General features: G+C 40.8%; 1 protein-coding gene and 1 long non-coding RNA gene across 5 annotated transcripts in view; one reads left to right on the top strand and one right to left on the bottom strand.

The window, feature by feature from the left end:
* Positions 1-453: 453 nt before the first annotated feature.
* RNF11 (ring finger protein 11) lies at positions 454-34,850 on the bottom strand. The gene is made up of 3 exons (XM_030494226.1): positions 34,131-34,850; positions 3,526-3,695; positions 454-2,914 (listed from the first exon to the last, which is right to left on the bottom strand). Exons 1-3 carry the CDS (start codon positions 34,251-34,253, stop codon positions 2,743-2,745), a joined length of 465 nt encoding a protein of 154 aa, XP_030350086.1. The 5' UTR covers positions 34,254-34,850; the 3' UTR covers positions 454-2,742.
* Positions 34,851-45,029: 10,179 nt separating this feature from the next.
* Positions 45,030-60,948, top strand: part of LOC115611390 — a 25,385-nt gene continuing 9,466 nt past the window's right edge. The window contains exons 1-4 of one of the 4 annotated variants that reach the window (XR_003992566.1): positions 45,030-45,731; positions 46,139-51,123; positions 55,321-55,416; positions 56,426-58,045. This is a non-coding gene — a long non-coding RNA (uncharacterized LOC115611390). Of the gene's footprint in view, positions 45,732-45,924; positions 51,124-55,320; positions 58,046-60,948 lie in introns of those variants that run through there. The other 3 variants (XR_003992567.1, XR_003992564.1, XR_003992565.1) reach the window with 3 other exon arrangements.

Raw genomic sequence — 60,948 nt, 5'->3', positions numbered from 1 at the left:
GACTTCTGATGCACCTGCAAACCTGGTTACTTACAGGAGCTGTAAGGGGTTTTTTGCTTGTTTTCTTCAAATTGCTTTGCAGATCCTTTACTGTGGGCCTGCCTGCCCTGGAACACACAGCCCTGGCTTAAGAAGGGTTATGGCTGAACAGGCCCAGATGAGTCAGAGCCAGCTCTTTCCACTCCCTGAGCTGCGGTAGGCTCTCGTTCAGAGACAGCTGTGCTGTAAATGGACTGTCTAATGTGTTTGAAGTGCAAGTAATTTATTAGGCACCTCTGAGACAGAAGGCAAGTATTATCTTCATCTTACAGATGGTGGAGTTAAGACACAGATCTGGTTTCACCACTGGAGCTAAAATTCGGGTTACACGTTATTTTTGCATTAAATTCAGATCAATTGCTGCACTTTTTTTTTGTATTAGAAACCATCCAGAAGAGCACTGCACCTAAAAACTTGAAAAAATCATTCTGATTTATTTGTTATATTTACACATTCGTCTTTAAGCTAAAATTTGAACCTTTTGGAATGTTTTCGTGTAATCACCTCTAGTTTTAGCCCTTCGCCCCTTTTTGCTATTTAACAAGTATTTTAATAAAAGTAATTTTTTTCCCTTAGCCCAGTAAGTAGGTCAGTGTTAAAAGTTCCAATTATACAAAGTGCCTAGAAATGCATTCAGCTCAGTAACTGGTCACTTCATATTTCTTTCCAATCTTTCTTAACCAAGTCTTTTGTAATAAATAAAGACTAATACCAACATGACAAGGCTGTTTTTTCAAATTGTTCATTTGCCAGTTTTGACAAGAGAAAGAAATGAATACTTTATGTGGACATTATTTTACCAAAAAAAAAAAGAAACCAAACTCCCAAAACAGACAAAAAGAAGGACACAAAGGAACACACATGGAATGATGAAAAGGAACAATGATATTGCACAACTTCAGGTCTCTCTTCCCAGATTTTGATCCATGTAATTAGGTACGTATAGATCCAGCAAAACAACTGTGTCCAGATACATGGTGTAGCAATGTGAGTGAATCTAGAACAGCAGACTGCTTTCAGTTCCTTTTGACTGCTACTTGAAGTTCTTCTCTAAGAGCAGGTTGCTGCAGGAATAATAAATAAACCAACATGTTGACTCTGCATTTTGCTGACCAACCCTTCAAAAGTCATCCATAATGTGCACAATTCTTCTATGTTGTAAATACACTAAGTCTTCAAAGGATTTGGGCCTTTAAACACAACTTGTTGTTTATCATATATAAGCTTGAGTATTTGATTTGTTCTGGTTAACTTGAGATCGCATTTCATTTTGCAAGACCAGGGCTTTGCAATGCATCAGCGTTGTGGTGAATGTGTAAGAGTAACAGTAAGGTATGTTAAGGGGGAAAATAGAAGAAAAAACCCAAACCATGCTAAGTGGGTAAAAGGTCTTTACAGCTACAGTCTTTGCTAGACCATCTCTTAGCAAGCACATACTGTTTGCTACAGAAATTAGCTAATGGTGTCAGTGTGGCTGTAGCAGCCCTGGCTTCCCCCTCAACTGCTTGTAGACAGTCTGTGTTCATAGAAACTGTGCATTTACATGCAGAACAAACTATATTCTTCTCATATCTGATTTCATATCTGGTGGACTGATGTGTCAGCCAGCAGGGCTTAACAGATACATTTAATACAGGAGGCTGAGATACAGTATGTTTATTCTTAACTTCTGATAACCTAAGAACTACAAGAACGAGAGATGCAGTATCCATTTGCTATAATCCAAGACAACCATTTTTAGGAAGAAAAAAGTAGAATAAGTGATCAATGCTAACACTACATTAGTTCCAATTTTATTTTCTCTCAGTCATGGTAACTATTTATTGCCCACCTGGCCCACTTTTAATCTGAGCAAGTTAAAGGTAACATTAAAGCCTGTTGTTTCATCAGAACCGAAGCAAGTGATAAAAGCCATGGAACCATAATTTCACTGTAGGACTTGTTTCATATCTTCATATTCCACCTCACTTGTAGAAAAGGGATAATGCATCTCAGTTTGCTTACAAGCTAGGAGATCACTTTGAAGTCTGCATATTCCTAACTGCAAACAAAATATAGCACTTTTAACAGGTTATAAATAAACTGGTTTTCAAGCATAGAGCCAGCCCAACAATAACAATACACTATTAAAAGGACCTAAGGCAATGAATTCCATCTCCAATGGAGGAAAAAAAAAAGAGGGGAAAAAAAAAAGGGGGGGGGGGGGGGAATAAAAAGAACTGTGCAAACAAGCTTAAACCTATTTCTTTGTGCCAGTGTTATAAAATGTAGATTTCAATAAAGCCTTGACCCAAATGCCAGGACTTGTGAAAAGAATCAGAACAAAACTGGTTACTTTATTTAGGAAAAAAATACTCTTATCTCGCTGCTAATAAAATTGGATACACGCAGTTTAAACATTTACAGTTGCTGTAACACTTTACACAATTCCTATATATGGGTGTAAGAACAAACATTAAAAGACAATGGTGGGTCAAGGCTTTACATTAAAAATAACAACCTACTTTTCTATAGTCTCTAAAATACTATGGTTTTTTCCAATATTTGCAGCCATTCAGGAATATTTTTTATTTCTTTATTAGGAAATGTATACTTTGTGCATGATCTTAATTCCTAATTCCTGGCTCTTTGGGCTGAATGACAAAAGGATCAAACCCCTTAAAGTGTATGGTCTCCTTGAAGGTTCAGTGGAGAAACCCTGGCTCAGTTAGTCTCATATGATGAAAGCAGTGCTGCATCCACTGGCTCCATGCAGGATGGACAGGTAAAGGATCTCATCAACCAGTCATCTATACAGTCCAGGTGGTAAATGTGCATGCAAGGCAGAAATCGGATAGGGTCCCCATAAACAAAGTCCATCATACAAATGACACATCTGGGGGGAAAGAAAAATCATAAAGATATTTAAGCTGATGTTACCACGCTGGAAATGAAGCATAGTGTAATATGTACTCCTGGATATGTCTGAGTCAAACAAACCTTTAGTACTTGTAGATACTGTGAGGAGTTCTTAGCTCTGTCAGTGCTGGCCCCACCAAGCACTAGAGGGGTTTTTTGGCATTCCTTTTGAGTATACGTGCCCCTGGTTATGTTAGTGAGGGCAGAAGCCTTCTGCGGGCATGGTGGGGCAGCTCAGGAGAGTGCGTAAGATTAGAAATGGTAAAAGGGAGCCATAGAGGTGAGGAAGTAACATGAAATTATTTCATTAGTGTCACGAAGAGAGGATAAAGAGGGGAAAAAAACCCTATAAGGGCATGAATTACATGGGTTGGGAAAGGTAAGTTTCACCTGTAATAGGAAAACAAGGGAGGATGAAGGAAGGAAGCTTCTGCATGGTCTTTTTTTTTTTTGTTTTTCCAGAAAGCTACATTAAATTACAGGGCCTGAAAATAAGGCAAAAGCAGGATGATGAGATCAGGTTCCCCAGGGCAGTATCATAAACCAGTGCAACAGCCACGTGAGTTCAGTTTGGTTTCTGTAACTTACTCTCTGATCTTCTTCTCGGAGCCGTCTCTTCCAGGATCATAGACTCCTTTAGGTAGATGCTGAATAAGGCCTATCCTCTGCGCTATTCTGATTTGTTCCTCTTCTGTCAGCTGTGTTGCTAGCCGAGTCTGGCTGGGAGTCGGGTGATAAACAGGAACAGGGACCTGCTCCTAAAATTAAAAGATTTCCGTTAAACAAACCACAGAGGCTTTTCTAACAGTTAGCAGCACAGCACAGGAACGTATTTAACTCTTCCTCTTAGTCCTACAAACGTTTGTAGGATCTCCCGCTCCAACGCTGCAATTTTGGGGGCTATAATTACATTGAGGATGGGATAAAGAATTGAGGCCAGTATCTTGAGCAAGGAGCTGTTTGTGGTTGTTTTCTGCAAAAGCTCTTTATCTCCAGGAATTAAAATGAAAGTACAACAAACTCCACATGACAAAGGGCATATAAACCTTCCAGGCACCCGCTGAACTGCCAAGATACTGACTGAGCAACATCATGGCTGAGGAAGAGCCCCCAGTGTTTGCAACAAAAAGCAGACTTTCCATTTTGGAAGAATTACTTGCCAAGATGAGGACAGTGCCTATTCTTAAGAGCCTCAGAGAAGAAGGTTTCATTGGTTCTGTAACAACTAGAATTTATGTGAACTGTTCTGGGTCACACAAGCTCCAAACCAGAACCGTAGGTTTAATTCTTTTGTGTTTATGTCACCTGGACAATAAAAAGAAAAGCTTAAATAAGTACTCCAGGTTTTACATTTGCTCTCATATATTAATATAATTCTACAAGTTCTCCCAAGCTGGACTTCAACTACCGTTATGTTTAAAGTCCATACTTCTCAAACAAAAAATAGGCAACGTGTAGGTTATTATGCAGTCTTTCCTCTGCCATGTTCTCAGAAGCTTCTTTTGATATTATCAAGCTTTAGACTAGATACTTTCATTAATGGTTATATTAACATGATATTTATTTTACTTGCTTTTAAAGCACACTTTTTTGGACATAAGTACCAGCTCTGAACAGAAGGTCCTCTGAGGACAGCACTGGCCAGTAGCCATAAATCTATTGTTATAGGGAGACAATTTCTTGCAATGGCCTATTTTAACCGTACTTCTTAAACAGCAGAAAAAAATTCAACTTATAGCTGCATTCTGAAAATAACCCTGGTGCACTGGAGACACAACAGCATCGATGATTCAACTGTCTGAAAAATGCAGAAGTAGATGTTTCAGAGGACAGTGCTGCAAAACAAGAGTGCAGGGGTGCATGCAGCTGCACCACAGGAACCACCAGTGCAGCACACATCACCTCCAAAGTTCCCTTCGCCAAACTCCTGCTTGCTCATCACAGATGCAGGGAAGACATGGGCTTTTGTTGTCTGGGACAGAGCAACCACCTTTGTGCGTGTCCTTACAGAGCATGGGCCACTGTTGGCATCGCCAGGTATTTCTAGCAGCAGAACACAGCTGCGTTCCCCTCTCCTGTTCCCTCTTTGCCTTTGGCCTCCTCTGGCAACGGTCTAAGTGCAGCGTTAAGTGTTCAGCTGACACCAGCACCTGGCAAAGCCCAGATACGAGGCTTAACACATGCAACACTGCGCTTGTAAAACCTGATAAAGCCATTCTCCTTTCTGCTTGCCGTGCTTCTAGCAGTGAAAGACAGCGCTCCTGGAAGGCCAGGAGAAAGCAGCCTCTCACCAGCCAGTGCCAGGGGTGCCCAGCAGCAAAAGTCCTTGCTTATGAGAAGTGCTCATCAAAAACACCAGCCTGCCTTGGCAGTTCTTCTCGCACAGTGCCTACCGCTTGATGTCGGGTAAAATTCAATCTTCTCTTAATTTAGCTACGCCAGGACTTCCCAGCAGAACTCGGAGGAATTATGAGGTTCAAAAGACAAAATGCCAGCGGTTCTGTAAGGTTGATTAATTTCCTGACTATGCCAAACTGTATTTCACAGAATCACAATTTCTTCTAGATCAGCCGCATTTTAATGGTTTAAATTATCTAAAGTATCCTCTAGTCATCGTTTGGATAGGGAAAAGCACCAGCTGAAGCTAGAGATGACCTGTCAGATATAACTAACTGTTCTCAAAGTGGCTCTGCAACATACAGTGCCAGCAAAATAAAGCACTTCTTCCCCCTCCCAAATGCTGCAGACCCTCTGCACTCAACACATCAGCTCAAGGCAGAGCCTGGTCCTGGTTTTATGTTTCAAGAACTTAACACTACAAACTGTCAGTAACACTTAACTCCAAGGCTTTGCTATACTACTTTGGACAGATTATTAAATCAATAACAGAAGACATTACTGCTAACTCCTTTGTTACAGAGATGTAAAGAACACTTAGGATTTGGAGAGAGATGCACCCTCCTTCCAGTCTTACGAAATACAAGAGGAGCAGCAGAACTAACTGTGCGCATGGCCCAGGTTGATGCTAGTAAGGGCAGAAGGAGGGGAGGATTAATGCAGCTCCCCTTGGCAAAACCATGACAGCAAGTGATAATGCAGAAATACAAGGAAAGGGAAAAACAGGATGAGGAAAAAAAGATCCAAGAAACTCTCCAAATGTCTGAAAGTAGGAGAGACAGCTGACAGCAGATGCCTACAGCAGAGCAATAGCAAAGTGATCATCTCGGCAGAAATCATACAGGAAAATAAAACTACGGTTACATAGGAATCTGTTATGAGTTAAACCCATCACTTTTGGACAACTTTGAAATGAGAAATCAGTCATGCTATCCAACCGATGACTGCTTCAGTTATGTTTTGGACAGTGAATTAACATAACTTTCTAGCCTGTAATAGGCCAAACCAAAATGAACCCTTGTTCTAGTCTTTCACGGGCACTTGCTGCAAGGAACCACCAAGGGACTATGTAGTTGGGGAACCCATTTCTGCATTACTGCAGTGCCCCTCTCCTGGGGGTCTCATATTACCTGTGGTGACCTGCAGAAGAGGGGCAGGATGGACCCTCGAGGTCCCTGTCCCAGGCTAAACACACAAATGCTTTCCCGACCACCAGTGCTGTATGGAAACATTCCTCCCTTTTGGCATCCCATCTCAGGTTCCCTCCCCGCAGAGCCACAAACCCGCACTACATGTCCAACATAACCAATTACAGCAGGAATTTATAGTTGCCAGCTGTGGGCTTCTACAATTTCACATAGTGGACAAGAATCTCTTGTCAGATGAGTAACTCCGGGTGAAAAATGGTGCTTTCACCATGATGTCCTCATGCTTGTGAATATAAAATACTGGGGTTGGTGTGGCTGCCAAGCTGGTGTGGAAAATGCATAAGTTGTACTACTGCAAGTGAAAGAGAGTGACCGCTCGCTACCCGTGATCTGGTGCACTTCCTCAACACGCTGTCTGGTGGCACTTGTACTCTCGCCTGCCGATTGCTATTAAAAGCCTGCCCAAACTGAGCCAGCAATCCACTGGATACAAACACACCAGTAAAACTGGAGAACACAGCCATGCACGTTGCAAAGACTCAAATTATAGAGTACATGGACAACAACCTTCTCAAACCAGTCCCTTCCCCTCCAGCATGTAAAACAAAAAAGTGTGTTTATACCTGTATGAATCTAAAAATATTTTCAACTGCTTATTAATGAGAATATGAGAGCCCAGATTTCTCTGAGTTTGTTGGGGTGACATTTAGTATCCCCAAAGGGGTCAAAGTAAGAGATGGAGTAGACTACACAAAGTGTTCAAGGCCAGGTTGGACACAGGGGCTTGGAGCAACCTGCTCTAGTGGAAGGTGTCCCTGCCTGTGGCAGGGGGTGGGAACTGGATGAGCTTTAAGGTCCCTTCCAACCCCAAGCTGGGCTCCTCCAGCCCCCGGCACGCACCCAGGTGGCCCGCTCACAGCCACCACAGCATCACCACCCTGGCAGCTGAATCCTCTGGTGTCTCCACTACCAAATCTCTGGAACATTTTTGGAAGTTAAGCTCATGGGACAGTAATTTTAAGCCTCCTGCAGGGGCAGAATGCAGCCCTGCCTGTGCGGGTTTATCACCCCTCTGCTAATCTTTCACAGTTTATAATGGCTGCTGTTATCAACCCACGTTAAGGCAAGGTCCCGCTCACTCCAGCTCGGATATTCAAGGGTAACGACATGAGGATTTGAGACTTCAGTCAACTTACATTTGTAGTTAGAGGTCCCCTGACATGTATGTATATATATAATGTGTGTGTATATATACACACACACACACACACACACACACACAAGATTGAATTACCCAAGTAATTATTACTTTACTCCAAAGACGAGCATGAATTTATTGCTCTGGTATCTCACTTCTCCCTTATCTCCCATGGAAAATGTTTTTGCAGCCAAAATTAGGAAATACTGAACTTCTAGCCAAAGTCCATGTTACTTATCATTTGATAAAGATGTCACACGTTTCAAACCAAGATGAAATTTCATGTTAACTCTATTCCTTGATGCAAAAAGGCCAAAACACATAATCAAAACCACATATTAGTGTCAGGCAATGAAATAAAAATCACTTTCTGGCACTTAATTTGCTTTAATCAAAATTTTTTTTTTTACCCCCATATGAATTTAGCAATGATGAAACATCTGGAGATACACATTTTTCTTGTTCACAAAGTAGGTGGTGTCAGCACAAGTTTCCCCAGCTTTCTGTGCACAGAAATCATTGGTCCCTAATGTTTATTCAGCCCTTAAATAACAGCATTAATTTAAACTCAAGGACTACAGCAGGGTTTGTGTCTCCATCTCACCCTGGCCCCTCATCCTCTGGGGAGAAAATAAGAGAGGAAAAAAATCACAGGGCATCTGGAGGTTGCATTTTTCACTCGTAATGAAAATAAACATTTTCACACAGGCTTAAAAGGCCCAGACACTGTTTCTGCATGCAGACTCCCAAGCATGCTTTGGGTTCTCACCTAGAAAAAGGAGGTTTCATCAAGCACGATTTTCAGTTTGAAGTTTTCTCCTCAATACAACTTAGAGCAGCATAAGTAACCAACGTAAACCTGCTTTTCTCTTGTTTTACAGCATTTTCATCCTGGTTTTGCAAGTGCAATGAATTTGTAATGCTCTAAAAACGGGTCAGTGGTGGATCAGAAACTCTTAATCTCTGGATAAAGATTATTTTAAGATCCCTCTATGCCACATATCAGCAGTATGTTATCAGGGCTTTTGTTTGTTTGTTTGTTGTTTTTAATAATTGCACCAACATGCACAAATTATCCTTTCAGGAAGGCCAAAGGTGAGATGAATAATTCATAATATCTAATGGTTCCAGAGGTTAAAGCTTCACGGCTGTCCCAGAGATCTGCCTACAGCCACCTGCTTTCCACTGCCAACTGCTCTGCTCGGTTTCCATCTCTGAATTTTCCTCCTCATCTAATCCAGTGCTCTCCATGTCTCTCACCCTGGGATATTTATTTGCATTTTAACACCAGATCAACAGCATCTCTGTTAAATTCAGTCTGACAAAGGAGACAAACGTCTTCATAGCTGTGTTTATCCCAAGTCTCTTTTACATATTTTAGATACCAGTACCAAGCGCTTACGCTCCTTGCGGTGGCTGCCTAATTAGTTAATGCAAATGGAACAGTTCCATTTGAATTTCCCCAGCCTTTCCCACAGCTCTTTTTTTGAGCTCCCTTCACTATGCAAATGTCTTTCTTGAAACATGTTGTCTGAAAGCAGCTGCGCTGGTTCACATACAGCTGCATCAGGGCCACATACGCTTTACTGCTCACCAGCCCCCAAACACGCATCTGAAGAGTGGCCTGGCCTTTCCACCACCCTAACAGCCATGCAACACCCTGCCTATTACAGTGCTTATCCTCACTATACAAATCTTTCTGCTTTGCTGCTTCCCAGTTTTCTCACCTCTGAGGTGAGATGTTAGCAGGAAGCCAAAATAACTAATCTAGGCACGAACAACTTCAGTTTATAGATGTAAAGTCAGGAGGTGAGAAAAAGATTGTGCTTTTTGGGGGTTTTTTTTTGCCAAACCCCTGCTGAATTTCATGAGATTTTCTCTTCTAGCTACTTTATTACTCATAAGGAACTCGCTGGGATGATGGTCCAGGGGCCTTTTCTGTGAATGCCATTCTGATCTGGGTGAAAAGACTCAAACTCCATCTGTATGTGAATACACATTCTGAAATAATATCCTCCCCCAAGACATATTAATGTAAAACCACTCGCCATTATAACATACATTATATGGCAACTACAGCTTACTTTAATAACTCTTAGACTATTACAAGCAGCCTGCCAACTATAAAAACCTTTTTCTGCCATACAGAAGAGAACAGTTCATTTATAAAGCTGCATAGCAGTTGCTATAAAACACCATGTAATGAAATTGTTACCCAATCTTTCATGTTCCTGCTTCCAGGTAGCCAGTCAGTATAAATAACTGCAATAGCTGAACGCTTTAGCTGATAAATTCTTTTGAAACAAAAATCCCCTCCTCTCACCTCTCCCATTTGGAGGGGACGCCTGGGACAGAAACAGACCAGACACACACACGTGTGCACAAGAGAAGCCATTCTGGCACAAGCTGGAGCCTAAAGCATGGGTTTGTCTAACCATTCACTTAACAGCAATATAGTGAGAAAAGAGATTAAACATTAATACTGCATTAAGCAAAACTATAACTGATCCTTTATCAAATTTCCATGCATGCCAAAGACTGATTCCCTTTCTTTGTGTAAGAAGTGTGAAGATCCAAGCAGTACTCTCACACCAAATAATAATACATCCAAAGAAGGATTCAGTGCACGGCTGTACTAAATACATGCTCACTTTTAAGATATAATTCCAAGTACTTGCTTTTCTCAGGAGTGCCATATTCCTCCCTAAGGAGACTAATCACACAATTTAAATTCTGAATCTATAGTTGATTCATCCAGAACTTTAAGGCCAATAAATATTTCATTTTTAAGATTTATGAAGGGATTGTTCTGCTAGTTCTGCTTGCCACAGACAGCTTGCTTTAACTGTTCATGACCATTTTAAACAAAACCACTTTACTTTTACTTCCCTTTGATACATTGCTTGATGAGTTCAACAGCACTGAAGGACCAAAAAAACCAAATCCACAACATACAGAATTTCACATCTCAGTTTTTCGTTTGAAGTTAATCACTTTGAAGTTAAATTATAATTGTGATTAGTAATCAAAATATTAAACGGAGAACTTTCATGCAGAAATAAACCTGTGTCCTAGCATCTTACTGGTCCATAGCCAGTAGGAGAGCAACACCCTAAACCCCAGCAAGGGCCCCCCACACCTCGAATGGGCTCATGTTCATACACGCTTCCCACCAGGGCACTCTTAAGGGAAGATGAGTAAGAATTTTGGTGTTGAAGGAATTGGGCATTGTAGATATTGTCAGTAATTAGAATGAGACTAAGGAAACAGTCTGCAAGGGAAGAGAGGAACCTGCAGAATCTGTACGGCATTTCTCCAGCAGCAAAACCTGGTTTGAGTCACGTATCAGATGGGTTTTAGTGAAAGCCACAGTGGTTCTTCAGCATGTAGCTTCTTCTAAGCTCTTACTAAAACCTTAAAATTGCTCATCGTACTTTCCACAATTACGCCATTGAAGTTACTGAGAAATAAATATATCTGAAGAGTTGGACAAGATAAGCAACCATGAAAGAGAGTGAGTCCTGGCTGCTGACTCTTAAAAATATCATCTGTCCCCTGAGCTGTCACAACAAACCAAAAAGGCTACCAGCACAAATAGATGACAGTGCCCTTTGCAGCTTGGCCAGTGCAAACCCAGCCTTACCTGGCAGATGGGAATCACCTCACCTGCTCTGAAACTTGATTAACCATCAATGCAAACCTAAATGGAAAAGATTAGCAGGAAGGAGTTGTAGGGGAAAAGCAGTAATTAAAAAGCAGTAATTAATCCCTGGAAGCACAATCTCTCCTGACACAACCAGACAGTTTTTACATTTCCACGCTGCACAGCCGGTTTCTCTGACTCAAGGGCCATATCCTTCCGTATGGTTCCACTAACTAAAGCTTTGTGTTGGTTTTTGCTGCCCTCGTTCCTTTCTCCAGTGATCCCACCAAACATCAGGATGTGAAGTCCTTCAGGAAAGTGGATAATATAGACACCAACACATCCCTGACACCGAACTGCTCACCAGAGAACTGACTCCATCTCTCTAGACAGCCTCACCGACAGCTCCACTTACAGCATCAGGCCACAACTTCTGAGAGATGAAGTCCTCTTATTACAGCTCCTGACATGTTTATTTTAATAGTTAGGGGTTTTTTTATGCAGGGTGGGAAAAGATCCATTAACAATTTACAAAACCTCATGCTTTTCAAGTTGCTGCAGTGAGCAAAGCCAGGAAAGAACACTTGCACCTGTACATTAAATTAAGGACACTCAGGCACAAAATGCAGCCTCCTGAGACATGCACACCCCAGGGACTACAAAGCAAAGCAGCTGGGTAAGGAGAAAACCTAGCAGAAGGCCCAGCAGTTGCTACTGCAGCTGGTGGCAGAAGAAGAGCCCCTGTATGTGTATTATCCTACCCCATTAGCAAACCACAACGTCTGCATTATTGGTACATGTTCTCCCCTACTTACGCCAAGTGGTTATCTTTGCAGAAACCCCTTCTTACGCCTGGCAAGCACAGACAGTCATTATAGTGCTATGGCTATGTTAAACACAGCACTTCTGGTTCAAGCAAGGCGGTTGCTGGAGAAATAAGGAGCAGATTTAACAACAAATAAAACCCTGAAGTTTTGAGAAGAAAATGATCCTATAGCAGAAGAGGCTGAAAACAGATCTCTCAGACGGTCTCTGCTGAGAAGTACGGAGTGAACCTACTGTGCCCCATTCACTTACTGCTGTGGAGCTCCTGGCTAGCAGGATGCAAAAGTAAAAAAGATCACCCCAAACAAATCCAGTTAACATGTTTTTCACTTAAGCACAAGAGAGGGGGAAGCAGTTTGGAGCTACCATGGAGAAGCTGACAGAACACTAACAGACCACACAGAAATAGGGGAATCATTCACACTTCCTTCAGACACATATTTACTTTCTGAAAAGAGTAAACATCAATCAGTGCAACTTGTTTATCATGTAAACCAAAGGGATAGCAGCTAAAAATGCTAGTATTGATCATCCTGGGTAACACATAAAGCCTGCAGGGAGCCCCATCCCATACACAGTGCAGCAAACAGGCCTGCTCACAGCCTGTCCCGCTCCTCGCATGATCTCAGGTGTGAGATTTGTCCTGAACACCACCCCCTATCCACACCCACCCAAACCACTCACTTAGAAGCTTTGCCTCACCTCAGGGTATGGTAGACAAAAAAAACCCCTTAAGCTCACACATGCTTCTGCCTCCTGAGACGTGAGCTTGGCCCAAATCTACCATCCTATAACCCCCAAAGCATAGCATCACTCAGACAAGTCCACGCAAGTCCTTTACAGGAAGGGCTTGACATTGCTTACTGAACGGGTGGGCACCCAATCAAGAGTATAGGCACAGAGGTGACTTCGGGTGGGCGATGTAACACACTAAGAGTAAGTAACAGCACATGTTATGCCCTGAATTGCCTACTGAGCCCACAGACTCAACATAGCCAAGCTAAGCGCACACACAGCCCCTGCTTACCTCCTGGTGCCACTGCAGGGAATTTGGGGATGAGGGTGCAGCTGACTGCAGCTGGTGTAAACCAGCGCTGCCTCTGAACCATGGGTCCTGCCACGTCCTTTCCACTGGCCCTAAGGACACTGCTCCCACTGACTCTTCACCTCATGAAAAGCAACAGGCTGTTACCATCAACTGTGCAATTGCTACAGCCACTGAATAAGTTGGGAACAGGCAGCCAAGAGGAAAATGGGAGGAGTGCCCCTGTCAGGACTTAAGCCAGTTGACTCCAAACACTTAAAACATAGCAGAGTGCTAAAATGTATCTTTTGGCAAAAATAAGGTCAGCTTGAAGGCAATTCTAAGAACAAAACAGCCCTTCCAAGTACTTCAGGAACAAGGTAGCGAAAATACAGGAATTGGCCCTAATTAGCCAGGAGGACAGGCTGGGGACAAAGGGCTAAAGCAGGGAGTAAACATGGAAATGCACCTAAGCCAAAGACACGAGCAACCCATCAGGGAAGGACGGATGAAGTATAAATACAGGCTGTACTTCCATGTGTAAATACAAGATGTGTATATTTAAATGTGCTAATTTGAGCTAATAAGAACATAAAAACAACACAGTAACATATAGCAGGTCCAGAGGAGGGCCACAAAAATGCTCAGGGATGGAGCACATCTCCTGTGAGGGAACGCTGAGAGAGTTGGGGTTGTTCAGCCTAAAAAAGAGAAGGCTCACGGGAGACCTTATTGCGGCCCTTCAGTACTTAAAAGAGGCCTGTAAGAAAGATGGGAAGAGACTCTTTAGCAGGGCAAGGGGTGATAAGTTTTAAACTAAAACAGGGCATATTCAGGCTGGATGTGAGGAAGAAAATCCTGGAACAGGTTGCCCGGAGAGATGGTGGATGTACCATCCCTGGAGACTTTCAAGGCCAGGCTGGATGTAGTTCTGGGCAACCTGATCTAGCTGAACATGCCCCTGATCACTGCAGGGGAGTTGGACTAGCTGAGCTTTGTAGGTGCCTTCCAACCCAAACTGTTCTATGATTATGCAGAACTAGGAATGTATTTTAGAAGAAGTACAGTGTAAGTAGGTTATCAGAGGATTAGTGAAACCAAGTGACAAATTATCTCATCTCTAGGCTCAGTGTATGGCGCTGCCTCAACCTTATCATGCAACAACATGGCAAGCATCCTCCTTGGGCGAAGAAAGCTATCCAGAGCGCCATTTAACAGCCTTGCCTACAGCAAGTTTCACCACACATCCAGACCCATCGTATCGAATGCAAGTCCTCATATATCAATTTCCTAAAACAGGACTTAAATAAACACAACAGCCGCAGTTGGAAGGAGAACATCACCCATGGACGGTCATCTGGGAGATGTCAGTTTAGCTTCAAACAAGAGGCAACTCAGATAACAAAAACAAACAGGAAGATCAACAGTAGCTATCCCAGATCATCTACCCCTGTTGTACCAACCTATGCGGTGACAGAAAATGCTTGTCTGTAGCCATCTAGTTGTACGCAAGGACCAAAAAAGAAGTTTAAAAGAGGACACAGTAGTTCTTTTTATAGTGATAGTCTGCTACACAACCAAATACACAGAAGAGCCAACAGAGGAGAGGGCTTCTGCAAACCTTCACAGAGGCCTTCCCAGTGATGAAGGAGCAGGTAAAGAATGGCTGATGAGACAGAGCACTGCAGCCAAGGTGGGCTAGCACAAGGCTCCCCCAACAAGGTGAGCCAAGCAGAAACCTGATGAATTTTCTATCAGACCTTGTAGCAAACAGGGACACACACAGGGACTCACAAACCTCTGCCAAACCATAGAGAACAGAGAGAAAACAGATTGCTCTACTGAGGATAAATGACCTGGGGGAGAAAAGTGGTAACAGTCCATGTCCTACTGTAGAAAAGCTTCAAAAACCAGGTGGGACTGGTGATGAGCTGGGTCTGTGTAACCACAGAGCAAGAAAACCTGAAGCAGAGAGACTGCTGGTGTGGGACACCTGCTCTGAGACCATGTTAGCAGGGTTTGTTTCAAAACTCAGGAATCTGTGCTATACTTCACTTGATCCTAACTTTGTACTCAATTTGGAAGATTTTAATTGCCTTTTTAACAAAGCCATGCTCAATTACAAACACTTGCTCAAGCAGGAAGCTGCCACACCTTGGCAGTTTGATGGCATGCTCAGATACACAGGCCTTTTTATTTTCTTAGCAGTGAATTTCTAACACAGAGCGGATGTCCCCAGGATCCAGGTATGTGACTGACACCCCAGCCCTGGCAGGGGACTGGGCTGCACAGGGGCAGCCAGGAGGCTTCCTGAGGCCAATTAAAGGATATAATCGATGCTGCATTGTGCAACAGCATAAACACAGCTTTTTAAACCATGTTACTGTGAGGGTGTGAAGCACTGGAACAGGCTGCCCAAGAAGTGGTAAATGCTCCATTCTGGCAGTGTTCAAGACCAGATTGGACAGAGCCTTGGGCAACATGGTCTAGTGTGAGGTGTCCCTGCCCATGGCAGGGGTTTTAACTAGATGATCTTAAGAGCCTTTCCAGCCCAACCCATTCTATGATTCTGCATTAGCCTGCAAGAAAGTCATAGATAGATGAAGCCTCACATACATTAGGGCACCTCAAATGCATATGACTCCCTGTGTGCAGCTTTCTTGGGTATCACCAGCAGCGACAGGTCATCCCCACCATCCACCGAGCCAACAGCTCCTCCCTTCTGCCAGATCCTGGACAATCAATGGGGGGATTTCTGTGATCTCTTCCACCTCTTGAAGCTGGATAATGGGTTTAAATCAGCACCCCGAACTGCTGGGCTGTACACGAGGTTTCAGCACAGACCAGGGTGCTGCACCGTGGAGACATGGTCACCTCTCCCAGACACACACTTGTTGCCGTCTCCTCCTTTGGCAAGATGAACGCACACCAAAAAATGCAACTTGGCCATTTGTTTAGCATCAGTTGATAATAACATTCATTATTTCAACTCTGAGCTAATGAGCAGCAGATGTAAACAGCTAGAGGCTCTGATTCAGGCTGTTGGCTCATCTCAGCCAGTCATTTATTAATCTTAGAGGAATGTCTCAGGCATTAAACAATTATTACTAAATATGCTGGTTTTGGTTTTGTTGGGTTTTTTTTTTTAAAGCAGAGCTCTATCTAAAAAGGAACAACTGCATGAACATTAGGGCACACTAGAACTTGACGAAGCTCCCCTTTTCGATGCAGGATTAGCAGTGAACACAAGGGCAATGTTGCTATTTTTTCCAGCGGTCTTGTCCTCGCAAGCAGTGACTCTGCGTTTTTAGCTCGCAGGGCACAAATCCAAGTGTGATCTCACGCAACTGTCAAACCTCTTCTAACAGAAAAAAAGCCTGTGCCAAGAACAGGTACAAAAATCATAAACAGCTCTCTCAGGAGTTGGTTATACAAGCAGAATATTTCCAGAATGTGTTTTCCCCTGCTTATTTTAAAGTTTTAAATTAATAGAGACAGCATCTGGTTCTTTCTTTAATCTGCCACCAGAAAACACATGTTCATTTTACTGCTTTGTTTGAAACACACAGCCAGTTGCTGGTGCAACCAAGACAAGCCACAAACATTCAGCTCCACAGATGAATAAGGTACCATGTCCATCACTAAATATAAGTAACCACCTGTCTAAACACCATTTTCAGTCTTTTTGTTGCCGTTTTTTTTTAAATGCTCATCTTTGGATCTTGCCTGTGCTGGTTTTACACCAAAAATACTTGTGTTCTGTTCAGCACAGGTGCTTTCAGAGTAGGTGGTTTGAAGGGGGAACTGAAGCAGATGCAGGGCTCTGCAAGGGCAAGGAGGGAGACGAGTAGCACAGAGCCCAACCACTCCATCTCCCGTCTCACCCTGTTCAGACCTGATGGGATAAAGAAAAACCTCTATTTCGTCAGTCCATTCCCCTGATTACATCTGCTCTAATGGAAAGTGGCAAGAGCTTTGTTTGCACTGAAATTGGCTTTCGGAAGGAAAATTTGACGTCTCCATAATGGATTCATCCTACTGACTGCAAACATCAGATCTACAAACGTCCCCACTACTAACCCCAGTAACACACTTAGTAAGGATTTCAAACACTACCAGGGACGCAGCACTTGAGCACCGAATTAAGTACTTGCCTGAATTAAGGCTCAGGCTGCTACAAAATCTCAGAAGAACAGAAAACTGTTTGAGAGGAGGGACATGAAAACAGAGAGGTCATTTTTCTGAATATGGACTGACTGGATGGAAAACAAAGCCCCATTTCACCCCAACACACTCGTATGAGAGCAGCTGCGAAGCCCAGAGATCTCCAGCCTTACCTCATCTCTACGCAATGAGGCATCTTTCATGTTGTGTGAAGTAGACCAGGAACCCTGAACACCTAATACTGTGGTAGACAGGATGCAGTTTTAGGGCTGGGATTGAGAAAATCACAGGGAAATACAAAGGTTGTCAGCACAAATTTAGAAGTGCTCATTTCTCAAAAACATTACCTGTGACTTTCAAATACTCTGATTTAGACACACGGGTACAAGGAAGCAGCTCAGACACTGAACTGACACGTAAGTGTACCACAGGTGAGGAAAGTGCTACTTTCGATGCCCCTCAGAGCCAGAACTGAAAGCCTAATGTCATTAACATTATTCTACTGACACTCTTTCAGGCATTATGAGGATATAAAGAAATCCTTCTATTTATTTGTTGTATTCTCCTGCGTTAATGTTTAGGATGGAATAACCATATCTTGCTACAACCCACATGATCACTAAAATAAGTTTTGCCAGCTTTTACGCACAAAATACAGTCACAATAAAACACTGTAATGGAGTAACACTGAGCTTTGAGGTAGCAAATTTGGAGGTATTCAGTGTGCCATCGTGTCCAAAAATAGAATAAATAATAATACACAAAGCCACAGGTAAACAGCTGGGAGTTTCTTAGGTTTAATTTATGACATTTAGTCCAGAACACGCCTTGGGAGTCATTAGGGTGTAACTACAGAGGTAACTGTTAATAACTAGATAGGCTCAAAGGGAAGAAAAAAAGCAGCTTCTTGCTTGGATTTTAACTCCCTAAGCAGAAATGTCATCACTCAATTACTACACAGATATTTTAGTTATCTTTCTAGATTTTTTAGCTCACTGTTCAGACCCCAAAAGGACACCTCTCAAATGCATTTGAGAGGTGTGGGTGCCACTGAGTAGCCTGGGAAGGAGATGGCATTTAGTGACACTCCTCCAAGTCTAAGGAGCTGCAGAACTAAAACTCTCTTTGTCTCCTTACAGACTGCTGCAGTTAAGTGAAGTCTGGGAAGGTGCTTCCCTGGGGACACTAAAAGATTTGCTGAGTAATCTCTGAACCAAATAGGCACGGTAACAAGATGAGTCTGAATTCCTGTCTTTATTTGGGATAAATACCTCCTTTCCTATAGAGGGATCTCCACTGCAGTAAAGACACAAACAGAAATTACTGCAAACATTTCTTTTGTTCTTTAATTTGTTGTTTTGAATTAGACATTTGAAGCAAAAATAAACCCATTTTGTAAGACAGACAGCTCTAGATGCTTCCTTGGGGCAGAAAAGGGCTGGGCATGGCTTTCTCCATGAACTTCAGCAAAAATGAGTCCCGTGTTCATCAAATGAAATCTGCTGAAAGCCATACAGCAAGTACCCTACAGAGCAATTTCAGGCTGGTAGATCAGGTTAAAGAAGCTTTGTACAGAAATTAGCCTTGAAATAACTTACAGGCCTGGTCCTGATTTATTTTTATCACTTCATGAAACACCACATTCCTGGTAAAGTCTTCAGCATGTTATGGACTGGTTTACCCCAATGAGAGAAGGTAATGGCTAACAGAGCATGAAAAGGTACTTGCCCCTTGGACTTCAGAGCTGCATGTTCTGCAGATTTAAAGTAAATAATATCTATGACTTCCATTATCAGTCACCATGACAAAATTCACTGCAAGATGCTCAGCAAACAGTGACCCCTTAATCACTTAAAATACACCCTACTTTAATATTTTTTTCCTTTATTTTTTGTGGGTTTGTTTTAGTTTCACTGACTGAAGTGAAACAGATTTTGTTGAGACACATATTTTGTTTTTCAGGAAAACCAAGTTGCTTGAGTATCATATCCACTAACAAACAAAATAAAAATAGAAGCATTAGCCTAGAAAAGAAAACAAAAGCTGAAAGGGATATAGGACTGATGTCTAAAAATATCAGGGAAGTAAACATCAGAAAAACAACTAAAGATCTGGTTGGTACAAGAATAACAGGTGCAAGTTTGCCATTAATAATCTAGAATTGAGAAATAGCTTCTTGAGCCTTAGTTCTCAGTTGATCAAAAGAGTTTCCCTGTAGGAGTCATAAGGACAAAGCTTTACCAGCGTCTTGCAAAATCATGCATTTTCTGCAGAAAATAACTTCACCGAGCATACACGTAGCTATCCATACATCCCCTTGTTCACAGACACCAGGAAACAGTCCAATTCACACACTTGTTAATACGCAATTTCCAACATTGCCGAACAGGGCTGTTATCCAAATTAATATAACCTATGATGCAGTGTAACTACTAGCCGTAATGCTTGTCATATTTAACTCAAAGCTAATTCAAATACGGACGATAACACTCATTAAATCTGAGCCTCGTTTTGTTGAAGCCATTATAAATGTCTGCAAGACACTGTAACATCCACCTGGAAGCTTAAAACACTAACATAAGAAACACTTTAAAAGCAAGAAAACTTCTTTTTGGATAAAATTATTTTCCATTAGCAATTCTAGTTTGATCTCTGCTGGGTTTTCAATAGCTCACTGGTGGAAGATGCCTATGGGGTAGCACAAGCTTGTTGGCCAAACTGTGTTTCCTGCAGCACAATCTACACATAGAAGCAGCAGTGAAGGCAGAGATGAAAGGAAAAGGACCTTTATAAGGCTTATTCTGCTGACAGTGTGCTAGCTGGAAGTTTTGGCACATTCTGAAACCTCCAGCTTTACAAACCCACTTGTGTTGCTTAAGTAGCACCAGGCAGCTGCACCACTAGTGAGGATTTGGCCTGTGGCAAGCTAAATGCAAGGTCATCAGTGAGCAAATACAGGTGGGATTACTGCACTCCATGTTGATATACAGGCACTTTACTGCTGGAACACGGTAACCATTCTGCATTGAGGCTTTAAAAATGTGTCTTACTTCAGCTGGATGAGTTAGTTGGATGAGTTACTTAAGTCTTTTTAAAGGAGGAAGGGCAATAGCTATTGGTCTAATTTAAATAGCTGTGTTCTGTCCAGCTGAAGCACATTACTGTATTCAAACTGAAACCTGGCCAGAGTGTTCTGTGAAATAAACCAAGGAGACATTAGCAGCAGCAAGCAAGACTCATTCAGAGAACAATTTCTACAGCTTTGCAGTGCCACACAGCCCCAATAACATGCTGGGCCACTTGCTCACCAGTGACTGACAAGGAAGGGTGTGCCGCCCTATCCCAGCAGCCCCATCTCCTGTGGCTTTTGGGGTTTTTTGTAGGTCTCCAAGCCAAAAATTAAGCCGGGCACAACTTAGTTTATGAGATCAAAAAAACCTGTAAAGATTGTATTTACTGCTAGTGTTCAGCATTACTGGTTCTGAATCCAGGAAACTAAATAGGAAGGTACCAAGCAATAGAGTTCCAGCTATGTAAAAGCATGGCATTACCACAGAAATTACAGATGCTGGTAATGCTGCATAAGCAGGCACATGAAGAAGTGGTAAGATTTGCTTCTCAAATTTATTTCTTGAAACAGGGGTTTGTTCCTCAATTTGCTTTAAATAAGACTGGCCTCAATAGAAAACCAGTGGTCTGTCCTGAGGATGCCACTTTAGAATAAGGAGTCACAACATAAAAACCAGGACAGTCAAATTGAGGTGGCCAGGTTAATTTCTGCTCCTGCATTTGCATACTTATATAATTTCTTAATTCTAGACATTACAGACAATGGAGAAGTTGTTTTATTAAAAGCCACATACACTGGCAGTCCTCACATACATATGCACAAAGGTAATCAAACTCCTAACAGCAGTGACAAAGCTTGCCAAGTTATGTTCAGACTTTGGAAACTATCCATAGAATCATAACTGGAAGGCTTGTGTGAGGAAAGAGGCAGAGCAGCACCCCACAATGCAGATGAATGACATTACTGTAGTCAGTTGTGTCCCAAGAGATACCACAGTCTGCTGCACAACATGAACAGGCTGTGAAAGTCTTCATCCAGTCCTGTACTTAACCAAATATACTCATGAACTGTTAGATAACACTAATGAAGCTTCTTTTAAAAAAAAAAATAAAATAGAGAGGAAAAGCATCCAAGCATCTTAAAAGGTGGTTGCGGTAGACAGATTTATATTCTTTTACTATGTTTTGTTGGGTTTGGGGTTTGGTTTTATTTTTAAAACAGAAAGATCCCATTAAAGAGAAACAGAATTAAGGCTTTGTCCACATCAGAGATTTGCTCTGCAGCAATAACTCCCTCCAACTGAAATCGCCATCCCACTGAGGTTCAAAATAGCACTTTTACACTGCATTTCATGTACAGACCATTCCCAACGCATTCACTACCCAAACCAATATCAGATATTCAACTGCAAACCAGAGCATGCATGGAATAAGTCCAAGTAGATCCTTAACTGCAATATGGAAAAGCCAAAACTCCTTTAATATTTGGTGGTGATAGCACATATCTTGTAACTGATACACCTCTAGACCTTCCCCGAGATGTCACAAAATAAAATACAATACGTAGATGGCAGAGTGCAGATAAATTTGTCACCACCAGGAAGTCAGCTCGGTTCACTAATCCGACAGGAGGAAAATAAGAGCAAGAGCACCCATTTCAGACACTTGAAGAGTATAAGCTGACTCACTAAGGGATGAGATAAGCACTAAAGCCACCATGTCACAACTGCAGAGCATACGGCTGCAAGTGGAAAAGGGGAGGGAAAAGCAAAGCAATCCTTTTTGGCAGCAGCAGATGGTTAGATCAGACCTCCTTGAGCCAGAAACATGGAAAAACACACCACCGATCACAAGGCACGCCACATTTTCGCCTGGTTTCTGCTTGTGGTCTGCTGAACAGAGATAGCCCCCGAGCCTCTCCTTTGGCCTCGGCTACATTCACTCCTGAGCAGTGTCTGTCAAAGCCATTATTTTTAAGTGCTGGAGCAGAATCCTGCCTCAAATCAAGTTAAACAAACACAGATGCTAGTTTCCTCATGTGCCAGAGATGTGCACACCCCAGCAGAGGAGCACCAGTGGGTTCCATTGGCACCCACCTCTGGTGCGGTAAAGACCCCAGGAGCGGAGCACGTGTGTCCCTGGGCAGCAGCACTTTCTTTAGGGACACAGAAAGTACTCTTCTCTCCCCAGAAAGGCTGCAGAAACCCAAATAGCTTAAGTTGCTGGTGCACTGACTCAGATAAACTCCCCTGTATTTAAAAAAAAATGCCTTACACTAACAAAAGGACGGACAAATTTCCCTCAGCCTACAGTACTCTTCACCATTTGACTTGCTACCCTGAGATAGAAACACTTGTCTGATCCCTCAACACCACCAGCCTGTTTGGTAGCATCTGCTATGTAGTTGTTACTACCATTTTCCCAGGTTTTGCTTTCCAATAAAAATACCACCGTGCCAGCAGCGCTGCTTGGAGGAATCTCCATCTGCACGATCCAACCAGAGCAAAGAACACACTGACCCCAGGATATCACATTCAGAGTCCACTGCAGAAACTCCTGCCAGCACAAAGGCATGATCCAATTCACTCGTTAACCAAGAGGTAATTGGTCATTTCTCAGCCACAGTACATCGAGGAGACACAGAAACATGAGTTCTGTGTGTTCTAGCTGGGAGTTTGGAAGTCTGGCCTTTGCCATGCTGGAATCCAGCTGGTGGCAAGATGAATTTCATAGACTCAAAAAAAATACAAAGGATTAACACACCCTCCTTTCCTACTTCAGCCTAAAACTATAGTTCTTTCCTCCTCAGTTTATCAGCTCAGAGTAGGTGGCAGCTACATAAAGACATTTCAGGAGAAGCTATATATAGGGTGAAGTGAACTTCTCCCCAGGAAGCTCTAGATCTAGGTCATCTTGCTTCTTCTGGGAAGTACAAAAAAACAGGTTACTCACTGAACAAGAATATGGTTTGCAGAGGAAAACAAAGATTACTTGAAGCATGACATTTTGTGTGGATAGTATTTTTAAAAATAAACTAGTTAGTCATTAAACACTGTCTCCAAAGTGCCTTGACTCCAGCTACTGTAAATCAAGAAACCCACTGTATTTACAAAAAGAATGGGCATTCTTTGGTATACTTACTCTTAGTAGTTTAGCCACACAGTAAAGCAAATAAAACTTCGATTCTTTGAAATTCCAGAGAGTTTGTCTAAATTCAGACCTCATGTAAAATCCCTCCTTGCACCTCATTTTTGGTTCTTACAGATGACTGGCTGGAAGGATTATACACAACCCAGCAGAGTTCCAGGCAAGTCATCATATGAATCCACTCCAATGGATTAACTACCACGTTACCACTTCCAGTTGAGGGTGGAGTGGGAGAGCAACTGAGCATCTCACTCAGGTTTGGGCCAAAGGCCACTATCAACCCAGGGTACCTGGCCATCATAACCACTGCAGCATCACGTGGATGCCATTAGCTAAAAAGGCGTGCCTCTATCAGGGCAGGCAGAGGACTCTCCTTAGCTCAGGACAGACCTTAGGGTAATAGTAACTATGCAGCACTTCTTACTAGTTTCTGATTTGCAGATCCCCCAAAATTACCAGGTAGAGATGTGGACCTGTATTCTCAGATCAGTGACTACAGATGGGATTTTATTAGCTCTTGTGAGCACTGCAAAAACAGCCCATAGAATCCCAGAGACCCAGGAACTAAGAGGTAAAAAAAGCACTAACCTAGAAAAGAATTAGCAGTTAATTTAAATTAAGTATTTTTGCTTGAATTTTAAAAGTGATACTGGTTCCTTCCAAGAAGGGCAATATACTTTCAAGGATGACACTCTCCACTGGACAATCTGCAACTGCCTCAAGGTCTCCAAATATATAGATTCAATATTACAGAACTCTGTGAAGCAGACACTACAGCAATGACTTGGTCATATTTCATAAGCTAAACTGAAGATATATGGATGCAACGGCAACACAAATCATAATACCTAAACAGAAAACAACCAAGGGAAATCCCAAAACATCAGAAACTGGCAACAGCAATTAAGCAAGTACTATTGTAGAGCATAAAATAAAGTCTTCTGGTGTCAAAATATTGATTTCAGTGTCTTAACTAAACCTGAATTTAGAGCATTAGTTTGCTGATCTGAGCCTTTTATATAGTTTCCACTGAATATAGTAGTTAACTGCTTTCTGTTAAGCAACAGTACAGACCAAACCAGTTTAGCAGTTTGGTATGTCTGTAGTCAAGCAATGTTTGCACCTGTGCTCCAAACCTGAGAGCAATTACTTCTCTTTCTGAATTTTAAATAAAATTAATTTACTCAGGCAAAATAAATACTGGTCTTCATCTACACTGCAAAATTATGCTATGTCTGAATTACAGATTTCGATAACTGTGTTAATAAAATGCTGTGATAAACGTTCAGTGCACAGAACAAACTCTGTATCTGGGTTTAATTACAGTGATGAATAAAAGTCAGACACGGGCATCATCCCAGAGTAGTCATGCATTATACTGTCCCGTAGATAACTGAAATAATGGAATCTGATGTACTTTGATCTCTTAGATAAGTCTCCCACAGCTCTGAAGCAGAAAGGGCAAGAGCACCCAGCCTCATCCAACTCTGCAACGTCCGCACACTGACTCATAAGAGATTTGTATCCCCCACTACCAATATACATCTTAGGGGAATAAATCAAGTCAGATAAATATTGCTCCATTTCCTTCTGGCTAGAGCTTGTATACAAATCAGCAGGAGAGCCATACAGAGCGTTAGTGGTGAGGACTACAGAGAAACCTTACAGTCTCTACAGAACTACTGTCCAAGTATACATAGCTACATTACAGATATATTTCTGGCTTCTGTTCTAGCCTGTCGTTTTTTAAGCAGTTTTGCCATGGCAAAGATTAGAAACTGGCAGTATCTGGTAAATTTAATGGTTTTAATCATGGCTGCAGGATAGCAGATTCCTTGCTTTTGTCCAAACCAGCACCGACTGAACGGTTTTTGCTTACCACTGGATATTCACACAGCTTCATTAAATTTTATTAGTCATAAACCAGGCGTTTCCTTGATGCTTCTGGGACCTTTCTCAGCAGTCCAAACTCTAATGGCACATGGACTAGCTATAATCCCAAGCACTGGAAAACTCGACACTGTCAGCCAGCCGAGATTTGTCTTTGACTGAGGATGAGGCTGTGCCTCATCCTCAAAGGCATTTGGCCTTGGAGTTCAGTGAACTCTATACAAGGACTGCTTCTGAACAATACCTCTAGAAGTGCTCTGAGTGGGGAAAAAGCAGATGAGAGGATACAGAGGCCTCTCCAGTGTCCAAAAAATACGATCAAGGGAAACAGGTTTCAGTATTGCAGGAATAATAGTCTGCACATTCATCACTGCATGCTGGGGCTCAGGGTGGAACTGAATTTCCTGAGTCACAGTTTCTCTCATTCCTCCAACAGTTTCAGTCCTCCCCCGGGCACCTCAGGTCTACCTCATCCCTAAACTTACACCAGTGGCTAAAAACAGAGGCAGGATGAGAACGCTCAAAAATCAGCCCAGCCTTTGATACAATGCTATGCGTGCACACACGTGTGTGAAGCATTCTGGTGGATCAGCAGAAATGCCCGATGCAATAAACCAGCTGGTTGTGATTTGGCTGACGCAACTGCGGTTGGAAGGACAGTTCTTTTATCTCCTCCTCCAGTTGCTGCACGCATCTGCTGTTTGTCCGTGTCACTGCGCGTGGATCGTGGCCCAGCAGCTTTTATGCCACTGGCATTCTGACTTTCTTCTTCACTGATGAGAAACAGAGCGGCTGGCGGATTCCTATGGAGGACTGGTAAATAAAACAACTGCTCTCTAGAACCGTTTGGCCTCTTGGAAATTGTTTCATTAGTTCATAGGAAAGTCATGGTTGATTTGCTTTAGTCCATTCCACAGATCATTATCTCTTCAAAACATAAAACTACTTTGTTCTCCGTGGTTCAGAAATCGAAGTCCAGATGTACAGCCAGCAACAGCTGCATACCCCAGAAATGAGCCAATGGTACATACGGGAAGCACAAGACCTTCCTAAACACATGGTGGTCCTAGATTTTTGGGGAGGGAGGTATCGCTTGTTTGGGTTGGCTTGCCTGAAAGAACGCACAATCTCCCAGCGTAATGAAGACTCGTCATTCTGATTAGGCAAGATTTCTTATTACCGTCTCCACGGACTCTTCATTCCTACTAATCGAGCATCTGGAACATGGGCTGCCAAATAAGTGCTGAACTACCAGATTCCAAAACAGACCTTAGGAGACTTATCTACTGCCTTAAACAGATCTCCCGATAAAGCTCCCTCTTTACATCAGCAACTTTGTTGTAAACTCCTGCAGAGGTTCATTTTGTAATGGAGGAATATTATTTTATCACAATCAAATTATCATGGAACACTTTACAAACATGAATTAAATTACTAAGCATGCCTGCACGAAAGATAAACTTTATTACTCTTTTACTCCTCATATTACAGTGAGGAAACTAAAGCACAGATCAGTGATTTGCTAAAAGTTGCAAACTAAACAGAAGACTGAACTATGACTGACGATAGCTTAAGCTAGGGCTGCTAGAGTAATTTTTCGTGGATTTTGTTTAGTTTAGTTTTGGAGGTGGAAGGTTTTTTGGTTGAAGTCCACAGCGCAGTTTTACTCAGCAAGAAGCTACACATGACTCTAGCTCTGCTGGGAAAGGTCACTGCTGCAGCTGCCCCCTCAAGAAGCTGGCAGGACAACAAGAAAGATAACATCTTCTACAAAAGTACATCCTACCTTCAAGAAGTAAGACACATCTTCACTTCCTAAACCTTTACAACGTCAGGGCAAATTTTTCTTGTAGACTAAATCAGGACTGAAGCTTGCTTTGCCTTTTAAAGCCAGAGAACGGTGACTCTTCAGCTTTTTCCCCTGAAGAGGTTTTATTCTAACTCAGCCATGACATCCCTAAAAACCTGCTCATTTGGTAATTCTTTGGTCTCTTAGGAACTGTTTCATTAGCTCATAGAAATGTCACGGCTGATTTGCTTTAGTCTATTCCACAGACCATTACCTCTTCAAAATATAAATACGTTTCTCTCTGTGTGTCTATGGGGAGGCAATAACAAGGACGAGCACAAAGACTGGAAGACAAGTTTGTCACTAGCAAGTGTTGTTATTTTTAGTTTCTTGACCTTACATTCTGCAACCAGTTTGACTACAACCATTACGAGGATCTGCAGAAGTGCTCATTAAACCAAGCTTCTTTTCTTTGTTGAAGTGATGAACAGGGACACAGGAAAACAGGGACGGACCTTGAACAGCATCTTGATCCAACTTACAACATTTCTTTCAGAAATTCACGTAGAACAGCAAGCAGTACTGAAGTATAAATGTGATTATAAACATTCTCTTCTTTTTCAAAATTCCTCTTGGAATAAAAGTCTTCTGGCCAGAATGGTTAGGAACAGATCTTTACCGACTACCAACTCAACAACGGACAGTCTAGAAACCATTCTAATTTTCGTAACAGAAAGATAACAGAGAACTCAAACATCAGCTTACACTTCCCGTTTCCTCTAGCCACATCTAACACATTTATAACCAACTGCAGTCAAAAATCTATTTTAACCAGACAAAGAATTACAATATTCATTAAAAACAGTTTATGAATGGTTATTTTCAAGATTAAAGTTATCTAACTCTGTGATACCATCTGACATCTTTTATGTTCAGGTTTGCCTTCCTTCCTCTCTTCTCCCCTTGCCCTCCCCAGGCATCAATCAGCCAGCCTGGCAAGCTATGCTGAAACCAGTATGCATTAAAACAGGAAATACAGGTGCACAGTTTTCTCTAACTGCTATCAAGAAAAGAAGTTAGACTTAGCACCCTCAGGAAGCTTTCCACATAGCACTGACTACCAGAAATACAATTCTCCAGACAACTTGCTAAGTTCTTCAGACATGGAAGGAATAAGAAGTGCCATGGCATATTGTTTACTTGCCAAACAATCTTGAATGCTATCACAATGAAGTTCATTGTATTATGTATATTTCATTACTGTCTGAATAAAGGAACTGTATATCCCTATACAGATGTTAATATATTATTGCTTTGCACATACAAATAATTTATTAGAACTGCACCATAAGACATGGGGGGCTTACAGACTTTCTGAATGCAGCCATCTAAATTATATCACACCTATTTATTAGGAATGACTTTATCACTTAGTGCTTTCTCTTTCACAGTTAGCAATATTATTCCAGAATACCACTATAGCACTTGTTCATTTCTGAGAATGAGTTACGTAAGATTGCTTCAGCTAACTTATTCTTGAAAACAGGTAAACACAAAACGTCACGGTCTCACTCTACCATTTCTTATCCATGCAGCAAACTCAACTTCAGCTCCTCCATTACTCTCCTCACTGAAGCTGACCTCCACCTAAGGCGCTGCTGCCAGAAGGCACTAGCCAGCAACACACCAACAAAGACATGCTCTTGTTTGAAGCCCTTTGAAGTTTCCACCAGACTGATGAATTGTGGACTGGAGCAGTATTTCAGTTCGCATCCACAAATGCAACTGTAATTCATGCACGTCATCACGAAGATGTGGAAGACAAGCAGAGAAAAGGGCAAGAGCTGCCTAGGCAATTTTTAAATAGACTCATTTGTCTTATATGAAAGTAAACTTACTAGTTGGTTTGCTTTTGTTCATGGATAGCTTTCTGTACGTAATGTTTTCCCCCTACATCTTTCCTCCTCTTATGCTGTTCCAACATCTAACAACAGTTCTGGTTCCAGCTTTGCAGAACCACTCAGTGTCAAATTATAACACGTTATACTATCGTAGTCTTCTTTCTCATACAATACATGCAATAACAGATCATAAATCATTTCATTTGCGGCTCAAGAGAATTTTGTATGGATGTTTCTATAAATGGGTGCAACTCCTATATCAGAATTAATTTGGTTTGCAATTTTTAATGATACTAATTACCATGCCTTTGAAAAGACAGCATCAGAACACTGATTTAATAGATTTGATTCATGATGAGCATAATAAAAGGAGTTTTTCTCTGTTGAGCAAAATATATCCAACACATGCATCCCCAGGGGCACGTTGCAGACAGAAATGCAGTAGACTATTTCAAGAAAATTTTCTGACTGTTCAAACTGGGGATTTCTTCAGTGTCTTGGATAAGCTCAGGACTGTGGTCAGGCTGAGAGAACCTCAGAGAGTGACTTAGTAGGGACCTAAGCACCGTCATCACAGGCTGCTGTGCCACGTTCCTGAACTGGGGACGGCAGGAATGAAGACAGACGGACAGGGATGAGGGTACAGTGCATACAGGTGATGCTCAGTTAACAGAGGAAGCCTAAGGAGGCCTCAGTTTAGGAGAGACTGCGAGACATTCTAAATTGTGCTTTCAAAACCTGTGGTCCCCAACAGCTTTTGGAACATTATGGGAGCACAACACTGGGTTAAGCTCATGTCTGTGATATCTCTTCTCATTTTGTACCTACAGCCTCATCAAAGGAGTATCCAGGTCAAAAGGTTTTAAAGTAATCCCGCCACAAAAAATCCACTAGATCCACTGCAACATTTTATCTGCATGTATAAGACAACACAGGGTGGTACTAAGTACTGGAGCACACTTTGGATCTCTTCAGGTAAAGGGGTATTTTCTTAGCCTATCTGCCCCATCAACATATCAAACATGCTTTATGAGTTCAGTATCAATACCAAGAACTTGCACATATTTCTCACACTTTTAGCTTATTAGTTTAGCAAGTGGTATACATCTTTTACAAAAGACTGCAGCGTCCTTTGTCCACAGTAGTACCATCTAGAAGCTTAGGGTGAGAAGATGTAAAGTGTTCTGTACTTCACTAAAATTCCAAATTCTCATAAACTGGCAAATTATTTCCTGCAACTATTAAAGAATTATTTAAGAACAGAAATAGGAAACAAGGACTAAGAAAAGGGGCACATCTGTTCTGCAAAATGAAGTCTAAGAAGAACTACTAGAAGTAAGATAAACTGGAAAAAAAACAGTGAACTTGTATGGAAAAACAGCAGAAGGCATATCGCCAACAGACGGCAAAGAAGTCATACACAGAAAAGGAAAACAAACTTGAAAGCAAACTCAATTTTGAGGGCTTGAGAAAAAGCAAAACGGAGGCTAACTCTTTCCTCATCACGGATTCACTGGTTAAAAATGGAGCTGCACGTGCTTAGCACTTAGAAAAACAGTTGTAATTTCTGGGTTCTAAAATGGAGGCATCCAAAATTAGCATCTGCCTATGAAAATGTTGGTCTACTTTTGAAATCACTTCCTTTCTCCCCACCACACAAACACACTTTTTTTTTTCTTTGGTGTGTTTTAATTATTTCCCAGATTAGCCGTTAAGCTTCATGCACTGGAAAATGTCTGCTGCTTTAATGGACCACTTTCTCATTAACTCAGATACCTGTTTAAAAAGATGCTTCCCCTGAAGCCTTTCTGCCGTAGCTTGTAACATGTACTGCCACAGAAACTGAGAGCAGAGACAGGTATATGCAGAGCCTCTGAAGCGAAGTTATAATCCCTGCTACTCCATGTGTCCATATTGCCAATCCAATTTTCAATCTCACTTCTGGAAGGAGGAATTTCACAGAGGCAGTTCAATAGCACTCACTGATAAAAGAAATTTGACATGCAATGCTGAAATGATTATTAGGGGCGCATTTTGCGGTTAGAAATCAATAGCTAAATAAAAATTACAGCTTAATAGAATTCCCATATGGATACCCATGGCACAACCCTGTCACAGAAGATGAACAAGCATTTTAAATGTCAAAATAATAAAGAAGTAATTTTCTACAACTGTGTATCTTCACCCAACAAGCTCCTTTCTCCTAGTTCTCATACCTTGCAAGATCTATCCAGGAAGCTGACACATCATTGCTGCAAACCCAAGCAAAGCAAATATACCAGATTTATTTTCTTCTAAAACATGTCCACTTTACAGCTGAAATTTCAGTAGTTCTGTTTCAAATTGTTCATCTCCCAGTTTCCTGCACACACTGCTAATTGCCACAAGTTTTCAAATGCATTTTATCCTTTTCCTTTCTTTCCTTCCTAATGTCTAAATAACCATTTTTTACTTCTGGTTAAGACACTGTAAAAGAAGAAATTATCACAAACAAGGACAAAGCTCCTCAATTCCCTTTTGTAACATTGAATCCAAGCTGCCACTTGAAAGTTAAAACAAGAGAGTGATCTGTTGCTAGCACAACAGCAATAACAGAGAATAAGTAATTGTTCACTTTTGGAGTTTGGCTTGTGCATCTTGTAAACTGTCCTGGGTTCAGCTCAAACCACGACAAAACACACCACACACACCCCCCCAAATTTGAAATTATACATCCTCTCAACCTCAAAGTGCATGAAATGCTGCATAATATTGTAGGTAGGGCCCTTTTTTTCTCTCCAGTCACAAACTGCTGTGTTTAAAAATCTGTGGAAAAAATAGCTTTGAATGTTGACTATGAGACACACAAATGCTACCTTACAGTGAAGCATTAGGAATTACTAGGATCAACGGAGGGTTGTCAGGACAGCCATGGAGATGTTCGAGACAGCCAAGTGCCTGTGGGCACATCATCTGACGCTACACAGCTCTATTTGAGCGAAAGAAGTTTTGCTATGAATAGACTCGCTCGATAATAGACACCTGTAGGTTCATTTATTTTACTGTCTACTATGTTCTCAGTCAACCATCCACACTTATGAACAAGAAGTTCTTCATCAAGAAAAAAAAGTAATTAAACAGAAAAAAAACAAGGAAGAATACTTATCTACAGTGAAATCCACACAAGAAGGCATAAGGCATATACTCTCTTATAAGAGGTAACAGGTTGTTTTCAAAGAATGGGGGGAAGGGGAGATAAATCAACTCTACGAGGCTGCCTAGAATCACAGATGTAAATGCAATAAATAGCACAAACAGTCAAACTTTATATGTCGATATGACAAAAATAGGACGCATTCCTAAACTGCATGGACAATTCAGGCTTAATTTAGAACACCACAACCATTAAAAATATCTAATCTGCCACCAAGCACTTTCTATTTATTGGAGTTCAGCAGACTTAGTTCAGAATTCAGGGGGAAAAAAATCCCCACATCATGACATTTATTCTAATGCTAAGCTTTTGCACCCAAACAAAACAAACAGCCACACACTGCCAAGCAATACCGGCACAGCTTCACTGCCCAAGCAAGGGCTACTATGTGTGCAGCTTCTCTTCAACTCTTATGGGGCTTCCTATCAGGGCTCTAATTCTTGAACTTGTCAAAGCGTTTGTAGATTACACGTCTGCCCGGCTAAATGCTTCCTGCAATTTTGTTAATTACATGTCAAGGTCTACAACTATCGAATGACTCCCATCCTAGAAAAGACAGAGCTCTCAGGCCACCCTCCAGAATTCGTGTCTCAACTGTAATTTCTATAGATTTCTCTGGAACATATCCCATTGTCATGGATAGGAAAATACTGTTAAAATTAAAATGTGCAGTTATACCACTAAATTTATTTTTTTTTCATTTTTTAATGCTGTACAGCCGTTCACTGTAGATGGCTTGTTTTGGGCCATATGACTCTACGATATGCATTTCTATATATGGGGACAGAGATCATGGAATCATAGAACGGTTTGGAAGGAACCTCAGAGCTCATCCAGTTCCAACCCCCTGCCTTGAACACTGCCAGGGACGGGGCAGCCACAGCTTCTCTGGGCAGCCTGTTCCAACGTCTCACAACCGAATCACAAAGAGCAGACAAGTGCAACCCCAAGTTCATCTTCCCCTTTCCGCGGCCATCCCTCCCAGAAGCGGCCAAGAGCAGGGCTTTCACGTTAACATCATCACCACTCCACATCAACGTTACTCTCCGCTGTGAGGAAAGCGATATAAGGAAATACCCGGCTTTTTTGTGTGGTTGGTATTTTCCCCCCCTCTGATTCGTCATAAAGATGTAGATTAACAGATTCTCTCAGAGATGGGGACAAAACCGAACAATGGGACACACTTCCCTGCGGGTGCCCCACACGGCCAAGGGAAATAGGATCCGCCGCGCTGGGATAGTTACTTACTGGGGGATCAGATGCTGCTAAAAATACGGGAGCGGAGCCCGGGCTGCGGCGAACGCGCCGGGACAAAGCCCGGGCGGTGCAGGCGCCCGCGGTCCCCGTCCTAGAGCGTCACCGAGCAGCGCACCGCCAGACAGTGATGTCACCGCGGGCAGGCGACAAAGGACGCGGCACTGGACGGACGAGCCTGTCCCCCACCTCCACCTCCTCCTCCGGGACCCCGTCGCCGCCGTCTCCTGCCCGGCAACGAGCCCGGCTCGCCCGGCGCTCCCCGCCGGAACCTCGCGTCCCGCCTGCCGAGAGGCCCGAGCTGCGAGACTGGAGGAGACAAAGCGGCTTCCCCCCCTCTACGTGTGAGCGGAAAGGGAGAGGTTCAGGCGGCCGCCCAGCGCAGGAGCGGCGGCGGCGGCTCCGGCCCGGCCCTCAGGGCGAGCGGCCTGGCGGCTGCCCCGCGACCCCCTCCTCACCGCTCTGCCCAGGGCCCCACCGCCTCCCGATGCCCCCCCCCACCTCCACCGGCCTCCGCTCGCCGCCGCGGCGCTCCCCGCCCCCTCCCCTACCTGATATGGCGGCGGTGGCTCCTGATCCGGCTCAGCCCCGTCCCCGTAGCTGGCCCTGTCCGACTGGGACTCGTGGAGCAGCGAGATGTCATCCGAAGTTGGGGACTTCAGGCAGTTCCCCATCTTCCCCCCTGGGCACGGGGCTCCCCCTCTGCCGCCTCCTCCGCCTCCTCAGGAACGGACCGCCAGCCCCCGCCGGCGGCGGCTCCGCGCCCTCAGCCTCCCCGCCGCAGCGCGCAGCCCGCAGCCGCCCCGCCGGGGAGGCTCATGCCAGCCCCGGCCCTTAAGCGGCTTAACAGCAGCAGCAGCCCGGCCGCCTCCCGCTTCGCTCCACAGCCGCCCCGACCCCCGAGCCGGGGGGGGCGGCAGGACTGGCCTCCCACCCCCCGGGGGGGTGGCGTGAGGCAGCGGGCTCCGGTGGGGTCCGCCCGCCCCACGGCAGCCCGGCGCTGTTCTGCTTCCTGGTCACCAGCTCCCTGCGCACTGGGCTTTGTCGCACAGGCCGCCCTGGCTCCTCCTCTCACTCCTCCCCACCGGGCCAGGTTAGCAGCTGCGAGGCCCCGCTCCGCCGCGCCCGGCCCCGTGGAGGGGGAGTCCTGCCCGCCCGCGGTGGGGCGAAGGGGAAGCGGGACGGTGGGGAGCCCGGCTGGCTGCCGCCGTCTAGCGGGGCGGTGGAGCTCCCCCCGGTCCCAAAATGGTGGTGCCGCTTCGCTCCACCCCCGGGAGCGCTGTGTTTGTGTTTGTTTTCCGGGCATGGCGGCGCGGCTGGGGCGGGAAGGCCGCCCCGCACTGGCGGAGGGCGGGCGGCGGCTGCAGGGACACCCTTATCTCCCGCAGCACCGCGGCTCGGCTCACGGCTAAGGGGCCTTCGCCGCTGTGTGGTTCGCCCCTTAGTTGTCGCTGAGGGGGGGAAGGGGGTTCCCCTGGTGCTTACCGCTGGCATTACTCGAGTGGGCATGTTTGTAGTTGTAAGGGCAAGGCACCGACCCCCGAGCGTGGAGCAGAAAAAGCAATAGGTGCATCTTGTCAATCGCTTTTATGCTTCTGAAGGTGTAGCCGTTCAGGATTTGTACGTGATAAGCAGACCAGAGAATCACAGAATGGGTTGAGTTGGAAGGGACCTTAAAGCTCATCCAGTTCCAACTCCCCGCCATGGGCAGGGACACCTTCCACTAGACCAGGTTGATCCAAGCCCCTGTGTCCAACATGGCCTTGAACACTGCCAGGGATGGGGCAGCCACAGCTTCTCTGGGCACCCTGTGCCAGCGCCTCAGCACCCTCACAGGGAAGAATCTCTTACTAGTATCTAATCTAAACCTACCCTCTAAGATAAACCATTTATTGAGCTCCTTTTTTTTCCTTCATAAAAGCTTGCTTAGGCTTGGTAGTAATTATAAGTATAGATAAATGAAAATCTCGTGAGAGTGAACGTCCCTCTTTCACTGCATTAGCATGCTAGTGCAGACCTGTACAGAGGGGAACGACATTTTTGGGTTTTTTCATTTACAGGCTGATCCTTTAAGTGTTCTTTCCAGCTTTGTCATCTGGGATGCTTCCTCAAAATCCCTCCCTGGCTTTCAGAGTCCGACTGTGACAAATATTTACAAATCCTCTTTTTTTTTTTTTTTTACAGTGTTTTTTGAAGTGAAGTGAATTTGGTGCTGAAGAGAACAGATACAAAGTACTGTCTGTAAAGAAGTACAGCATGGCTGCTTTTTATCACCAAGTTTTCTGCTGATCCATGTCAGTCCTAGTTTGCATGAGAGCTTCCGTCTTAGGTCAAAGTATCTACAAACCAGTTGTTCACAGTGACGTATTTGTGACCTTTCCTTAAGCATTTGGGAAGGCCTGTGGTGGACCTCAGTCTGGGAACGGACTTTTTGCTCATTATCCGTATCAGAGTTTTCCTGAAGATTTCATTTTATTACTGTTTAGAAGTTCTGTTTTGCTGCTTACCATGGATAACCTAAATAGCCCCAGTGTAAAATCTGTAGCAATAGAAAAGTTATTGCTGGCATTTATGGTGTTCAAACACGAGTTTGGGCTTTTCTAGGAAACAGAATAAAAATGGTGCATGAATTGTGAACATTGCTCATGCTGGAGGGGCTTTGCAATGGATTACTGTAAATAATAATGTGTGGTACATGACTTGGTTATTTGGGTGTTTATGCTATGAGTATGTTGACTTGTTTTAATAGAATGAGGCAAGCAATCGTTGGAGAGGATCCAGCAAACCACTGCCTCACCCAGTCATGATTTCAAGGTTAAGGCAACGTGAGAGCTGTCTGCTGTGAGAGCCTGATGGTGAGACTCCAGCTCTGTTTCTGGTATTTTCAGCTGTGCAGTGGCAACATTAGGAACAAGATTACTGACAACTAGAAAGACTTCTTTATTCAGCTGTCATTTCATGTTTTATTCTCTCTGTGGAGCTTCAGCCTGTGCCATTGGTGTAGCTCAGTGTAGATCAGAAGCATGTGCTGCACTGTGCCTTGCGGTCCTGATCGTGTATATTGTGGGTCCTGTGGGAGCATGTGGTGCCTCCCTGCTGACTGGCATCCCAAGATTTCTTTTCTCTGGAAACCAGCATGCAAACATGGGTTTCTGGTCTCATCCTGATATCAGAACACAGCTGGGATATGCTCTGGGGCCCCACCTTATAGATGTTGTATTTATTTATCTTGAGGCATGTCTCCAAGAGGAATAACTGCTAAGCCCAGTTAAAATTTTCCCATTAGTCAGTACAGGATGCTCCAAATCTGGGCTCTGTTCAAAAGCTGGAGACTTGACAAATGCTGGAAGAAAACTACTTGTCGTGATGGACTCACAGAGACCAAAGAGGAAGCAGCAGTTCGCGTTTGGCTTTGCAATGTAACAGACTTAATTCTGTGAGAAAACCTGTGAGAGCTCCAAATGAGCAAGAGTTATTTCCAATCGTTACTGGGTTCTTCGAAGTAGGGACCATTTAAATCACTTGTTTTCTAGGCTGTTCACTCCTATCATGTCAGGTAGGTCATTAATAATGGCTTTGCACCACCAGCTCAAAGTTGTGGAACGGTCCAGGAGGTGGAGAATGGAAAATTTCTTGTGTTGACAAATGCACAAATGTTGTATTTAGTATCCCTGCATATTCTGTGGTGCCACTGTGAGGCTATTTCTTTTGCTATCACTTTTTTTTCAACTTGGGGACAAGAAAGCCACTGAAGAGCTTTTCAAGGGAGAGGTTGGTTGTCCCTATTGCTCAGTAACCATTTGATGGGAGTCTTTTGTTCAGAGAACATATGAGTTGTTTTCACTATTTCTTAGAATTAAGTTGCAGAATATTGAACAGTCCTGGCAGGCTTTACTGCTTTGTGTAGATAATATTTCTAAGTACAGAGGCTGCTTAGAAGGGTCTGCTTTCATGGGAATAGACACAGAAGTGACCTTTGCATATGCAGAATAGTAGAGGACCAAATAGAGTATAGACCAAAACAAAACAGGCCACCATAAAGCTCATAAAGAGCTGCTCATGCTGTAGGAGATACTAGTTCCATACGGATTTGGAGGCTCACGAGTAGGTTTTACATGGTCCTTTTTGTTTTTCTGAGAGGATGTGATTTACGAATGCAGTTTCTCTGTTCCAGCAGAACCATAGGACAGTTTAACTGATTACTTCAGGTCTGTCTGGTTTTAATTCCTCTGCTTACTTTGGAGAACAAGTAATTGTCAGACTGGATTTTCTAGAGCCTTAAGATAATCCGGTAGGTGGGAGAAAGAGCCACGTAGTGGTTTAGGGCTGCATAGATGCTACTGGTAGAAAGGATGAATGCGAATAGGAAAAATTGTATCAGACTAATACTAATACAGAACTGGCAACCTAAGTCAATGAAACTTTTTCTTACCAGTAAACATTTAAACAATTGACTATAATCTGTTGTCGCAATGGGAATAGAAAGTCTGAAATTTGCCAGTGCACAGGATTAACGTTCTGATATGTCTCGATACAACAATGTGATATACAGGTTAGTTCTAACCACTCCTCAGCAGCTAGAGTCTTCTAAGTGAAATGTGTTTTTAAAAAATAAAATGGCAATTAATGAAAAATGTTTTTAAAAGGTGCAGACAGTGGAATGTTTCTGTTTTAGAGGGGTTTGGTCTGAGGGGAAACAAGTTATATAGTGCTGTATTCTTGTGGCTCATAGGAAGTAGTTAGAGATGAGGGATCTTGCTGAAAAATCCCTTTATTTCTGAGTTAAAAATCTAAAAACCAAAGAGGACCTGAAAAGTCTTTGTCGTTAATAGTTTCTCTGCAAAGGTGACATCATAAATTGCCTAATTTATAGATAAAAGACCCTTTGGTGACTTCATTTTACATGATCCATGGTCGTCTTATTGTTGGGCAACATTTTGGGTGTGTTTAGTGTGTCACGCCCAACAAAAGTTTTTGAAAGACCTTTCCTGTCCTCATCATGGAAAAGTTTTTTCACTTCCTTTTCTTCCATCAGGCTTAATTTCCCAGCATTTACCATCTCTTATTATGTCTTATCTTTCTTCTGGATAAGATTGTTTTCTCAATGCGTATACAGAAGCCCAGTTAACTTCTGAGAGCAATCTTTCAATGCCATGGTACCCCCAGGTTCAGAGATAGTGTTGTTTGCTCAGGTAATGTTGGTGAGTAAGATGCATTACAATTTTAAAACCGTTTTCTGGGAAAAAAAAAAGACCTTTTATTCCTCCAGAGAATGAAAGTAAATTACATTCTTCTGTTATATATGTGAATCTGATTATGGGATTGACTGAGTTAATTTGTATGGTTGTAAGGAACATAGCATCTTCTAAAATGTGTGCAATTATTTTTAGTTTTGTTGATTTTAGCTGAACCGTAGACATTTCTCAGTATGTATTACAATTGTATATTGTTTTCCAAGAGAGAGTGAACACAGCACTAGAAAGCAATTATGGAGCTAATACATTTCCCTGAAATGCACTTTGTGATGCAGCATTTTCCTCTTGTTTCTAAAAATTACTTAAACTTCTGCTTAAATTATCTCAGTATCACAAATAGCACTTATATCAATTTATCCCAAAGATACCGTCTTGTTAAGGATATGTTTACCATAAATAAGTTGCCTTCCATAATAACTGTTTTCCTGAGATTCAAAATGTTTTATCACCAAGGAGCCTACCTACTCCATGTGCTGAGGCACCTACACTGTATGTCACAAAGAAGAACAAGGACATGTATTTTGGCATTTAAAAATACAAACAACAAAGCAGACAGTCATCATACAGAAGTAACCTCTTCAAACAAACCCTCTGTCACCCAGCTTCACAGTGAGTTTTGTGTAGGAGTCAAGTTTTCTTTTTCTCAGTGTACCACATATTACCACAGTCTCAACTTCAAGAATGATCAGAGACCTAGAAAACATGATCTAAGGGGAAAGACTGAAAGAATTGGGGTTGTTTAGTCTAAAGAAAAGTCTTGGGAAACGTGGTAATCTTCAAAAATGTGAAAGGTTTCTCTGCAGTGAGAAGGAATATGTTTTTCTTCATGGGTCTAGGGCAGGAGGTGATGGACTTGGAGATTTAAAGTAGACATTAGGAAATCATTTCAAACTGCAGAAGTAGTTTAGCACTGGAAACGATTAGCTGGGAATCTTGCTTACTGGAGGCTTTGAAGGGCGGATTAGGTCAAATGTCTCAGGAACGGTTTTAGTTGCAGTAGGTAATACATAGATAACCTCAAAAGGTTCCTGACTGGTTTATATTGCTTTGTTTCTCTTGGGTGACTTACAACAGATGCATTGCTGCTGTGTTATTTGAATTCTGCAACAGTAAGGTAATATCCAAAATGCTTGTTCCTCTTTGAAACAGAATTGGGGCATTTATCATTTGTCCAAGGTGAATATGGTTTCTGCTGCACAGCTTAAAATACCTCTTGTTTACCTTCTCCTAAGTCTTCCTGGTTTTCTCCTTTTCACCATTTTTCCTGTAGCCTAAAATCTCTTTTCTTCCTGTAGGTAGCTATAGGTCTTCTGCAATGAAGAGTGATAAAATGATTCATGGGAAGATTCATGGGAACGTGTGGAGTGTGACCTATTGACAACAACAACCTGTACAACCCTGTCCCAGTCCAAGATCACCTATGTCTTTGTCATTCCTTGACAGAAAACTGTTGAATCTGTTTCTGGATGCTGAATGATGTCTGTAGGTACTGTGTTCTAATTTCAAAATTTTTCCTTGTATCTAATATTGCTACAAGTCAAACTCTCTATTACATGTCCTGTCTGCGTTGCTGCAGTTATTTTAGATATCTGAAGACACTTACGCTGCTTTGTTTCAGTCTCTCCTTCTGGATCATGATTTGTAAATGTCCCATATGTTTCACTGTCCTGAAAACTCTTTGGTCCACTTCTTCAGTGGACTTCCAAAGCTGATGGAGTACTCTAGTTAAAACCTCGGTGTTGAGTAAGAATATTGTTTAGTATGTGCAGAAATGCCATTTATCAAACTTAGTGTCTTTCCCTTTTTCATAATACATCTTTGATTTCAGTTTGTAGTGCGCTGTCACTCCATATCCTTCTCCATGTAATTCCTGCCTGTTCAGATTTTCTTATTTTATGCTTCTCCAGATGATTATTCTGAAGGGTACTATTTTGCACTTCCTGTTGCAACTCTGGTCTGTGACAGCTTAGCTAGCTAAATTGCTGAAGACAGGTTATTGGAGATTGAACAGAAGGAATGTGAGGAGGAACTACTGAAGATTTTGTATAAAAAGTATTAGGTGACTGCCTCTGGCGCTGGGGAGGAATTAGTCTTTGGGAAATTAACTTTACCATCTGGCCAGAAGTGTTTCTTCTTCTTATGATTCAGTTTTACTTTTTAAATAGTCCTTGTGTGTACAGCCTCCTCTTGGAGGGAGAGCAGGCTGGAAGTTCGTACCAGTATTTGTTTTTTCTTGCTCAAACAACTTCTGTTGTCTGATGGAATACTGTGCTTTCTGGGAAAAAAAGTTATAGAAAACAACTACATCATGCAGAAAGCAGAATGATCATAAATTTAATCTTCCCAATGTCTCTAGTACTATGAGAAGGGATACAAGAAGGTAGTTGTACAATCCCAGTTGATCTGTCCTGGTTTTGTTGTGTGGAGATTCCTGTAACGTGAAACTCTTGATTGTTTAAGCTTGCTTATATGACAAAAGAGGAGGAAGGCCATTTTTTTCTCAGCAGAAGAAATCACATACTGTTGAAACAAACACTTCCCACACACTGAAACAAGACAGCTAAAGGTACTGTAAGTCTATTCCTATATTTTTTTTAATGCTTCAAAATTTTTGTGTGTAAGAATGAATTGTTTTTCTTTTATTTTGAAGTGCATACCTACAGTTAGTTTTTGTAAGAGCAGACATTTCCCTCTTAAGGTTATGGAAACTACACACTCTGTGGAACTACTTCCTTTCACTTTTTTTTGGAGGTGTTACCATCTTAACAGGCACATCGTAACAGTGGACTTTCAGGCTGCTTGAAAAACTCATATATTAGGCTACATATTCATTTAGGGATGTCTAAAACAGCATACACTTCACTTGGTGTTCTGGACTGCATACTTTTCCACAAAAGCTCATGTAGAAGACCTTGCAGAATCTCTGCAAGACACGGGATGATTGTAATGGTGTGTATTGCCTCTGACTCATAAGCTGTACACCAACACAGTGCAAGGGTTAAGGACAAGATAAAATCACTTGCTGTTGTTTTTGTTTCCTGAGAGATTATTGTTTTTACGTTAGAAATGGAGAGTGGAGTTCCTTTTGTGAGGACTGTTCCTGTGCCAGAGTTTGAAAGTATGGGCTAAAAGTGTTCCTGTGAATTGTAATGCCAATTCATAGCTTTTTCATCAAAATCTTAAATTTGGATACAAAGATCTCCGTTGTAGAAGCCCCATCTTGTGGACAACCAATCAATGACTACTTCAGCACAACTCAGATTTAAAATATTTAGAAAATCTGAAGATATTTTGGTATTTGGTACCAATAAACTGGAACGTCTTCATATTGCTGGACAATATGGAAACTTCATTCATCTGTAGAAATCAACATATGCTTTTTGAAGTCTATTTCCACAGGTAAGAAATAGTGAATTACAAAGAGGTGTTAAACAGGGATGGAAACAAATAAGTTGTCCCTGAACTCTGTTTTAAGTCTGAGCCAGCTAAAACACTAACAAGTCTGAATCCTGCCTTGAATTCCCAGAATAGTTTCCTTTAGCATTTCTATAGTATAGTATAAATGAGCCTTTGGGTGGCAAAATCATATAAAGGCTGAAGTATATTCTTTGAAAAAAATTAAGACAGAATAGCAAAGTGTGCATGAAAACTGAATCTGGAAACTTTGGGAATATCCTTAAGGATATACTTGGTTTCAGCACAAAGTAATGTAAAAGGGCAACAACTCCAGACTCACTGAGACGACATACTTGACAGGAAATTATTAGGTAGGTAAAAAAGAGTGTGAAACAAGCCTGTGGTAAAAGCTATTTTCAGATTTCGCTATGACATTAGTAGAATATATTCTATTATATAATATACACATAGAAATTCTTTCTGTCACTCTGAAGCAATTGGGTTATTATATGATAGTTTTCTATTTCTTCTATATGAAGAAGATAGGAAAATATGGTAGTTTTCCATTTAATAATAAAGGCTATAATAAAGTAGCCAGAAAGTGTAGCGACATCTAGGGAAAGCTTGGCAGAAGTGCCTCCATGCTAAAACATCTGTAACTCCATTATTTGCTTTATGGGTTGGCATTTGACAGCTATCCTCTGTGCAAAAAGAATAATGTCTTGAGCAACATAACCTCTTCAGAAGCAAGCATAATGAATATGAGAACATGATCTTTATTTTAAGGTTTTAGAATGATCTCCGTAGGAGTTTTGAGGGGTGATAGTATTGAAAAGCTGCTCTTGACTGAATTTGCAAGTTAGATCTGTGTGAATTTTAAGCAGGAGATGGGTATGTGCTTAAATCCAATCTACGCTTCAAAAGCCATCTCTAACTGAAAATGTAACCACTTTTTTTCCTGTGAAGGTAGTGTCCCCAGGGAAAGTTTGTTTGGAGTGACTAGCTTGGAGAGAATGCCAAGAGTAAAAAGGAATATGGTATGCGAATAGGGTGCCATACCAGCCCCTTTGCTGGGAAGGGAACAGAGGTTGCTATTCCTCCAGGCAGATGTCTGACTAATAACAGTGATTAAAAAAGAGACAAAAGTTCATGATCTGGACATTACAAAGCCAGGAAGGAATTTCCTAGTTCTTATCAGGAGGCGTCTGGATGAAATCTTCACTTTAAAGCCACATCAGGTACAATATATTTTAATAATTAAAATTACATCTAAAAGTGAGTGTATATCTGCCATTTTACCATTTATGTTAAAATAACTCTTTAATTTATATTGAATCTGAAGACTTAGCTTTTCATCCTTCAGTAATCTGGGAATTTCATACCTACGAGTTGTTCATAACATAAATAGATGTAAAAAAGCCACTGTTTTTAATCAATTAACAGATAAAACTATAAAAGCACGTTACTGGCATATTATTAAAAATTTCTCAGAAAAATCTGTGAATGCTTAGGAGTTCCTCACTGACTCCTTTTGTTTCTCATAGCAATCCAAAGAAATAGAATTCTGTATTTTGGTCAAGGGCATCTCTGAAGAATTGTCCGAGCCAGGGCAAAACCTTTGACAAAGATGCATCTTCTCAATTTTGACCTTGGTCTGCTCCTTAAGGAAGGGAATATTAAGACTTTAGCAATATACAGGACTAAATCTTTTACCTAAGAGCAAATTCTGCTGGAACCAGCATGTGCAATAAAAATAAAAATCTTTCTTAGTGCGAAACGAAGTCGTGAAAGGAGCTTTGTGGCTCCTTTCTGTAGAAGGTGTTTCTTCCTCAAGAGACAGGGAACAGCAGATGCTAGTTTGACCCTCAAGGGAGGAGCATACGAAGTGTGAACAGCTACTTAAAATTCCCTGCACTTAAGTAATGAAGCATGAACAATTCAACAAGAGGAATACAGACATATTAGTATGGTGTGAAATCTAAAGAAGAAGCTGTAGCCTAGGAAAAGAAAATGAATATGTAAAGCTTATAATAAAAGGGTGCTGAAAACCAAGAATTTATCGCAGAGGTGTCCAGGGAGGGAATAATGATTGCTCAGAATCCCTGCTCCACCAAGTACATTCATTGTAGTACAGAGAAAGGACAACCCCTTGTATAAAGGACAGACTGTGTCCTTACTCTGAGCAGAAGGCTCTAGGAAAAGCTGGTATTGGTGAAAGCAGATGTCTGTGAAGGAGTCTAAGACATGGGCAGGCATTCAGTGGTACTTTTCCTGTTGGATTGTATTAGAAATTATAGTTGCTTGTATATGCCCATATGAGAGGAAGGAAACTGATGGCATCAAGACACTGAAGAGTAACCTGCTGTACATTCCCCTGTTAGTATGTATGATAAAACATTCAGTTGCAGTGTATCATAAACAGAGGGTTAATTGCTAAAGTTGCAGAGTAATACGCATCTCTTGTACTAATAGATTTTTGTCAAGAAAATACAGCAGGACTGGAAGCTCAGAGTTTAGGTGTAAACTTGCAGTAACCCACTGCAGAAGAGCTGTGTAGGTGTATAAAATTGATCTGAAAGGGAATGAAGAGGTGTGAATTGCTACTTTTTAAAGATAGAAAATTAGTGCACAGGTAGGTCATGTGTACAAAGCACATGAAAACAAGTCTTCATCCTTCTCTTTGTATTATGCATATTTTTGTAAATGTTCTCTTTGGTCATTTCTAGTCTTTCTACTATTAAATCTTTGCATATTAAATTTTTATTGATATAAAAATATTAAGAGATGTAATTATACAGATACATGAAGTGATTTAGCATTAAAAAAGATAGATTTTCAATGGGCATTTGAAAGCAAGGCTTGATGTGTTATGTTGTTACAAAATTCAATATATGCAGTTGAACTCTGAGCACTTGCGTTCATAACATATGAAAGGGTTCTCTTAAAACTGTGTCTTCATTATGCCATTCCAACTTTGCTATGTAATTTTAGCATAGTACTTTATGTCTGATTTTCAGCACTGTAGGTTTTTGCAGCTCGGTGGGTTATGCTTTGAGCAGATTCTTCTTTTTATTCAAAAGGAGGAAAGCTGTTGCTCTGCCTCTTTATAAACTCACCAGAGCCAATCCTTCATACCAGAGTTCATGTTTTATTGACCAGACAGTCTTTTGTCTTGGCAATTAATTTCTGCAAGGATACAGTGCTGTAGAAACTATTAACAATACTGATGTTACTGTAATATTTATCAGAATAATTATTTAAAGTATATGGTTCATTACTTACATTTTCATGTCTGTGTGGTACATGTATCAGCCTGTTCCACTACTCTGCACCTGTACTGTCTCTGCCTTCTGTCCATTCCTCTTCCAGCCCTGTCCCTTCCTCCGGAGCTGTGTTGGTGCCACATTGCCATGACCCCACTGCTGCTTCCATTAGTCACCACCATAGGAACCACATCCCCAGAGGCAGATCCTGGTTCCTATGCAAAAACAGATCAGCAAGGTAAGGAGAAGAAAAAGCCCCTGCATCACCAAAGACAGCTTGAAATTCTTCCAAGCCTTGTCCAAAAGGTTCAATAATTCTTGTAGTAAGACACTTTTTCTGGTATTAATGTCATAAACTTTTTAAAATGGCATCAGCCGTTAATTACTGTCACAACTTTTAACTCTCTGTTTCTGTTTCAAATTTTCCCCAGTTCAATCAGAACCAAAAGTTAATGCCCGTTGGCTAATTTCCAGTGCATGCCTCCACAGAACAACTGTTGCCTTTAACTGGTGGAGAGATCAAGGCTTGAACTGACAAAAGACATCTGTATTTTGGAAAACAAATTAATGTTTATGTTTTAATTTATAAGTTCCTGGCTCTTTTATGGTTCCTGTTTTTCAAGTAATGTCTCTTTGGATCCCTAGCTGATCGAGAGTCAAAATGGAAAAGGCCCATGAGAGAATTATCACAATACAACATCTGGTCTGCATTGGAAAGAGCGGAGAAAGATATTCAACATCTCTGAGACCGAGGGGCAGCTATGAGGCACTTTCAAAGTCTGTGAAAAATCATGCAGGTTGTTGCCACCTGGGTCAATCTAGTGTTGTTTTGGGAAGAGCTACTTTGCTTTCTAGCATCTCGATTTTAATCTCACTTCAGCACAGATACATGAGAGCTGGGAGTGGTATGAAAGGTGTTTGCTTTTCATAATGTTAATCTGAATCTCAGCATTGTCCTAATTATATTGTGGGGTTTTGCCAGTCTCCCAATTTTCTTTTGAGCGTGTTAGCTAGGAGTCAAAGGCTTTCTCAGGGCTTTTGGCATAGCTTTATAGGAAAAAAGGATGGAAAGGACTTTGTATATTTTTGGAAGAATATTTTGCATCCTGCTTTAAACTATTCCAGAAGGTTAAAGGACATTAGCTACACTGCATATTGGCTCGGGTACTGGTATGTCACTAATGGCAAGTTTTGCTTTGTCTAATTGTTCGGGTTTCTGCAGTCACAGACTATGAGAAATGCAAAGAAATCATGGACCAACCCAGGCAGTAAGGTTACCACTGGATTCAGGGGGAACAATCTCCTTCCACCACATGAAACTTTGGTCCTTTAAGTCATCATAGCTCATGCAGAACATAAACAATTTGACATGTATAACAAGAAACACTGCAAATTGTTTTCCAAACAGGCATATACTGCAGATGGAAGAACTGATGAAAATTGTTTATAAATGAGGAACTAAATGTAGATTTTTCAAGAACAAGGTTGCTCTATTCTTTGCCAAGACAAACAAATCTGATAGAACATCTCATTGCTTTAGGCTGCCCGAGGACCCACTGGAAAGTCTATGGACCTTTCTCCACAGTAAATTTGTGTGTTGTCAGTACATAAGTGTATTGTGCACTGTGGCAGCTGCAGAGGAAGTGGAAGGTTCTCGGGAATACATGAGGGAGAACTAGATTTTTGGCTCCTAACAGAGTGTGGAGTGCTTTTGGAAACTGGAAGTTTATGAGCTGGATGTTACTGCTACAAAAGGTTATCTGTGAGTTAAACATTATGGTAATTAATCTGTTATCTTTAGATCTTGACACTAACAACATCATGAAATTGAGAATTCCTATTCTTTGGAATTGCAGTTTTCCAAGATGCCTTCATTCCTACAAAGATAGGATTGTTCGAGGTTTTCAGTGCACAGATGTTTTTACAAGGCAGTATATAGTCATCCCAAACAACTGTTTTTAATGGGCCAGTTATTTGAAAAAGCATGTAACAAGAGCATTAATACAATCCCTGATACTGACATGAAACATGTATTAGCAAAATAATATTGTTTGTATTTCCCTCATACATAACAGGCCCTGGAAATATAAAACTAATCATGTCCTTAAAATACTGTTATATCTGTAAACATCTGGAAAAGAGGGCCAGCAGCATCGTCAGCTGCATTAGGAAAAGCATTGCCAGGAGGTCAAAGGAGGTGGATGTTCTCCTTCACTCAGCACTTGTGAGACTTCAGCGGGTGTACTGTGCCCAGTTTTGGGCTCCCAAAGCAGCAAGGAGGACATGAACATACTGGAGTGACTGCAGGAAAGGGCCATGGAGATGATTAAGAGACTAGAGCATCTGTGATATGGTTGCCCAAAGAGGTTGTGGAGCTGGCATCCTTAAAGATACTCAGAACACAATTGGGCAAGCTCCTGAGCAGCCTTATTTGGGTGATTCTAATTTGAGCTGGGAGTTGAACTGGATGATCTCCAGACATGCTTCCAACCTCAGTGGTGCTGTGAATATTTGAAGCAGTTTGCTTATGTCTGGTCAGCATTTTAGCTGGAACTTGACTGTGTAGGAATCCTAAAGAAAGCAAAGTCTGTAACCCTAGAAATACATCCAGATGGCTAAGGCCCAGAAAATGCATAATGGGAGCTGCTAAGTATTTTGAATGTCTCATCAGAGTGATATTTCACTTAAAAATACAAATATAGAAGTGACTTGGGTCTTCCTATCAATGACACTGAATACTCAGTGATCATTGGTATGATCTCTTACTTCAGCTGGACTGTAAAGGGTAACAACTTCTCTCTGAACACCTATTTTAGTTTAATCTTGCTCTGGAAAATCTTACCATATACTTTACTCTAGAAATGAATATTTGATGCTTTATGGTGCAGAATTTGTTGGTTTGTTACATGCTTGCTTTCCTTACTAGTACTGATATTAACAAATTGCAATGTATTTTGACATACTACTTCAGTAATAGACACATACTGTGTCTCAAGGACTTGAGAATATCATCGGACTTGAGAATATCATCATTTGAGCAAGGTAAAATCAAAATATATAATTACATTGCATATTCTATGGCACTTAGTTTCTAACTATTCTTACAGCACCTTTAAAGAACAAATATTCAAAAATGGCTTTCATATTTTCATGACACAAGTTTTATATGGAAATGCATAATAATGTATTTTTTTAGATCAGCTGAATAGTGGTAGGAAGATTTACGTTTGATTTTTCATGATGAAAATGCCAAGGAACTAACTTTCAGGGTTGAGAATTCTCAGATTCTCCTTTTGAAAACTCTTTGTCTTTCATGTTACCTCTAAGAAAAAGAGAAAGCATTGTGGAAAACAAGAAGTTGAGGAATGTGGCAAAAAGAATTAAGAAACAAATAGATTACAAAGCATTTGATTTTAGTTTTTTGCATACCAGCAAATGAAACACTGAGAAATAACCTGTTTCTTTATTATCAATATATGGAGTTATAGTGGGTTTGGCAGACCAGGACATAAGTGTATAAATAACACCTGTGATAATTATTAGAAGACCTCAAATTTTGCTGTGGCTGAACTCATCCTAATATCACAAAATTAAGTCTTCAGACATAAGTAACATATGAAGGTCAAATACACTTAGTCATAAGTTGCTATCATCTGCCATCACTTTTCCATGACTTAGTGCTTTTACAGCAAATCTCCTGCTGATTGCAGTAAGCTCTGCGTAGGATGGGGGTTTTGGTGGGGAGAGTATTACTTTAAATTGACACCTCTAGCAGCAGTTCCTACTTCTAATGTTTTCCTTTTATACATTTATAGCCTATTATATCTACCCAAAACTGGCATAGCTCCAAGTCACCCATTTCTCAGTAATACAGGAAATTAAATCTAATGTCTAATAGGCACAGAGGCTTATGCAACCTTCATTCGCTGAAAAAAGTATTAAGTAACTTAATAATATTACCTTGTCTTTTGATAGCTGGAGAGTTGTGCACTTGGTTTTTCTGTAGACCAGATAGGTTCTGAATTTGGACTAGAGGAGGCTGGGTTTATCCATCCTTTTCTGCAAGCTTTATGAATGTCACCTCAATATTACTCTCTTGTTGAAGGACTCCCTGAAACTTTCCTATCTAAGATTTAGGGCCCTTCTCCACTTCTTCCTGTGGTAGGAACCCAATCTGTTCCCTGATACAAGGCTTGTGTACCCTGTATTCTTATCCAGGGGGTGCTGACTGCTCTCGTTCATTCTTCCCCCCAGGATTTTCTCCAGCCTGACCAGGTTTCTGCCTGCTCCATCCCATTTTCTATTAATACCCACTGCAGTTCTGTGTTGGTGGGTGCAGCATTTAAAAGTGCAGAAATCTGACTTGAGACCACACAGATTAGCACCATAATTTCAGTGTCTTGTGTCCTGCATGTATCGGTTTAATAAATGGATTTATACTGAATAATTTTAAACTGTTAGAGCCTTCTGAAACTGTTTCTGTAACATATAGAGTGATGTAAGGTCACCGGTGCTGTGGAAATTGGTTTTGCAGCTGATATGTTAATTCAGCAAGAGATGAGTTCTTGCAGAACGCAAAGAAAATGATTTTAATATAGTGCCATGCTACTTCATTGGCTTTCAGGAAAGAGATAATTAAAACATTCAAGGGAGTTTCAGGTCTCTGAAGAAAGTACCATTATGGAAATACAAGGTTATTTTTACCACACAGCTTATTAGCTTCTTTTCTAAAAGCAAATCAACTGAATGTGATGGACTCAAAATAACATTTTCACCTGCTCAGGAAGATGAGAGAGAAGATATTTTTATAAACTGAGTTCAATATAAGACTTGGCACAGTCTCTCCTGTGTCACTCACCCCAGGTTTACAGTAACCACTGCTGCAATTTTCTGGATGAAAACTTCATCCAAATACATCCAGGGCCCTTAATAAGGCTGCACTAGTGTGACTGATTGCAATGGGGAACAGAATTACATTGATGGTGCCTAAGGAGAAGGAGAATCTCTGCACTTAGTATGAATAAGGGGTAGCAAAGGCCTAATTTTTCAGAAACAAATAATTAAGTTAAATTGAAAATAATTTTAGTAGTCAATCCTGAAGAAAAATCACTAGGAATTTAGAAGCCCTGTATTTTTTTCAAGCAGTGTACTTATACTAGGGAATTACTGAGCACAGAAAGTAAAATAACTGTAATGTTTACTATATGAAGAGACTAAAGGAAAACAGTTTTACTAGCATGAACTGCTTCATCTTTTTGAGATGAAGAATAAGCAAAATTTTGCATACTGAAGAATAAACAAAATAAAATTGAGTTTCTAAGAAACAATTCTAAAAAACTCTATTATAAAAATTGTATTATAGTTTAAAAGATATTTTATGAGATATTAAACTGAAAAATGACATTTTACTCTATGTTCTTTCATAAAACAGGTACAATAGTGCTGTTCCCAGAGGAAAGACACCAGTTCCAGCAAGCGTAGTGTCTGTTCTAGAATTAAGCATAAATTGTTCAAAATATCTACATAAACAAGAAGGTTAAAAAGCTTAATGTCAAAATAACGTTCTTGTATGTAACAGCATCCACTGTGTCCAGCCTGTTCTGTTTTAGATTGCCCAGGACCACAAACAGGTATGACATCATATCATTTTACATCATTAATGGAAGTGTTTCCTTTCAAAAATACATTGTTATTTTCTGCTAAACTTTCTTTCAGTAATCCCAGAGTTATTTTGACCCAACCATTTCTGTGTATGTTTAGCTATGTTAGCTAAAGATGGTTTTCCAGTATTTTCTAGTATAGACTTTATACTGAACAATATATTTAATTGCATTAAATGACATTTTAATAAACTAACTTTCTAAAAATATACATTGATGTATATTCTAATCTTTCTTGATAATCTGTTTCAGGGTGACATTATTATTGAATGGACTACCTTGGAGGTTACTTTAGCTATTTTAAGTCCATTCCCATAATCCACCACCGTCTTCATTTTTCAGCTGCTAACTTCTCTGACAATGAACATTATTGTGAAAATAGTTATTTAAGAAAGAGTAAATGTGACTCTGAATTTCATGGTCACCTAGGTGCTTTGTTGGTGCAATACTTGTAGATTGTGTTATTTTCAGCAAAGAGTCTTCAGAGGCTCTGCCTATGCCTTAGCTGTACTCCTCAAACCTCTTCTTCTGAGGCTATCAACAGTGGGTGGCAGCAATGATGATTTAACTCCTTTACTAAAGATAGATAACTGCAAGAATAGAGAAGGATCTAAGATGTGGAATCCATGTGAGTTACGTCACCAAAATCCAGTAAGCCACAGCTCCTGGGTAAGATCTGCAAACCCCATTGGGAATGAGTTTGCTTTCCTGGCTGACAGTGCTCAGTGTATCATCATTTTAGCTTCTCTGAGATTTTCTGTGCTTGGTTTCTTCCCAGAATGGTTTGGTTTTCTCAAATGCTAGACCACTTCTTCTAAGAGTTACCTTAGATGTCAAGCAAGCTTCCCTGTAGAAGTTTGTTAACTATTTATTCATTTGGTTCAGTTTAGTGGACTCTGATGTTTGCTGTAACACTCCATTTCAGTTAGAAATGGCTCGAGGGCAGTGGGCATCTGTGGAGCAAGCTCTGAGGCTGCCAGCCAAAAACTTGATTTACTGGTTATTCCTGTCATTGTAATGATTAATTGGGAAGAGTTTGCAAATGCACAAAAATTCAAAAGTGAGAAGAACAAAACTTGTACAACCTTCATTTAAAAAGAGATACAAAGAAAAAAAAAATCACCGAGACAGCTACTTAAAAGATGTTTTTCTCAGCTGAAGGCTCTAGAGCTTCTGTGCCTTGCTTTAATAGTTACCTGTTTGTCAAAGAGTTAAACTAGAAATGGAAATGCTCCACCGAGTAACTTTCATGTACTCTGAAGAGAGTTTGGCGAGGGACTGTGGTATGGTCAGTTTAGTTGAAGGGCCTGCAGTGTTTGGGCTGCAGAGGTCCATTTGAAGAAGGGACATGAAATGAGGGGTTTGTGCCCTGATAGTGTGCCAGAGACATGGAAGCTGTTCATCCCCAACAGAGTTTATGCATGTGAGATCGCAGACAGAATATAGCACAGTCCATTGATAATCCAAGAGGGGAGGAACTGGGTTCAGGTCTTCTCCACCACCATCACTTTATGCTAGTGTAAATTACAAGTTGTATGCAGTAACTTTTTGAAGAGAAAGAAATAGAAAATGCAGTTCAGTGTTTAATATTGTATTTCTCAAGCTCACTCGCATAGGCACAGTTAGGCTGGATATATGCTGCACACAACTTTGAGATCTCCTTCTATTTAAAATTCTGGCTCCTCTGTGCTTTACTGATTTGCCTGTATAGCAGATAGAGTACTCAGAAATACCCTGTTACCTCACTGTGAAAGATTTTTCTGGGAATCTAATGGCCAACAGAATGGAATTCATTGTTTTGTTTTGTTTTGTTTTGTTTTTCAGCAAGCGTTTAAAAGATCCACCAGTTAATCTCTATCACACATTATTTTTCTTGTGGCTTAGCTTGGACACTAATCTCCCTGTTGAGTTTACATTTATGGAGTAGGACCTAATATTTTCTCTGCGTGTTCAGTATTATGGTTTTGATTTTGCAAGTCTTGTTGCTTGGGATACTTGCACAAGTCATGTCTGTTTGCACAGCAACAACAGAACTGGGGTTCAGATGCTGCTAATTAATCAGTCAAGAAGGAACAAAAATAGTTTTGAAGGCTACTACTCTTGGCTTGTGCTCAGAAGAGTTGATAAAAACTGCAAAGACAACTGAGTACACTGCTGACAGTATTTATTATACATTTTATTTCATAAATGGATTTTTAGGATTTTTTTTTAATTATTATTTAGTTATTTTACTCTGCATTAGCAGTTCTTGTCTGAATACATTTGTTGTTTTTTCAAAATGCCTGCTCTGTTTTAGGTGCTTTTGTTGGCACTAGTCAACTTTTCATCCACGTAGTAATGTCCACAAGGTGGTGCCACAGCTAAAAAAGTTAGCAATAAATAACACAAATATAATTTGATAATTCTATCAGCTTTTTATAACTGACTAAAGTATCTGCATCATCGAAGAGTTAATAATTATTTTATAAACCTCTGCATTTCTAATGATATCACAGCTTTGCAAGCTTTTTATTAAATCACTTGTGTAAGCAGAGCTGGGTCTGTTTGCTGTCTGAGCAGAAGCAACACGCACACATGTGGTAGTCCAAAATCATGTACAAAAATGAAGAGGCAGCTCAGGGTTAAGTAGACAGGCTGATGATGAATGAAGAATTGTATCTGTAGAGACTAAGCCCAGCAGAGCTGTGTATGTCCTAGCAGAGTTACCAGTGCAAACACCATGCCCCACAAATGTGTCTTCACATGATCAGCACAAGGAGATGTATGTCAGGATTGCTTCAGCAGTACCACAGGAGTCAGCCTGAATCTGGGCAAGCAGAATAGTTCATCCTCAGCTTCAACTAAGTCAGCTTCCATGCAGTCACCCTAGTGTGACCATGGCATGTAGTAGCCTCAGAGTTTTTTCTACAGCCAGGAATAGCCAGAGTCCTCATTACCCTGTCATACAATAATGTACAGTTGACTATTAATTCCAAAGTGCTTACAGAGGGACCTGCTATGAGAGCATTTGGGTTGGTATATACAGGTAAGTTTTGGTAGTAGGGGTTTTTTTCTTCAATCATGGTTAGAAAAACAGCCACCCCAAACTGCATTTAGTTCAGGTGATCGAGTGTATGAGCCTCTTTCTACACAAGATCAGACTAGAGAAAGTAAAAGGTAGTAACAGGTAATGTAAAATGAGTACACGAATTAACCACTCACTACAGAAAAGACAACAAAACTTAATGGATAAAGTTCTTTGTATGGATCTGAATGACTATACTGTTTTATAGCAGATTTGCATGTCTCAGGAGAGCTGAAGTGCAGAGGTGCTTGGTCATTCCTCTCAGCACGTGTCTGTTCCATTCTTCAGCTACCCTTGGCCACGTGGCCATGGTTGCTTCTTGCTCCTCTCAATGACCTCTGTGATGCAGGTATGCATGCTAACACAATAAATATTTTCCATGGCCTTCTGCAATGGATAGATTAAGTTTGAGTCATTTCTTCATCGCATTATTTTGAACCAAAAGCAGCAAGAAAAAAATGATAATTTAAAATACCTTTCAAGCAAGCACTGCATTCATTGTTGCTTCCTGCTAGAATCTCTTTTTGGTATGGCAGACCTGTATCAGAAAAATAAAAATAACAGGTGTTGCATAATATGTTTTCTCTAAATTGCTTTATTATTATTCTAAAACACACTAAAATTCTGGTGGCTTGTAAATGATTCAGTGGAAATTATATATACTCATTAAAGATGGTCTGTCCCCCAGCTATAAAGCAGAATGAGAGGTTTAATGGGTCCAATTCTTAAAGTTATCAAATAGCACAACTGCCACCTCTTTTTTTAAGGATCATATTTTTAAATTGTATTTTAAAGTGTTTTATGGTTTTTTAAAAATTTGTATTGGTTTTGGCATCCATTTAGAAAAGTCAGAATCACAGAACTAACTGAAAGAACAAAGACACTGAACAGGTCACCTACATTTAATATCTGAGTCAGTTATTCCAGTTAGTTTGAACTAATTAAATCGTGACAGTGACATTTGGTCAGAGTACTCCTGTAAGATTGTTCTGAGTGTATGGCTGCAACGTGTGTTGCAATTAAAATTACGTGTTTCTGTTTTAGTTTGGACTTTGCTTTTTCTCTGACTTCATAAATTACTTTCAAAAATGTGTATTTTTCAGATACTTTACACAGAGAAGAAACAATGCTCTATTCTAAAGGGAATGGCAGAGCATCTGAGACCATACATTTGACTCTTCACTGTATGTAAAACCCAGGTATTATTTTAGTAATTTAACAACCAAGATGAAATCCTGAACAGTTGCCCTTGCAATATTTGCAGTGATTTTGGGTTCTTGTTGGAAATCCCTTAAGTGTTTTTAAAACATCAAAACTATTTTTCCTCTAGGTCTGGTTTTCTGGTTTCCCATTTAGTCAGTCATGAACAAAACACACTTTAGCTCTATGTCTATACCTAAATGTACATTTAGATCCCCTTAAATATTAGGAGGAGGTAGCTTTCAGTATTCTAAGTTAGGAGTCAGTCTGAGCACGGCTCAGAAATCATCCTGCAGATGCACAGTGTTAACCGGAAACAATTTAGAATGGCAGTGGTATCCTGCAGGATGTGTGCAACTCGTTCGGCTATGTGTTGATTTACACAGGACTACATTATAGATTATACATTCTGGTAATTGTGGTATTGTTATTGCTAGGCTATATCTAAGCACAGGAAATACATATAAGCACATTTGAAGTGATAACATCCACTTCTGTTTAAAAAGTAATATTTTATTCTTGTCAAAAAACACATAATATGGCATTTGCAAGAGAAAATAGACAATTTCCAAATTAGTACTTAGCAAGACTTTTAGGGGAAGAGCTGATTCATTATGGGAGGCCCATAACCAGCATTTGCAAATAAATCCATAAACTTTTATTCTGAATTGCTTTTAAAAATGTTTTTTTTTTAGTATGGACTGTAGTCCAAGATCAGAAGGAGACAGTACATTTCCATCTGAAAACACAAGAAAGATTGAAATAAATGTTTAGTGTGTCACCAAAACCACAGTACAAGTTTCTGTTAAGGAGAATGAGTAATACCATTCTAGCTATTAGAATGCTGTGAGTGAGTAATAATTCCATCTAACTGGTAGGGCAGATTATGTATTCTGCAAGAAAATTATCCCATCTAAAATCTTGCCCTATTTCTTCAGCTCAGTAGGAAAGCCTATGCACCATACCCATTTACCTGAAGTCCCTCTATGCTTGCATGTCTAATATTAGGATTCAGGAACATCCAACATCCCCAACCCTGTCTTGACATTCAGGAACAGATTGACTCCGACCTTGACTTGAAAATGGGCATTTGTTCCTGCTACTGCTCCCAGGATGTAGGATTTGGGTTCATCCTCAGCTCTGCAGCTGGAGATAGTATACGGTGAGGCACCTCTCAGAGCACTTCTCACCATGTCTTTGTAACAGTGTAGGCTTCAGACCTATCTGTGCGCTTAGGAAAATGACTGATCAAGTCAAAGGTCTTCCAAGTTTCCCCCCTGGAAGGGGGTATGGGTCTCTCCAGAAGAATGACGGACTGTCTATCAGTTTTGTATGACAACCTCTTTTCCACAGACAACACTAACTGACAAAATATAGTTAACATATTATGCATGCTATGCCTGTTTCTTAGTTTGTTTCACCAGGGAAAATAGATTAAAATTGGTATAAAGTTTCCCTCTTGTTCCTCCCAATAATAGAAAATTACCAGGGAGAAAAAATAAGACAAAGATTTAACTTTATGGAATAATTAGAGGAAAGCATAAGATGTTCTCTCAAAAGGCCTTCCAGCTAAACTTCTCTTTTTTTCTTTAACATTGTGAAACATTCTTGTCTGTATTAATACATGACAAAAGTAACAGTAGAACTGTGAAACTGATTAATACACCCAAAAAATACAAACCCCTGGTCCATAGCTAAATCTGTATCCATACTGCAGCATGATGGCAATTGTATCACAGGGTAAAATCAGAATTAGAGTTGGTGCTGGCTGATACTTTTCCTCTTCATAATCCTGGAGCTTGTAATGCTGTTGCAGATCAATAATACCATGTTATACTCTGTAAAGTGGTTTGCTGAAATGATAGTTATGAGTGAGGTTCTAAACAGACACTGCAACATACAATAAAGGATTGACCTACTAAGAGATCTAGTGGTGATGTGATAAACACATACATAAAATAGCCCAAAGCCTAATGATTTGCTTCACAATTTCATGAAAAACTTTTTATTGTTGGTTTGGGATTTTTTTAATCTTTATTATTTAACATTAAGAATACATTTGTCTTTATGAATTCATAAATGCTACTGGTGTGACATTTTTGTGCTGACAGCCAAACTAACAGTGAACAGAACTTTAGTTTTGTCAATCTCATATTAGCCAAACTTTGAAATAATAAGGTGGCAAAGTTAATATGCCTTTGCTTGGGGAGGGCTTATTACAATATTCTTTTGGAAGTGTCATTTGCTTGGGTAAGCTTTCATTTAAAAGATAATATGAAAATATGTTGAATTTTAAATATGATCTTCAGTATTTTCCTGAATGGGAATCTCTGTGCCTAGTTTAAACTTGTAATATCCTGTTTAACAAAGGAGCAGCTTCGATAGTACTTAGAGTACTTAATGTTATGCAAGTTTTCAAAGTTTGTTGCTGGGATCAGGGCTTTAAAAGCAAAGGTCAGGTAAAGATCCTTTCTTGGAGCACACTTGGATATGAGCCCCTATGTTTATTTTTCTTCATAAGTCTACTTATTTAATAGACCAATGATAACTTTAATATAATTATATTTGTATTTGTGAGAGTATCAGGAAAAAAATAAATACATGTATTCTGTTGAACAGCACCCCTAACATGGCTGCAGCATGTGTGATTCTTTCTGCAGTACATTCAGATGGTGGCTTTCATTAAGAGATGTTGCTGCAAAAACCTCTCACGATTTCAAAAAGGGATTCTAATGTCTGTCTATTTCACATGGGAAATACATTTCATCACTCTTTTACATGACATCAAAATAATTGTATCCTTCCTTAATTATGACTATAGAGGATCAATTACAATGGAAATTAAAATACCAGACTCTGCATGCCATACAATTTGTAATTAGCTCGAGATATCCAGAGGAAATTCTGTAAGTTACTTTAGTCTTTTCGTTTAGTCTCAAATGTCTCAAATCTGTCTGATTTTGAGTTTGTAAGAGCAACTTGTCACTGAATTTTTAGTGGAAATGTGTATATTTTAATTGAATTGCTCTAACGAGTCCTCATCATTAAAATCCTCTGAGTTCTGTTGCTTACAAGGAGCCATGTGGAGCCCTGGAGCCCTTGTGACTGTTCGATAACTCAGAAGCTTCCTCACCTTGCTTGAGCAGTATGACATAACCCTTAAACACCTGAAATATCTTTAGGACTTAAATATTTGGTTTAGATACCTAAAAGATAAGAGTTTCTTAAGCATTAGAAAACACAGAGTTTAAAGATCAGATTGAGCCATTCCACTTGTATTTACTTCTCTAACAAAGCTGTCAGGATGCTGACCAGCTAGCCTGACAGATGTTCTCTTCCATATTTTGGGTAAGTAATTGACTGAGCCTGGGATCTACCATATAAGTTATATCTGAACCCATTTGCAGTTACTTTAGGTGACACAATAAAGCAGCCAGCATAAACTGAGAAAAATTTGTCAGTACCTTGTCAGCACTTTGTCAGCACTTTGTCAGCATGCCAGAAAAAATTCCTTGAGATTCGGAGCCTAAGGTGTAATTTCAATTAATTGTCAGGATGCTGAATATTATAATTCATGATTATCTATTAATTTATACAATATATATGAGTAATTCTATAGTAATATATCATAATTATGTATTGATATTATAATTCATAATTACAATATTATAATTATGCTGAATAATATAATTAACTCCTAGGCTCATATTAACCCAAAACACTGTCAGCTAGCATCAATGCAGGCAAAATTGTATTTCTTGCTATATAGAAGCCCATCTAGATATAATCCAGTTTGCTCTTCTGTCTCTGAATTCGGTCTGCAAGGACGACAGGAACAGAGACTGCAGATGGCCTGGGATTCCCTTGCATTTGATTGTGTGTCAGCAGCCTGATCTAATTAGGCAAGCCTGTTTTTCCACAAAATAAAATTATTATAGACAACAGTATGATGAATTGAAAACTTCTCAAAGTTGTTAAATTATATCTAGTTTTGAAAAAGAGCTGTATCAAGCAGATATTGAGCGAGGCAATGAAGCCCAGTGGGCAGAGTGCTGGACAGGGATTGAGAAATCTGGGTTCTTTTCCAAACTCTCCTGACTTTTAAATGACCTTGAGCTGTCACTTTGCTGTGCTTCAGTTTCGCTGTCTGTATGAGGAGGATAATAATTCACCATAGTGATTTTACATTTACTGAAGAAAGGATCTGTATCAACATTAGGTATTCTAAATGCAGCTCTGGTTAAAGATGGGCAGGATTCGGTCAATATTTCATGTATTCCAGAATATCTGGGAAAATTTGGTTGTTAGACTTCTTGCTTTCAATTGTCTCTCAAAACACATTTCCATGCTAAAGGTCTTTCTTATCTTTCAGACCATTACAAAATATCTCCAGAACATTTCATATTAGTTGCTGCATTAATACTCACAATTCTTACTAATGTTACTGGGAATTGCAAAGTGCCTCTTAAGATCACAGAAATGATAACTTCACGTAGATAATGTATTTTAAACCAAAATAAAAGTGTTTTGCAATATTATACTTAACCTATGTGGGTGACATTTTTATCAGTTAGTTTATGTTCTAACATATTTTAATTGGACTTCCAGTTTGAAACAATCAGTTTTAAACTAAAAAAATATGTGGTTTTTTTTAAATTGTATCTTGATTTTACACATTTTGTATTAATATACAACTACAAGCTCTGTGCACAAAAAGAACAGTCTACTTTCAAAACTGTTGAATGCTTTGACCTCAAGGGCATAGAAACTGTTGACTCATTGTTTTTACTGCATATAATATTAGTCCTTTGTCACATCCAGGGAATGACATCATCTTCTTCATTGTTAGCAGCAGGTTTGAATAATAGAAAAAGTGCAGCATTAGTTGTCTCTTGTATTTGCTCTTAATAAATGAATGGATATCTGGTACCAAGATTCAGATTAGGATTTTTGAGTAACATTTAGAACAAGTTTGTGCCTAGTCCCTGCAAGGAGCTTTGCTCCTGCCCATGGTCTGCAGGGCAGGCGGGCTGGCGGGAGCACAGAGCCTGCAGGGTGCGTGTCACTGATGGTACTGGCTTCTCTACAGAGATAAGGGGAGACAGGAAAGGAAGAGACTAGGCACAGAGCGAAACAGATCTTTTCTTCAAGGTCACTTTAGTAAAAGGAATCCCCGAACTTATGGGAATCATATTTCTCTGGAATCTAAAATTGTGAGAGATAATTCTCTGAAAATAAGTAATCTCTAGGACATGCTAGCAAAATAGGAATTTATTATCTTTAAAATGTCCTGGGATAAGTTTTTTATTCATTCCAAATTTCTATTCATGTCTATTAGTCTTCTGCTCTCTATAACTAAAATGTCTATGCCCTATTCTCAAAGAGTAATTCCCTATTAGAAGTATTTGCTTAGGCCTGCCTGCTTCTTGAAAGGAGGATGTGTTGTTAAGATGTAGTGATCAGACTAATGGAGGATTTCTTTGGGGTGATATGCCACCTTCTTCTGTAGGGTTCTGCAGAATTCTTTCATG

Source organism: Strigops habroptila, chromosome 8 (assembly GCF_004027225.2).
Source record: "Strigops habroptila isolate Jane chromosome 8, bStrHab1.2.pri, whole genome shotgun sequence".
NCBI classification, from domain to species: Eukaryota; Metazoa; Chordata; class Aves; order Psittaciformes; family Psittacidae; genus Strigops; species Strigops habroptila.
This window is presented reverse-complemented; position numbering and strand designations above follow the sequence as displayed.

Excerpts from the sequence above, each read along its gene's own strand:
- RNF11 (XM_030494226.1), bottom strand. The coding sequence starts at position 34,253 with ATGGGGAACTGCCTGAAGTCCCCAACTTCGGATGACATCTCGCTGCTC. Across the intron at positions 3,696-34,130 it reads AGCCACCGCCGCCATATCAG|GAGCAGGTCCCTGTTCCTGT; the intron begins GTAGGGGAGGGG and ends TTTTAATTTTAG. Across the intron at positions 2,915-3,525 it reads TCCGAGAAGAAGATCAGAGA|ATGTGTCATTTGTATGATGG; the intron begins GTAAGTTACAGA and ends CTTTCCCCCCAG.